This window comes from Anolis sagrei, chromosome 1 (assembly GCF_037176765.1).
Source record: "Anolis sagrei isolate rAnoSag1 chromosome 1, rAnoSag1.mat, whole genome shotgun sequence".
Lineage (NCBI taxonomy): Eukaryota > Metazoa > Chordata > Lepidosauria > Squamata > Dactyloidae > Anolis > Anolis sagrei.
Window position 1 is genome coordinate 296,003,491 of NC_090021.1, and position 72,089 is coordinate 296,075,579.

Sequence of the window (72,089 nt, forward strand, 5' to 3'; positions counted from 1 at the left end):
CTCGCCTGGCCCGCGCCCTTGGGGCGGGGCCAATGGAGGTGCCTCATAACCCCTCCAAAATGGCCAGGCGACCCCCTGGGGGTTGCGACCCCCAGGTTGAGAACCGCTGCTCTAGATAATCTCTCCCAGAAATTTCATATAGATATTAAAAAGCATTGAGGACAGAATGGTGCCCAGTAGGTTGCCATAAAACAGCTTTTTGTTATCCACAAGTACCACCATCCAGAACATGTCTGAGAGGTATGACCATAACTATTGCAACATAGTTCCCAAACTCCCCAGATGTTCCAGAAGGATACCATGGCTGAGAGATGTAAAAGCACCAGCAGGGACACACACTCCTTGTCAGTGTTAAAACAGGGGCAACCATAGCAATCTCAACTCCATATTCTGCTCTATAACTGGTTTATAATTGGTCAAGGAAGTACATTATCTGAGTCTACAGTGACCATATAATGCAGTTTTAAATGCCTTTACCATATTTATATCTCGCCCTTCTCACACTGAAGGGGACTCAGAGCAGCATTTACACATAGGCAATAATTCAATGACATAAAACAACATACAATTAAAAACATATAGTGTAATGTAGATTGACTTCTGTCAAAAATAAAGATCCAGCAACTAGATGTGCACTCCAAAGGAGAGGCTATTACAATGAGAGCATATTCACCCATTTTAATAGTTCCAGAAGAGCCTTGAGAACTGGGTTTGAAGAACTCTGATTGTAGAGTGTTGGTATCTCCTTTCTTCTCCCTCTTGGTCCTAGGTACATAGCCTAATAAGTACTAGAAGCCTAGAAAGACTTTGTGTTTATTCTGACCTTCAGGGACTGGAAAAGCTGTCAATTTAATTAGACAAAGTTTTAGTACCCTGTGAATGAATACCTCCATATTCATTCTCTCCACACCATTTCTTATAGACTCTTAAATTTAAGCCGCATTAGAAATTAGCCATAAATGAAGAGGCAGTGTGTGAGACTCTTTAAACAACTTAAAATGTCAAGATCCGTGCACAGCTATATATACACACAGGCAGAGCATATTTGCAAAATAGCATGCATGGGAATACAGTCTTAGCAAACACTCTGCGGACATGAGTAATTTAATTTTCCTGTTTTCTCACAGGGTTTACAACTCAAAGAAATCATGAGTAATTTGAAGCTGTAGAAAGTTGAGGGAGAAGAGTCCAATGGATGAATAACTGTGTGTACTTCTTTGTGTGTTCTATTACTGTCACTGCATGCTGTTTATTACTTCAATTCCAATGGAGATCAGTGAAGAAGACAGAAGTCCAAATACCTGGTGCCTTTTGTAAACACCTATCGTCAATCATTTTATTAAATCAACTTCAGAAGTTGCAACTACATTACAGATATAATAATTTAGTTATTGTTATTATTATTATTATTATTTCTTGCTTTCTTCTCTTAAATGAGACTCAAAGTGGCTCATAACATTAATAGTTGTAAAAATTACAATTTAAAACGAACAACTTATAAACATAGCCTATACAAAGCTTGGAAATGTTTCATTTCTTGCATTATAAGTCCATTCATTCTGTCCCATCTAAGAAAAGCATGGTCTTTATCCTACTGATTAGTCTAAATCACCTAGAACAGTTCTGTTGAATTAATAAGATTTAACACATAGGTAAATCCCATGAATTCAATTTATCTGCTCTAATTGGGATTAACAACTTGGATTCAGATCCATCAGAAACCATTCCCTTTGACTTCAACAGGGTTGATCTCAAAATCTAATCTACAGATGATATTTCTGTTATCTTTACCAGCTGTGGAGAGACAATGGAAGTGTACCACTTATGATTAACTCAGTAGAGTCATTTTATCACTATAAAAAGAGAATTGTGGAGAATCTATTCTTTTCTTTGGATCTCTGGAGAGATGCTATCTGTTATGCTCTGGATCATCCTTGAGTTTTTTTGCCAGGATATGTGGGTGAGCCCATATAAGCATAGGGGAAAATAGGATGTTTTTACTATCTCATTTGAAGGAGATTGTTGATTTTATACTTTGGAATTCTAAGTTTCAGTGGAGCTATCTAACTTGAAAAGAATGGCCTCTCTTTAAGCCTGTCTTTTATTCCAGATTAATACATTTTTCTGGTGCTTTGGTTTGATCACCTAACCTATCAGCAGTAGGGATTCATTCAATCCAAGCCAAGACATGATTCCGGTGGTAGTGAGTATATGTGGGGGGAGGGGAAGTATTTTTGGATTATGGATAAGAGAAATCATGTATACTGAATCCTTGGATAAGTGGGGCATAGTGCATATTGAAAATTGTATCTAGTCCTCTATTTCCCAAACTTTTGGAAAGAAGTGGACACCATAGGTGGTAAATTACAGGAGACAACAGTAAGATATTAGAGCAGAGAGCTATTGCCATCTGGTCTTCCCTGCCTCCACTTTGGCTGGATCTACACTGCCCTGTATCCCAGGATCTGATCCCAAATTGTCTAATTTGAACTGGATTAAGTGAGTACACTGTCAGATAATCTGGATTAAGCATGATAATCTGGGATCAGACCCTGGGATATGGGGCAGTGTAGATCCAGTTTAAGGACCTCATCACATTAACTTCTGGCTCCATCCTAGGACCCTTCAGGATGGAGCTAGGTCAGAGTCCACCAGAGCCCATCACATAATGTAGGGCTACTTCTGGTGGGGCTCTGTCCTAGCTCCATTCTGGAAGTGTCCTAGGGCAGAGCCCAGAGAACATGGGAGGCTGTCCCATGGATTCACCATGCTGCCTGGTGAATCCCCCTGCTGTACCCACGTTTTGGATCTCAATGTGATTAGGTCCTCAGTTACTTTGCTACCTTCCATACTTCACCTCTATATTAGAGTAAGATTTAACTGACTGTCCATTCATCTTCTCTACACTTAGTGGGGAGATGTACCATTTTGCTCATTGTCTCAGACAGACCAGTCCTGCTCACTCTTGATGCACTCCTACAATAGAAAAGATGGCACAAATGTGTATTCATATATTTCATCATCACCTCTGGTCTCTATGGCAGTTATTTCCATTCCATTCCAAAGACTGATTGTTGACAGATTCAAAGTGTGAAGGAAAACAAATCAAAATTATTTTTAAAAGATCAAGATATTTATGTTCTCCATTTTCATGATTTAAGTAAGCAGAATTAAATTAGCTCAGTATAATTAAGCATTATGCTTGTGAAGTGGAAGAGCATGCTCTCAACTTGTTCCCTACTTTTGATATACTTCATTTTAATATTCTTTTTATATGTTATTGCTTATCATGTTTCCTCATTAGTTTTTTGAATTTCATTTGTTAATTAAGACTAAATCCCTACAGTCTCATCCCAAGAAAATGAAATCATGCATTAGGGTGCCTTACATTTTCCGACTGAGTACTGTGGATTGTTTAAATATTCAAACTATCCATAGTTAGTGAATATGTAAGTTAGGCAACATGTAAAATTGAAATTGTTGCATCTACCCAAAATTCAGTAAAAGTAGACATAACAAGAGTTCACAGGGGAGAAAATACACAAGTCGCCGCTTTATATAAGCCCCATCAAGTTCAATCAGGTTTGTCTCCAGTTAAATTGTGTTGAATGTATTCATTTATAACATACTCTCCAACATTTCACGGATGAAAACCAGAACACATATGCCAAACATCAGAGTGGAGTCAAGATGGCAAAAGTTATAAATAAGGAAGAACACACATGCTAGAGGAAGTTGATCTATTGCCTGGCTTCATTTCTCCCATTTCCTTTTCAGTTGGGAAATCTGGATGGAGGTGATGATGGCTGTAGAACAAGAAATCTAAAGGATCATGGATTCCTCATCCCTTGGAAAAGCAGTTTCAGCAGACCCTGCTTATTAACAACAACAACAATGCTTAATAAGTCAATCGGTGATTTCTGAAATATACTACAGGCATCAGATCTTGTCTGATTTTGGAAGTAAGGCAACGTTAACCTTGATTAGTACCTGGAAATAACACTGCCAAAACAGGCTAGATTTCAGAAGAAGAAGCTGGCAAAACCTTCCTGAGTATTCTTGTCTTAAAAAAACAAACCCTGAAATTCATGAGGTTATTATCATAAGTGGCCTGGTGACACGAAATGTATTTATTTATTTATTTTGAGCATTTATATCCTGTCCTTTTCACCTCCGAAGAGGGACTCAGGGTGGCTTACATGCCAACATAATACATTAAAAGCCACAGTTGAAATTAACACTTAAAATAATTATAAACAATTCAGTTTGCTGAAAACACATACATTGTGCATGCACGCACACACACACACACAATCCAGGCATTTGGTAACTGATTTTAAACAGACATGGATGGAGGAAGAACATGTCAGAGCTTTCCTATAGATGCTTGGGCTGTTCAGTCTTGCTTTACCCAAAACATCCAGAAGAGGAGAAGTGGAGAACATCTTAGGTCCCTTCCCATCTTCCCTAAAAAATCAATGTTCCCAGTCACATGAAGAACCTCCATTCACAGACAGCCTCTGCAGACTATCATAATTTAGTGACAGAGTATGGTGAAGAAAGGGCTGAAGCTAAATTGCTCCTATCTTCATGTTTTGTAGATTAACAAGCACCTGAAGAGGGCCCTTTGAGTGATCAACAGCTGTCCAAGTAATTTGCAAAGCAAAGTTAATCAACAGGAAAATATGCTTCTGAATTAACAGTGTTTATTAGGGCTAGGCGGTTTCGTTTCATTAATTCGTAATTCGTTAATAATTCGTTAATTTTTTCAATTACAAAACGATAACGAACCATTCTGGAGCAATTATTAAAAAAAACGAATTTTCAAAAACGTTTTGTAAATGCTTCGTATTTTGATATTGTATTCGTTTCGTTATTGTTTTGAGGTCGTTTCGTTATTATTTCCGCATGTCTGGGCCAGTTTTATGGTTTAATTAGTGAAAAAAAATTATAATATCACACCAACAGTCAACAACAGAGGGAGAGGGAAGCTTCAGAAGGTTTTGGAGGTTTTTTAGCGTATTTCGCGGTCGCGTCCGCCATTAACGAATCGATTCGTTATTGTTTCGGAAATCGATTTGTTAATTTTTTACCATTTACGAAATTTCGTAAATATCGAACTTTTTAAAAGGAAAATTTTGTAATTATTTTAAATATCGAAACAAAAAAAACCCCCAAATACAAATCGATTTTAGAAACAAATTTTTGCGTTGTTACCCAGGCCTAGTGTTTATAGATGGTCTATTAAAGCCCAGGAATTTGAGACAAATATGAAATAGTCTAACAAGAAGTACAAAACACTGTTTCCTATGTGCTTGAAGGCTGTTTGACCATTTAGTTCTTGATTACTTGGCTGAATGTGCCGACTTACCATTGGTACCAGATAGTATGTTTGGGGCAAACCAAAATAAGATTAAATAAATAAATAAATAAATAAGCAGCAGCAACAAAAATTCTATTGTTTCAGCAACAACAACAACTCTATGCTTTCTTGACATAGAGGGTCTTGCTTGCTTCATTTACATGCTGTTGTTGTTTTTCTCCTATGCTAACCTATTTGCCCTTCTACCCTGCATAAGATGTATTTAAACATGGCAATCATGTCATGATATATGATGCGTGGATATGAATGAACTGAATGAAAGAAATGAATGAATAAGAGCTAATAATTCTGAATATTAAGGCCTGCAATGACTAAACCATTACCTACTTGCTTGCTGAATGGTAAATAAAACCTGCTAATAAGAACTGAAGTGGTTGACCTGCCATAATAACTGTGATAAGAACTGTTACAGTGATAAGAGAAATGTTTACATCTGTTTACATCTGTCAACATTTGCTGACCAGAAACTGGATTAACTCTAAAGGAGTTGATCAGAGACAATGGGACTTTAAGTTAAGGAAATGTTTACAAGGTTCCTTATGTTAAGAAGGAAGTCAACTCAAGACTCCTTACATTTACCAACACCAATTAAACAAGATCAACATCTGCCAGGAAGTGAGATGAAGCTAGGATGTTTCAGGCTGGAAAAACATCTATCATTCATTTACATCATTGGAAAAATATTAGCAAGAAATATTGATATATAAGATACCTTCTTAAAATCCAACAATTATGTCAGACAGCTGTACTGTTCATGTGCCATGCTCTGCTTCATGAGAAGGAGAGAAATGGTGTACTTTTGGAGAGTGTCAGATCTGCTATGGAAAAGTAGGATTCTGGTTAATTGCCTCCTTTTCTCACAGGAAGAGAAAGGTGTGTGATTTTGAAGTCATGATACTTTGCATGGAGCCAGTTTCTGCTGTAAGCAAAAGAGGGACCTGATCCTTGGCATTGTTCTTAGGGAAAGAGGGTCTATTTTGGTGTTTTAGAATTTTTGGATGTTTTGGGAACTGTGTTTTAGTAGGCTGCAGAGAAAGCAGGGTCTGGCCTAAGCAGGTGCTTCTCCAAGGAGAGAGAAAGGATATGGTAACATTTTGATGAATGATGATGAATGAATGTGTATATGTAATGAGAATGCTGAGTGAAATTGTAACCCCCTTTGTTTGTTTGTTTGTTAGCTATTTTTTTTCATGTCAGGAGCAACTTGAGAAACTGCAAGTTGCTTCTGGTATGAGAGAACTGGCCGTCTGCAAGGACATTGCCCAGGGGGCACCTGTAGGTTGTTTGTGGATTTAATGTAGTTACATAGAATTTGTATGTCTGTATGTCCAATGTTGTTCTGTAAAAGTTCTGATACCTTTTCTCTTACTGGAAAATGCAACAAGAACCTATGTTTTATAGTTATTGAAAAGTTATTCATAACAATCATGCCACCTCTTAACCTTTTTTTCTCCAGACTATCTACCAGTCCCTAAGCCACTCCCTATAGGGTTTGGTTTCTAGACCTTTTACCATTCTTGCCCTCCTCTGGAAACATTCCAGCATGTCAGCTTCTCCAGCTTGTCTTTCTTGAATTGTGATGGCCAGAAGTGAATACACTATTCCATGCGAATTCTGACCAAAGCAGAATAGTGTAATAGCATTACTTCCCTCAATGTAGACACTATACTCCAATTGAGGCACTATACTCTGAACAATGAGACATCAGAGGTGGGAAGGCCTTTGTCTGACTAATGGAAGTGGTAATTTTGGTATATTGTGTCTCTTGCTGTATTGCAACATGGACTCAAATAGATGCCAGGTCTTCAGTGACTTATGAGTCACCACAGCTGGGAGCATTTTGAAATAGTTATGTGTATAGATACATTTGTGAAAAGGTCAACTTTTTTCTTTACTCCAACTGGAGATTTTAAGACATATGTTTCAAATGCCAGAGATTATAGTCTATCTTTCTTCTTCTCACACCTAAACAACACTAATGTAATGTGTGTAATGTGTCCAGAGGCAATTTGTTCTGAATTTCTGCACAAATGATAAATTTAAAAGCAATCATAAGAACAAAACATCAAAAGCGTTTTAACACAAATCCAATATTTTTGGCATTCTAAAGGGCACTATTGAGATAATGAACATATATTATTTATAGTTTTACGAGTTTTTTTAAAGCTTCCTTTATATTTGTCTGTTCAAAACAAGGGGTGTTGAAACTGGGACTTACGCCCAGTTAAGTGAATGTAGAAGTGTACCTCAGTAATCATATGACTGATCTGTGGAGAGCAATTATAAGGAGGCATTTTAGTTAGGTCCACAGTGAAGAAACCAAAATTTGGATCTGTTGTTTTTTTTTCATCCACAAAGAGTATGAGACCAAGTTTGCAAACTTCTGCTCAAAACAAATGTCTTTTTTTCCTCCATTTTATTTGTTATTATTTTTATTATTATATTATTTTTATTTTAAAATTTACATATTTATTAAAATATAATGAAACAAATCTATACATATGTATATATACATGAACCAATGCAATAGTACCTAACATCTAGACAATAGTTGCATTTGACTACATCGTTTCCAATCAATTTCAAGGTATGGAAAAACTGTTTCCAAAATTGTGAGGACATCTCTGATGAAAGTTATCCACTTCTTTTAGGCCAATAGAAAACATGAATACAGTCTGTTAGGCACCCAAACTTGAATTATTAATACTGTGAAAAGATGCTCACCCAATGAGCTCACCATATTTTCCCACTCTATTCTTCTCTCCAATCTTCTGAAAAGTTTTAAAAAATATTTCTGCATGATTAAATAACTGTTCTGAAGAACATGGGACATGAGTATCTAAAAGTGACTGAAGCCACCATGGGCAGACTTCACTTTGTTCATAAAAAGTAGTTCCGCAAAGCAAGCTATCTTATTAACTGTAGCAGGGTATAAGGATCATACACCTTCCCAATTCAATAACTTCACTGATTACCAATCTGTTTCTGGGCACAATCAAAAGCTCATGACACCAAAAGCCCAATATAACTTAATTCCTGTTTATCTGACAGCATATATCTCTCACACATGAGCTTGCCTAGAATCCTGACATCTTCAGGAGAAGTTTTTTTCTCTCCTTTTTTCCATCCCATCACTTTCATAGCTAGAGTTGTTGTGGTGACTTTGTAACCCCTTCATGGAGAAGACTAGAATGATTTTGTTTGCTGTCCTTCCATCAGGAGGCAATTTTTTTTATTCAGGTAGGTTGTTGAAAACCTGCAGCTGCACTTTGTAGCACACCTTGCTTGTGAGAAGAATTTTGTAATGTTATAATTGTGCTCTGTGGTACTTAGAACTTGTTTTGTTGATGTGACTGCCTGGCTTTTGAGGGGTGTTTGAGGGCCATTTGCAGTTCTAATAATGGTGTTATAACCTTAATTTTCAGTATTGTTGATACTGTAAGTCTGGCTTGCAGCTTATGTAGTGGTTTGAACATTGCACTTTGATGGTGGAGATCAGGATTTGATTCCCCACTCAGTCATGGAAACCCACTGGGTGACTGGGGTTGTCACATGCTTTCAGGTGCAGAAAAACCTGTGATAGGGTTGCCTTAGGTCACCATAAGTGAGAAATCTTTGAGTATGTCAGAAGCATGTCTAAGGGCTCATTTAAACCTGCAAACTATTCCAGGGCCAGTATGGAAGATAAATATTCACAGTCTCCATCCCTAACCTATGCTATTGGTGATGGAGTCTATATGGTCTACTGAAAAGAAAAATGGGTTCCCTTGGAACTGAAGAGACCAATATCCACTAATTGCAGTAATGAAAATGTATCTAAACAAATTCAATGTATGCATACAAATACAAATGACAATAAACATAGGATTGTTACATTCACATTAAACAGAAATAATTTGTTCTTTTCTTGAAAGATGAAAAAAGTCTTCACGTGTGTGGAAGTAATCCTTGTGTCTTTACTACAGACAAGTAGACTACAGGTCCTTGCACAATGAATGTCCTATTTTCTTTGTTACATAAGAGTAGACTCCGACATTCACAGTAAGTGTCCTATTCTCTTTATTACACAAGAGTAGATTCCAACATTCAACCGGTTTCGACTCACAGGAATCTTCATCAGGTAGTTGGGTCTATAAACAATACATATTATTAATGCACACATATAACTGATCAACTGGAGACATCAAGTTTGTAAGTATAAAGATACACACATTACTTACTCATTTATCATAAAAGGCTCAATATTTGAGGCAAGTGATGTACTGACAGTGTTCTTGAAAAGTGGATCCTGAAGGGAACACATATAGTGGCTAAAAGTAGTACTACATTGTTACATGAACCATATACCATTCATTACATATCTCAAAAATTATTAATAATACTCACAACAAGTACTTGTTAGCCAGTATACTCTGCTGAGGTAAAATGAAAGCTTGCACATATTGGAATGCAACCTTGTATCAAAATGTCAAGTCCATGGATCAACTACTTTTTGAGTTTTTCGAGCGCAAACAAACACAGGCTAAATTTTTGTCTTGTATTTTATATTAAATGTGTTTTGATTTGTATTGTATTGTGTTGTGAGCCAGCTTGGGTCCCGTTAGGGAGAAAATTAGGGTATAAATGAAGATTTATTATTATTATTATTATTATTATTATTATTATTATTATTTGCCTTGATATTCTGGCTTATATGACTGTGTGGAAGGGCCCCCAGAAGTCAAGGAACTGCGCTAATTATTTCCACCAGAGCAACCATTTCTAAATAATCCTCTTCCTATGGAGTAGCCAACAGGATAAACAAACACTTGCCTAGTCTTTTAACCAAGTCTTGGTGATAAATGTGAAAATGTCCTAGGAAGCTGCTCCTTAAAAATGTACACTCAAATGCAGTTTTAAAGTAAAACTTCCCAGACAAGAATACAAATTAATCTCCCTAATGTGACAACACAGCCCAATATGTGCTTTTTAATATTCAGCATATTTGCATTTTGTGCAGTAGATTTTACTGACTATAAATCAGGCTCTTTTGATGGAGTTGATAAGAGAGAGAGCCTGTTGTGTTTCTAAAGCATACAGAGCAAATACCCAAATATTGGGAAACAATGCAATATTCTTGGCACGGCAAGATCCTGGGGAAAACGTATTTTCTTGTCAATGAGTTCAGGGTGTACACTGCTACTCTTCAATGGCATGGGAAAGTCATGCCAACTGTGATAAAGCTTTATTTTAAGGACAAAGACATGAAAGAAGCATCAAGCCAACATGGTACACCTGTTTCCAAGAGTAAAAAGGTATCTCAGATCTGCTTTGCTTTTAAAAATTTGGCCAAGGAGTGTATTTCAAAAGCCCAATAGCCCATAACATTATCCCCAGTGCTCTATGCTGTATGCCTAATTGGGCTTTTTCACATTTGCATAAGCATGATGCTTCATGATTAATGCATAAGGCACAGCATGAAGTCCTGTACCAATTCATCTGTATATTCTTCTCTGTTTTTCCCCTAACTGCTTCCAAACATACATCATGCCTAAACTGCAATCCATCATATCTATTGGTACAGCAGTGTTATCGGAAATCAAATTGTATAAATTTCATTAGAGAGTGCTTTCTGAATCTTAAGCCTCTTTTGTCTTAATAATAATGATGATAACAAAAAAGTTAGCTGCTATGATGTCTTTGGCATTTACACCTCTTTTATAATAACATTTTTTTTCTTTCCTTCTTATTTTCAAAATTAAGTGTCAAGTGTGTCGTTATAATTCTGGAAAGTCTACAAGATCAGATGAAATATGAAGATATTGTTGTATTAACAACCTAATTATTACATCTCATTATTACTCTCGGGGCTGCTTTAACCCAAAGTGAGCTCCAACTGGTGCCTATAAAAGAGCAGCAACATGTTAATAATTCAACACCACATTTACTCACAAACATGAAAGAGAAAGAGAAAAACCCACTGCAAAAAAATAAAAACCTGGTAACAAAGAAATGCAAGGAAATGAGTAACTGACTTTAATCTACTTGTATCAAGATAGTTCATAAATATCATTTTTGTCCTGTTTCATCTTATTTTTCAGGTGTAGCTAGATGCAAAATGTACAAAGAGGTTAGAAGCAACTTGACATCTAATCAAATTAGCTTTCATGAACTTTACCCTAATTTGTCAGAGACATATAGAGGAGTGAAAAGGGGTGTGTGTTTGGGGTCATTGCATTTTTTAAATAAAACAATAATTAAATAATGTGAGAAAGAGCAAGAAGCTCTCACTCTCTCTTTCTCTCTTGCTTCATTCAGAAGTATCTTTGTTGATCATGAAAAATGCAACAAAATTCCACAAAATACAAAATTCACCAGCAGTGACATATTTACTGGGGCAACTCAAAAGATAAAATACATTGTGTAAGCTTTCAGGGCTTCACTGGCTTCTTCAACAGGCAAAGATATGAAAAATCATACATGAGAGATATAGTCAGTTATACCAGGAATATGGTCAATTAAGATGATATTGTTTTGTCGAAGGCTTTCATGGCCGGAATCGCTCAGTTCTTGATGGTCCGTGATGTATCCAGTTCTGGTTTCGGCTGTTGCTTTTGTCGTTTGTGGAATTTTTGTTTTTGTCTGTTGGTGTGGACAGCCATGTTTTTCTCCATTTTCCTGTAAGTGAGCACATCTACTGTGCTCCCTGACTTTCCTTCTACGCTGCAGAGACACAGATACCATCCCACAATTTCTCGCAGCCAAAAGGACTTTAAAAACACCACAGGCTCACCGGATCTATGACCGCCTGGAACGCAACCTCTTAAGAGAGAGAATTCACACCATCCGCAAAGAACTCGCAAACACAGACAAGGAACTGCTGCATCTCCATATCAATATCAGCCAGAAGATGAATTCCCAGGATTGGGACAAAATAGACAATCTCACTTACAGGAAAATGGAGAAAAACATGGCTGTCCACACCAACAGACAAAAACAAAAATTCCACAAACGACAAAAGCAACAGCCGAAACCAGAACTGGATACATCACGGACCATCATCAACCTGACAGACAGACAACTCTCTGAAGACCAAGTATCCATACTAGCGAAAGGAGGAAACTTTGCTGTAACCGCCACCAGGATCCCAGTAGAAAACATCATTGCCAATGTCGAATCAGCAATTTACCGCCTCCCAGAGGAAGAAGCAGAAGAAGTACGAGCGGAAGCAGCAAGGATCCTGAAAAAGGCAAAACTCCCCTCCAGTAACATCACAAGGAAGGAAAGACAAGCCATTAGAGACCTAAATTCAGATCCTGATATCCTCATTCTGCCAGCAGACAAGGGGAATGCCACAGTCATCATGCATACAGAACAATACAAGGAGAAGATCAGAAAACTCCTGGACCCTACTATATACAGAAAACTCAAGCAAGACCCAACTTCCAAAATAACCAGAAAAACCAACACTCTAATTAAAAACTCCTCAATCAACTTTGACATACGACAGCAGCTATGTAAATCGGAAGCCCTTCCACCCAGGCTTTATGGACTCCCCAAAATCCATAAGGACTCCACCCCACTCAGACCCATCGTGAGTGCCATTGGGTCCCCCACATATGACTTAGCCAAATTTCTTGCTGCACAGCTACAAAGCCACATTGGGCTCACAACACACTACATCAAGGACTCAGCCCACTTCATTGAAAAAATCAGCAATCTCAAGCTAAATACAAATGACAAACTGATCAGCTTTGATGTAGTGTCTCTATTTACCATGGTCCCAGTTGCAGACACCATGGCCCTCATCAACCAGAGGTTCCCAGAAGACATCACGGCGCTGTTTCACCATTGCCTCACCACCAGCTACTTTCAGTGGGACAATGAATTCTACGAACAGAAAGATGGAGTAGCTATGGGGAGCCCTCTCAGCCCAGTCATAGCTAACTTCTACATGGAACAATTTGAAAAACAAGCTCTTGAAACAGCAACCAAAAAGCCCACTATATGGTTCAGATATGTGGATGACACCTTCACCATTTGGAGCCATGGAGAAGAAGAACTCATCAGGTTCCTGGAACATCTTAACAGCATCCACCCAAACATCCAGTTCACTATGGAAAAAGAAAAGGAAGGAAGACTGCCTTTTCTAGATGTCCTAGTCATCCGCAAACCAGATCAACAATTGGGTCACACCGTTTACAGAAAACCCACACACAGATAGATATCTACATAAAAACTCCAACCATCACCCAAGTCAAAAAAGAAGCACCATCAAAGCTTTGGCAGACCGTGCAAAAAGAATCTGTGAACCCCACCTCCTCCAAGATGAAGTGAACCACCTCAACTGGGCTCTACAGGCCAATGGATATTCCACCTCAGACATCAGAAGAGCTGCAAGACCAAGAACAAGCCACGAGAGTCAAGATGAAGATCCACCCAGAGGAAAAGTGTTCCTGCCATACATCAAGGGAACCACTGACCGCATAGGGAAGCTGATGAGGAAACACAACATACAAACAATCTACAAACCCACCAAGAAAATCCAACAAATGCTACGTTCAGCAAAGGACAAGAGGGATCCTCTCACCTCTGCAGGAGTCTACCGTATACCATGCAGCTGTGGACAAGTCTACATAGGGACCACCAAACGCAGCGCCCAAACAAGAATCCAGGAACATGAAAGGCACTGCAGACTACTCCAACCAGAGAAATCAGCCATAGCAGAGCACCTGATGAACCAACCTGGACACAGCATCTTATTTGAGAACACAAAAATGCTGGACCACTCTCACAACCACCATGTCAGACTACACAGAGAAGCCATTGAAATCCACAAACATGTGGACAATTTCAACAGAAAGGAAGAAACCATGAAAATGAACAAAATCTGGCTACCAGTATTAAAAAATTCTAAAATTGCAACAGCAGAGAGAAAAACAGGCAGGGACATCTAATCACCTTTCAAGAAGAGTTTGCTCCAGGCACAGTCAGCCCATTGTATGCTAATCAAGGTGGTCTGTTAAAAGAGTCACACCTAGCCCAACTTACAAAAGCCTTTTGTCTCACCCTGGTCATTCCACAGATATATAAACCCCTTTTTTCCCAGCTCCAGCAGACCTCACCTCTGAGGAAGCTTGCCATAGATGCAGGCGAAACGTCAGGAGAAATGCCTCTAGAACATGGCCATATAGCCCGAAAAAACCCACAAGAACTGAGTAAGATGATATTGAAGAATTTCAATGCAGATAGGACATTTCCCTCATTGGACCTGTAAGAACAAGTGACAAAGCACAATAAAAGATAGATGAAGACCCCAGGAAAACAAGAGGAAACCAAAGACAGGAGTTGACTTTTTGAAGTCTCCAGCAAAGGTATTTTCCCAATTGGATTACATTTTGGGAGAACAATTGTGCATATTTTGCCTATACAGCACCTAAAGGTATTTCCAGATGTGACAGCACAAAGATTTATTCAGAAATTCAATGTATATTGCCTAAGAAAAATATATTACCTTCAAACAGGGCAGGGACCTCTAGATCTCAAGATAAATTACTTTTATATTGTTAATGGGATTAAAATTATATCATATAATACATTATTATTATTATTATTATTATTATTATTTCTTATCCACCTCTCCCTGCAGCTCGAGGAAGGTTGCAACACAATTAAAAACACAAGCATTGCAAAAATTCAACAAATACACACATTTCTATAAAAGATCCACATTAAAACTCCATTTCTATATTACATACCCACCAAGTATTATTTATTTGCTATTGTTTTATCCTTCCTTTCTTAACCCCAAGGGGGACTCAAAGTGGCTTACAGCATAGGCAATAATTCAATGCCTTAAAAACAATATACATCCAATATACAATTAAATAAACATTTCAATTAAAAAATTAAAGATTAGAAAATATTAAAACATTTAAAACATTACAATTACTACTATAAACCACACTACCCACAATAAAGTACACAAAACAGATATCAAACAAAGCACATGAGTTTAAGATTCATAGTTTAAAATTGTCTAGGTAATCCCCCCCCCCCCCCATGCTATCTTAACTACTTGGAAGGTGAACTGGCTGTGCAGGGAACAGACCAGATACTATATAGTTGAATCAAATAAGAATTTATTAACTGACAAGAATGTTAGACTTTCTCTCCTCCTGAGTCTCACAAAGCCTTTATGAGGAGATGTAAAGTCACTGAGAGACAGACACAGTTCTGGATGAACTGAGGCTCTTGAATCTTTATTTCTTCTTATTGTCTTTTTCTTGGATGCTGTTCAACTATCTCTAATATGGTTCTAAAATAACTCTGACTGGACTTGAATACAGCCCCACCCGGACTTAAATACAGCTTCTACTGGACTTGAATACAGCTCCAACTAGACATGCTATTCTGTAGACATGCTATTCTATATCCGGTCAGTCTCCCTCACCTTCCAGTCATCAAAAAGGCTGAATCATCCATGAACCAGAAGTGCCTTGCCTGAGGCTCTGCCCATGAGGGGATTTTTAAAGGGATAGGGTGACAGAAGCTTCAAATTCAAATGGGCTGCTAGACTGACCCCCCAGAAACTGTACATAAAATATTAATCCCTCCAACTAAAAAGGACTTAACTAGGGGTAAACAGTGAGGATCTTCATGGGGCATGACAGGCCTGTCGTAAGAGATGCACCTTTAGATGGTTTTTAAATTCAAACAGCTCTACCGGCAGATCATTACACAGTCTTGGGGCAGCCAATGAAAAGGTCATCTGGGTGGTGGTCGCCATTCGGGTTCTGGGAGGCTGGAGCAGACACCCCCCCCCCCCCCCGTGGACCTAAGTTTTTTGGGCAGATTGTACAGGAAAAGGCAATCCTGAAGGTAACCTTGACCCACACCATGTGAGCTTTAAAAAACCAACACCTTGTACTTTGCCCAGAAACTAATTAGCAGCCAGTGGAGTGACATTAGGATAGATGTTATGTGCTCACTCCTAGATGTTCCTGTAACCAATCTGGCTGCTGTACTTTGAACCAACAGAAATTTCCATACTTGGTACAAAGGTAGCCCAATGTAAAGCACTGCAGAAGTCCAACCTTCAGGTTACCAGTGCATGAACTACCATTTGTAGGTCTTCCAAAATTTGGAAGGGGCACAGCTGGAGTATCATCTGAAGCTGGAAGTAAGCACTTTTGACCATCGCATCTACCTGGGCTGACATTTGGAGAGGCCCAGGAGCACTCCCAAGCTGTGAACACAGTCCTTCAGGGGGAGTGTAACACCAGCCAGGATTGATTTACATACCTCCATCTCAATCCCCAGATTAGGACCCTTGATGGCAAGCACCTCTATTTTGTCAGTTCAATTTATTTTTCCTCATCCAGCCCATTACCTCCTCCAGGCATTCATTCAGAAGAGACATGCTATCCACAGCTGAAGCTGTTTTAGAAGTCATGGAGAAATATATTTGCGTGTCATCAGCATACTGATAATAATCTTTATAATCATCATCATCATCTTTATTTGTACCCCACCACCATCTCCCCAAAGGGACTCGTGGAGGCTTGCAGAAGCATTCCAAGTGTGATGTGCAAATGTGGTAACACAAGCCTTTAATAAAAAAAAATTTCAACTTTGAAGTTCTTTTTAATGTATTTGGGAGTCCTGAATTTCTTTTTTAAAAAAACACAATAAAATGCCATATTACACACAGTTCTCATACATTTGACATTGTTATCAAATTACTTGTTACTCAGTTTTCATTAAGTGCAGACAATGATGTTCCAGTGCAATTTCTTTTAGTGTTTTTGGACTGATTTCTTGTATTTTCTTGATGGTTGCCTCCAAGCCTTGGAATGCCCTCCCCAGGGAGATTAGATAGGCCCCCACACTGTCCTCTTTCCATAGGGATCTGAAGACTTGGATGTTTTAACAAGACTTTGAGAACACCTAGCCCAATGACCCACAATCATTGACACAGCTCTGCACTTTTATCCCATGCTCTGTTCCTTAGCTACAATTTGCACAATCCCATTCCCTTGTCTTGTTTACTGTTTGGCCATATCTTATGATAGTTGTCATCATAGGTCTTTGGGAACTGTTATGAGTTTTAAACTGTTGTTTTTATATGCCATAGTTTTTTACTTTATTGTACTGTGTGTTTATTTAATGCATTGGCTTGGCACGTTGTGCCATATGTAAACTGCCCCAAGTCCCTTTGGGGAGATGGAGGAGGGGTACAAAAATAAAGTTGTTATTATTATTATTATCTCATGTCAGTGAATTAAAGTGTTTGAAAGTCTATTGGAAGATCTTAACCATTTTCTTATTGTTTACTCTTTACCTCCAAAAAAAATGTTAGTCACATAATAGAAAATAAAAGAATCTTGTGAAGAAACTAGGCCTGGGTAACAACGGAAAAATTTGTTTCTAAAATTGATTCGTTTTTTGGGGGTTTTTGCGTTTCGATATTTAAAAGAATTCCGAAATTTTTCTTTTAAAAAGTTTGATATTTACGAAATTTTGTAAATGTTAAAAAAATTACGAAACATTAACAAAACAAATACAAAACAATAACGAATCGATTCGTTAATGGCGGACGCGACCACGCAATACGCTAAAAAACCTCCAAATGGGACAGGGGGAACTTCTGAAGCTTCCCTCTCCCTCTGTTGTTGACTGTTGGTGTGATATTATAATTTTTTTCACTAATTAAACAAAAATCAACTATAAAACTTGCCCCAGACATGCGGAAATAATAACGAAACGACCTCAAACCAATAACAAAACGAATACATAACGAATCCGAAGCATTTACGAAACGAATTTAAAAATTCGTTTCGTTTTTAAGTTGCTCCAGAATGGTTCATTATCGCTTCGTTATAAAAAAAATAATGAATTTTTAACGAATTACGAATTAACGAAACGAAACCGCCCAGCCCTAGAAGAAACACTATACCTAATGGAGGAAATATAAGGACATTTTTGGATTGACAATGCCAAATCCCCCATATATACATAGATACATAATCTGGCTTTCTATCAAACACTTCACATGCTTATGGAACTCTATTAGACTCTATATTGTCCTTGAAACCTTGGAACTAGTGATTTTATATCTGTATCTAGTTTTGATTATAATGCTTAGCAATAAGTTAAGTGCTACAGGGCCTTCTTTGAGAAAATTACCTTTTTAAATAAATATTTTTTCAAATAAATTATTATAGAAAATGTGCTGAGCCACCCTGAGTTCTTATGACAATGGACAAATGTAGAAAGGAGGGGGAGGATAACGATTGCATTCATCCAATTTGACATTAATTTGAGGTACAAAGGAAGACCAAAACTAAGACAAGTCAAACCTGCATTTTGGACTTTAGGAGAGGCAATTTCCAAAAAATGAAGGAAACGCTGAGCAGCATTCCATGGACACAGATACTAAAAGATAAGGGAGTTACGGATGGATGGGAATTTCTCAAGAGTGAAATACTCAAGGCACAATTGCAAAATGTACCAACAAAGAGAAAAAATAAGACAAGTGCAAAGAAGCCAGAATGGATGTCCAAAGAACTTCTAACTGTGCTAAAACACAAAAGAGACATGCACAAGAAGTGGAAAAAGGGAGAAATCACCAAAGAAGAATTCAAACAAATAGCCAACACCTGTAGGGAAAAGGTCCGCAAGGCTAAAGCACAAAACGAGCTCAGGCTTGCCAGGGACATTAAAAACAATAAAAAGGGCTTATTTTCTTATGTCAGTAGAAAAAGGAAAAACAAGGAGGCGATAGGGCCTCTTCGAGGAGAAGATGGGGCAATGCTGACAGGGGGTAGGGAAAAGGCAGAACTACTTAATGCCTTCTTTGCCTCAGTCTTCTCATAAAAAAAGGTCATCTTCTACCTCAGCAAGATGGAGTGGATGAGGGATTAGAGGACATCCAACCCCAAATTGGGAAACAAGTCGTCCAGGAATACCTGGCCGCTCTAAATGAGTTCAAGTCCCCAGGGCCAGATCAACTACACCCAAGAGTACTGAAGGAACTAGTGGAAGTCATTTCGGAACCACTGGCAATCATCTTTGAGAGTTCTTGGAGAACGGGAGAAGTTCCAGCAGATTGGAGGAGGGCCAATATGGTCCCAATCTTCAAGAAGGGAAAAAAGGATGACCCAAACAATTACTGTCCGGTCAGCCTCACGTCGATACCAGGTAAGATTCTGGAAAAGATTGTTAAGGAAGTGGTCTGCAAACACTTAGAAACAAATGTGGTCATTGCTAATAGTCAACATGGATTTATCAAAAACAAGTCATGCCAGACTAATCTGATCTCTTTCTTCGATAGAGTTACAAGCTGGGTAGATGCGGGGAATGTCGTGGATGTGGCGTACCTGGATTTCAGTAAGGCCTTCGACAAGGTCCCCCATGATCTTCTGGCAAACAAACTAGTCCAATGTGGGCTAGGCAAAACTACGGTGAGGTGGATCAGTAATTGGTTAAATAGACAAACCCAGAGGGTGCTCACCAATGCTTCCTCTTCATCTTGGAAAGAAGTGACAAGTGGAATGCCGCAGGGTTCCGTCCTGGGCCCGGTCCTGTTCAACATCTTTATTAATGACTTAGATGAAGGGCTAGAAGGCATGATCATCAAGTTTGCAGACGACACCAAATTGGAAAGGATAGCCAATACTCCAGAGGACAGGAGCAGGATTCAAAACGATCTTGACAGATTAGAGAGATGGGCCAAAACTAACAAAATGAAGTTCAACAGTGACAAATGCAAGATACTCCACTTTGGCAGGAAAAACGAAATGCAAAGATACAAAATGGGGGGGGCTCCTGGCTCGAGAGCAGTAAGTGTGAAAAAGATCTTGGAGTCCTCGTGGACAACAAGTTAAACATGAGCCAACAATGTGATGTGGCGGCAAAAAAAGCCAATGGGATTTTGGCCTGCATCAATAGGAGCATAGTGTCTAGAAGTAATGCTACCCCTCTATTCCGCTTTGGTTAGACCACACCTGGAATATTGTGTCCAATTCTGGTCACCACAATTCAAGGGAGATATTGACAAGCTGGAATGTGTCCAGAGGAGGGCGACTAAAATGATCAAGGGTCTGGAGAACAAGCCCTATGAGGAGCGGCTTAAGGAGCTGGGCATGTTTAGCCTGAAGAAGAGAAGGCTGAGAGGAGATATGATAGCCATGTATAAATATGTGAGAGGAAACCACAGGGAGGAGGGAGCAAGCTTGTTTTCTCATTCCTTGGAGACTAGGACGCAGAACAATGGCTTCAAACTACAAGAGAGGAGATTCCATCTGAACATGAGGAAGAACTTCCTGACTGTGAGAGCCATTCAGCAGTGGAACTCTCTGCCCTGGAGTGTGGTGGAGGTCTCTTCCATGAGGTCTCTTCCAACTCTTTGATTCTATGATTCTATGATTCTAATTCACAAATTCTTAAAAACAGAATCTAAATGCACTTGATACACACAATCTAGATTACTAGGACAATTTATTTTAATTGATAACCTCATGCTGGATATTTAGGTGGAACGATACTCAACTACCAAATATATATTAATACTGCTAGAATTCTGTTGTTGATATGTACTGATGTATCCGGGGTTATCCAGGCATGTCAAATTATGGCCCTCCAGCTGCTTGCGCTTCCAACTCCCAGAATTCCTTACCATTGCACAAGCTGGCTATGGTTTCTGGGAGTTGGAGGCCCAAACAGCTGGAGGGCAACCGTTTGAGGATATCTGCACTAGCTTATATCATTTTCAAGATTTTGCAGAAAGAGATACTCAGTACCCTTATACTCAGTGTCTGACACATGGCACTCTGTGCTTTGAAACATACCCCCATAGCTATTCAGTAGGCAGGGATGCTCAATACTGCCTGGCCATAGGTTGGCTACAGTTCTTCTCTATATTCTCTTCTCCCAGGTGCTGAACTGCCTTTTCACTCTAAATGGCCATGAGAGTATGCACTGATTTTAGGTGCTACCTTCTGTAGAGGTGGGAACAAAGAACTGCCTGATGTAACTTAAGTACAGTGCCACAAAGGATTTCTAATGTAAAATGTACTTGGACTTAAATAATGTGGCTGAGAAATAAAGTAAACTAAAACAAATAGTATTCTTGCAATAATGTCCTTCAGAAGCTGGAATATTATTTCTATCCACATTGATGAGCAATGAGAGAATATACTGTACTGTGTTCAAAGTTTCAGAAATACAGAGGAACATATAACCATTGTCCAGATTTTTTCTTAGAATAAATTGTAAAGTAACACCCCTTTCAACCACACTTTCCCCAATGTTCGGTGAGGTAACACAAAGTTGAAAATTCCCCAAGTGGTAGTTCCGCAGTCCACTAAATTTTTTTAAATTTGATTTAAAGCAGTTGCAGACAGGCATTGCTATGCTCCTACAAAGCATCAAAAAGTAATGTAGTTCTTCGTGATTTTTTAAAAATATGTGCAAATCTGTTATTCATTATATGTGCTGTTCTGCCTGAATGGGTCCATCAAAGTGAGCTGTTGAGTTCTTTTGAATTTCAATAAGATAGCTTCTACATCCTTCCACAACCTATGAGCAAATCTAACTGTGGGATTATGGAAGCTGTAGTTCAAAATGTCTGGAAGGCAGCAGTTTGGGGAAGGCTACAATACACCGCTGCTTGCCTGTAGGGATGAACACTATCCATGGAAAATTATGTATTTGAATGAACTCTAGGATGTAATGAAGAAAATGTTAAGTACAAAATTATGCATATCATAAGTTGGTTTTGTCACTGTGCCAGTGTGATCTGTCATTGATGTATAGAGGAATACTTGAGTCTTCAAAGTCCTAAAATATTCTCATTACACTTTAAGATGTCCTCTGATAGTATGAAAAACCTGTTAACTGCCAGCCAATTCAACTAGAACAAAAAAATTAATTAACATGATAAAACACCTTGGCTCACCCCTCCCTCAGCTATGCTACCTGGGCAACTATAATTGATGCATTTTATATGTTCAAAAAAGGTTCTTTATTGCAAATATCTTGTCTGCCACAGATCCCCACTGTCAATTTGGAACAAGAACAGCCTTTTGTAGGATGGCATTTTTACGATTACTGGAGGTGGGGGGAGAGACCTTCTTAAGCATCTGGCTCATTTAAAGGCTACAAAAACGTGGTATGGATTAAAGTGTTTGAGCAAACATAATGTACAATGCAATCAGTAATACAATGTTGGCCTGAAACATGAATCATCCTTTTGCTGTTCTTCTTCTCCACTTCTATGGCAAATAAGCTGTAGGTTGCCATCTCAGAGGTTAAGATCCATCTCAAAGTTTAAAAACTTCTGGGGAGGCCCTGCTCTCAGTCCCACCTCCTTCGCAGGCATGAGGGTTGGGAGGACAATAGACAGGGTTTTCTCAGTGGTGGCCACAGGGGCGGCTCGTCCATTACGTGAAGTGAGCGGTCGCAGAACATCTTTTTTTTGCCAGGGGCACAGAGGCGCCTCTGTAAATGCCCCTTGACTGCCACTTGAGGAGTGCCCCCTCAGCTCACAACAGCCCTAGCAGTCCGGGGGGAGCCTCGGCTTTCTTGCCTCGCTGCCGGGCGATCCTCTTCCCAAAGGGGCCGGGTCCTTGAGCCTCGCCTAGCCCCTCTTGTTCCTGCTCCACCAGGCCACCAGGTGCGCGAGCAGAGCCGGCGCTCAATCGCGTTCGATCCCTTCCCCATGACCAGCTCCCTTTCCCGTTCCCCCGGCGCTTCACCCGCCTCTTCTCCTCTCCCCAATCCGCGGGTGGGCCAAGAGGCGGAGCAGCCGCGCCTGGGCCACTTTGGGTCCGGAGGCGTGTCTGAAGACCCCAGCGTGCGCACCAAAAGTCACCTCTACTCCTGACTTTCTCTTCAGCCATTGGGACCAAGAGAGAGAGAGAGAGAGGGAGGGAGGGAGGGAGGGAGGGAGGGAGGGAGGGAGCCCCTCTGGCTGGAGTTATCTCCCACCTTGGCTCCCTCCTTTGTTTTTGCGCCTACCTTCAGGAAAGGTGGGCATCTCCACCTCTGTCTTTCTCTCTCTCTCTCTCTCTCAGTCCCAATGGCTGAGGAGAAAGTCAGGAGAAGAGGTGACTTTTGGTGCACACGCCGGGGTCTTCAGGCACGCCTCCAGACCCAAAGCGGGCCAGGCAAGGGAGCAAATGCGGCAAGTGTAATTACTGGGATGTATAGTTCACCTACAATCAAAGAGCATTCTGAACTCCACCAATGATGGAATTGAACCAAATATGGCACACAGAACTCCCACGACAAACAGAAAATATATATCAATGATTGGTTGGGGGGGGGGGCAAAATACTGTTTGCTTACCTTTGAAAATTACCTAGGGCTGCCTCTGGGTGGCCCCCCAGCTATTGAACTCCCTCCACATGGAAATTAGATCATCTCCCTCCCTCCTGATCTTCAGAAAGAAATTAGAAACATGGATATGGGGCCAAGCCTTTGGACAATAATTCTCAGTGTAATAAGTGAATCTGGAATAGTGCAATGTACGACTGGAATAGCTCCTGGAATATGCAATTAGATTGCATGGTTTTAATTATTTGGTTTTAAGATTAGATGTTTTTAACGTTTTGGATTTAATGTATATGTTTTGTTTTATTGTATGTATGTATACGCAGTATCGAATCATGCCTTTTTGTTAGCTGCTCTGGGTCCTCTTTGGAGTGAGAAGGGTGTGATATAAATTCAGTAAACAAATAGATAAATAAATAGATTGCCTAGTGGCCAATCTCTCTCATGGAGATGAATGAACAACCTATATCCAGTGGAACATAGGAGTTTTATCATCAGACAAAACCAAATGCATTTGTTATTCCAAACTGGGAGAGAGAGGAACAAGCAAATGTTGACTAATATTTATTATGCATCAATAGATTTAATTTTATTTTCCCCAACAAGAACCTTGGGCTTCATTGCCAATAGTGGGGCAAACATGACGCACTATAGATGCTATTAGGTTGCAACCCTAGGCATTATAGTAAATGTGATGGATGATGGAAAATATATCTGGAGGTCCCCATCTTCCTTAAGCCTGTTCTATAGCATTGAGCATGATTTCATCTTAGCTAGCAAGTTCAGCAGCTCATGTACTAAAATATTCCCACAGTTTGCAGTTGACGATATTGCATAACAATATAGGACATAAAAATGCAGTGGCAGCTGGTGAACTCTGGGTCAGAGGGATGATGAACTTTTATGAATTATCCAAGCTGCTGAATTATATCCTCAAAAGAGGTTTACTACCTTAAATAGCTATTCTGAAATTGAGGCCAAAATTAAGGCTCAAATCCTATTGTAAGGTGTAGCTAGAACAAACCTATTGAATCAGTAAGGTTTAAGTACAAGTTGACTCCTCCTTCAACAATAGATCCAGCTGGTTTACTCTAGTTGGGAGTAACCAACAAGGTTCTAGTATAGTGTGGATTCACTGACCCTGTGACATGGAAGCTAGAAGGTGAGAGACAAAAGGGCTAGTATCTGCTACAAGACCTCTAGAAATATATTCAGATAGCAACAAGTAAAAATGTTTACAGATCTTATGCATTAAAACCCATATTTTGGTGTTCCAATAGTTGTAATGTCATTATAACTTAACTCTTGGTAGCCTCAGTTTCAATTATAGCACTATTGCAAATGACCCTGAAATTTACCTATCAGCCATTCAGAGGAATGGAGGTCTGTGCTCGTAGCTTACTTACTTAGGCGATCCCTTGTAGCTTGAGGATGATTGTCTTCCAGATGTGATTTCTTGGCAGTGGGTCCATAGGTGGCTGTGGAGCCCTATTCTTGATCCGCATTTTCTCCTGCAGTGAGGACATTGGTTTCCAGGTGGAAGGCGGTCCCAGTCAGGGTTGGCTTGATGTGCCTTCATCTTGGCACGTTTCTCTCTTTTGCCCTCCATTCATACCTCTTCAAATTTCGCAGCACTGCTGGTCACACCTGACTTCCAATTAGAGTGCTCACGGGTACCTAGTTCTCAGTGTCTATGCCACAGTTTTTAAGGTTGGCTTTTCCTGTCCACCAACATTCCATTTTCCATTCTTGAGTTCAGAGTAGAGTATGGAGACAGTGATGGAACATCCAGACAATGTGGCCAGTCCAGTGGAGTTGATGGCGGAGGAACATTGCTTCAATGCTGGTGATCTTTGCTTCTTCCAGCATGCTGACATTTGTCCACCTGTCTTCCCAAGAGATTTGCAGGATTTTTTGGAGGCACCGCTGATGGAATCATTCCAGAAGTTGCGTATGACGTCTGTAGACAGTCCACATTTTGCAAGTGTATAGGAGGGTTGGGAGGATAAAGGCTTTATAAACAAGCACCTTGGTATCCCTATGGATGTCCTGGTCCTCAAACACTCTCTGCTTCATTCAGAAGAATGTTGCACTCGCAGAGCTCAGGCGGTGTTGTATTTCAGTGTCAATGTTGACTTTTGTGGAGAGGTGGCTGCCAAGGTAGCAGAAATGGTCAACATTTTCCAATGTTACACCATTAAGCTGTATTTCTGACACTGGAGAGGGACTGGCTGGTAACTGCTGGAAGAGCACTTTGGTTTTCTCGATGTTCAGTGAAAGGCTGAGCTTCTCGTATGTTTCTGCAAAGGTATTTATTGTGGCTTCTTCTGAATGCACACAGGCGGCATTGTCATCAACGTAGCAAACATTGCACACCAGGATGATGCCACCGGCCTCCTTCCGCCCTCTAGTGATTATGATAGGAAGACTTGCAACAAGAAGATTCAGGGCCTCCTTCTTCTGCTCCTTGCAACTTTGCTCATTGATGGGAGAGACAGATAACATCATCCAAAGCATCTACTTACCTTGGTACCAGAATGTACCTCCAATCACTCTGGACAACTGGCTTGCTCACCATCCATTTATTTTCCTATGCTTCCATGATTTCATTTCCTCGAACTTTTGGAGAATCCCCAAAAAGTTGGAGATGGGGATGTTTGTCACTAAGCATTCTACTATTGGAAAATTGCCAGGCTCTTGTCTTCCACTCCTGTTGTAATTTCCCATCAAGGAGGTGGCCATGTTTGGGGAGGAGGGTTGAAGGAGAGGAAGGAGGGTTTGAAAGGTAATTTTGGCCATTTTGTCGCCAGTAAGGAATTTTAATGTTCTGCAACAAGAACAAAAAAGGAGAATTAGGATGACATTAACCATACACCATTTTAGCTCACTCATAGAAGCCACCCTTTTTCACTGCAGCATATGTATTTGCAAATTGTATGTCCACTTTAACTTTAACTGATGGGTCAACATGGATGGATCCTAAATGATGTTCCTCTAACTAAAATATTCATTCTCCGATATTGGAAACACATCGATTTGACATCCAACATTCAGTCTAAAGATCTGTTAAATAATACGTAATCAGCTAATTTTAATGTGTATGCCTAGACCAAGTTTAAATCCTATGTATTTTCTCTTCCTTCTCTCTTTTTTTCCTCATTATGTCCACCTTGTTTGGTTAGGAAGAAATTCAGAATAATTGAGTCTGAATTCAAGACTGAATAAAAAAATAACTTCTCTTAGCCCTAAGGAACATATGGAAGATACAGATGCAAAACACCACAGGAACAGAATGGTTAATATGTAATTTATAGAGGAGTCAGAAGTTGGAGCAAATCTCCTAGGCCTCACTCAGTTGCTAGGCAACTAAGTAAGACTAGGCAACATCTCTCCAGGCTGGTAACCAGGCCTGTTAAGTCACTCTGCATGCATCCTGGATTACTTCTGCTAGTATATGGGCTAAGTGCTGCAAAACTGTAAAAACTAAAATCATAATTAATTTAACCCCAAATTAACTTTCTATATTTTTTTCTGAGGCAACCTGCTGCTACTGTTTTTCTATTATTATTGGGTGTGTGGCTAATGTGGAATTTAAAAATCCTTCTCATGACATCATAATTTGTTTGGTCCTACTTAAGAGATTAGCATGCTGTGGCTTTAAGATCCATTTGGAACAGGTAAATTATTCTTTGTATCATGTAAAGGATGGTTCCCTGTTGATTTCCTTGACATTCATCCGAATGCGTGCTGATTACAATTCATCAAAAAAGACCTGGAAGAAAGTATAGCAGATCACCTTTCCTCAAAGGAATATTAGGCAATAGGTGCATTGTCAGCAATTATGCCTGATGTTATCCATAACTTCCAACATTTCACAAGGATCCATGGGACCAGGCAATATCAACATTTTGAAGGAGACATAGTTTTAAAAGTGAAGGCAAAATTCTTTACTAAACACTCAAGTTAGGAAAGACTGCAGCAGTTAGCTTCTACCTGAGTCTACAAAGAACGTTAAGATTGGGTTTATTTATTTATTTACAGTATTTATATTCCACCCTTCTCACCCCAAAGGGGGCTCAGAGCGGATCACAATGTACATATACAACAACAAACATTCAATGCAGTTTTTGACATACAAGACATACAGACAGATAGAGGCCATTCAGCAGTTCTTCCATTTCAGATCCTGGAGGTTGCTCGATTCGACCACTCACAGTTCGCAGCTGTTTTTGAACTGCTTAGGTCAACAGTGAGTTGGGCATTTTTTTAACAGCTATTAACAGTCAGGCGCTCAACCCCGACTCAGGCTTTGAACTTGTCACCTTTCGGTTGGCAGTGATTTATTGCAGCTGATTAACCAGTTGTGCTACCAGCCAGGACCTTTCTGTATATATTTCAGATTTCAATATTAATGTCAAAAATACGTAGTATGATTTTACATAGGATTTGTTCTTTCTCCTTTTCTCCTGAATTAGTGCAATGAAAACTGCTTTTGCTCTTTGATCTTAGTTTGCAGCAACTGAAATCAGCTGAGGACAAAAAGAGAAATTGGGAGGAGAGAGAAACTGGGACATTTTAAAATTAGTTGGGAAAGTGGGATGGCAGAAGATGGTGACTGTGATGGCACTCCGGGAATTGAAAGAAAACTATGTGCATGTCTGGCTATTTTCCCAGTGACCATCGGTATGCCCTATATGTACTTTAATTCTTTAAAATAAGATTCTGGAGATGAGATTAAATTTACTGAACAAAGCAAAGAGTTCAATAAAGGGGAATCAAAACAAAGTAGTACAAAGGCGCAGTTTGATTACTAAAGTGATACAGGAATAGAATAGTGAAGAACTCTGACGTAAGTTTAGATATCAGGAGACTATGAGTTATACTGATGGTATGTGCTCTGAGGTAAAGAACAAAACTATATTCTATGAGGTAAGTACTCTCTATGATGGTAAACACAGGCTATGATAATTGAGAAAAGTACCATTCTAATCCCTAAGGCAAATACTATTCTGATCTCTGGTCTTTAACATGTACAGCTCTGATCTATAAGGCATGTACAACTCTAATCTTTGGCATGTATGTGCTTAGGATGCCTGTTTCAGATCGCTAAGCCAGACCAGACACTTCCTGGCTCAACTACTCAAAGCTCTGCCAAAGAAAGAATGCAGGGAAAGAGTCTTTCCACCAAGCTCAAAGCCAGCAGGGCTGAACCAACAGAGCTAGGTCTCTAGGGGGATCCTAAGTTCCTCCCCTAAAACTCAGCAAAATGGAACAGTCCACCTCCAAGAGAGAAAACAGGGAAATGAACAGAGGAGTAAAACTAGGCTGAGACTTCACAGTGACCTTGCCAAATTTAGATGTTGTTTAGAGTGTATGTATTCTTATATAAAAAGCTGAAAAGCGAATAAAGGATGATAGGGTACAAAGACCTTGGAAGTTACTCTTGCTTAAGGGTTGACAAGTCTAACCTTGATCTTTTCCCTCATCCCAGAATGAATTGTCAGCCTCGCTTTCCTTCAGCTTCATCACTTCTTCTGGGTTGAGGCTGTCTCATGATTGTGATTATGGCTGTGTGTAAGTTCATTTATCTACTTCTCTTGCTATAATGGATGAATCGTTTGTGCTTTCTTGTTTCGCTCTCTCTCTTTGTACATTTCACTGCCTCTCTATCTAGAGTTTAGTGGGGGCGGAGGAAAATCCTACTGTCCGATGACTATACTTCTAAAGCCTTCTCTCCGCTATGAATAATAAATACATCTTAGAATCTTGGCTTAAGGGATTTTCAGATTTGAGGGAGTTTGGTTTTTCATCTTCCTTCTAATTAAATAGAGAACATCTAACTAGTGCTCTTAGTTTATACTATTTCCCTCCACAGAAAACTGCAACCCAACCCCCTTTCACCAATTTATTGGCAAGTAACAGAACACAAACACACACATACTCCTGAACAGCTTAACAGCACATGAATCCCTTTCCATCCCCTGTAGGAGCCTTCATTCATCACAAAATTAATGAAGGGTAATTATTAAAGATTTCTCTTCAATTTTTGTAATTAACACTGCACCTCAAATTGGCTCAGTGGAAAGAAAGTGAAACATTTCTCATTCTGCATCTCCCCAGTGAAGGAAACTGGCAAGAGAGATAACACTATGCCATAAACTTGTTACTGCTAAATACCCAAATCTAGAGACAAATTAGACAGAAGTGTCATGAAAATCATTAAAGCTGTTGTCTCTCATACTGCACTGCATTGTTTTCATGGTTACATGTGACTGGGTTTGTGGTTACTCTTCATGCAGATTTCAGGCAAGAAATTATTTATCGTCAGGTGTGATTCATGTCTTTAAAATTGACAGAGGATGTGGGGTTTTTTTTTCCTCCAGGAGAATTTATCCATATTCTTCAGTTTTAAAACCTTCTTTCTGATAATCAGGGATAAGTCCAAAGAAAGTGGTAGTGAGAGGGGAGCTTCATGTATAGCAGTGGTTCCCAATCTTTTTTTTTTTTGACCAGGGACCACTTTGACCACGGACCATTCTCCAATGTTAGTATCAAAATGGTTACAAATTGATTTTTGGTCAACTTATAATTGGTTTGGTTATTTGGGATGCTGATTCAGAAAATTGTATTGGATAGGCCACATCAACTCTAGTTTTTGATACAGAAGATATGGGATCCAGTAGTCACCATCTGTTCACCCACAGAAAAACATATTTAATAATCTAGAGCTGATGTGGTCTATCCATTGCACCCCAAACAACCCCAGGAACAGGCCTAAAAATGAAGACATCAAGGAGCCCCTGCTTCCAGGCCCCACATGGAATGACTCCGCTCAGGGGGAGGAAGGAGGAAGAAAAGCAGCAGTCAGGAAGCTTGTTGTTGTGCCTTTCGTGGGTAGTCAGCCTCTCCCCTCCCAATTTATTTATTTATTTTTGTGGGTTTTTTCGGGCTATACGGCCATGTTCTAGAGGCATTTCTCCTGACATTTCGCCTGCATCTATGGCAAGCATCCTCAGAGGTGAGGTCTGTTTGGTAACTGGGAATATAATATATATATATAAACCCCTTTTTCCCAGTTACCAAACAGACCTCACCTCTGAGGATGCTTGCCATAGATGCAGGCGAAAAGTCAGGAGAAATGCCTCTAGAACATGGCCATATAGCCCGAAAAAACCCACAAGAATGTATTTATTTATTTATTTCTCGCACTTCTACCCCGCCCTTCTCAACCCCTGAGGGGGGACTCAGGGCGGCTTACAAAAAGGCACAATTCAATGCCGGCACAACAACAAGGTAAAAGAGTAAAACATATAAACAGTAATTAAACAATTAGGCAGTTAAGACAATTAAAACAATCCATTATGTATCACAATCCTTAAAAACAATCTAGTGCTCAACGTTTATCATCTCATAATCCGTAAATTCAATTCCACATTGTCCAATCCAACAATTCTTTACATTTGGCCCTGCCAGGTTTTTAAATTGCATCGTGATACTTTGTTATTGTTTTTGCTTTGCTATGAGTTATTTATTGTTGTATTGTATTGTTGTGGTTGTGTTTTTTGTTTTGATGTATTTTGGACTCAGCCTCTTGTAAGCCGCACCGAGTCCTGCGGGAGATGGTAGCGGGGTATTTGTTATTATTATTATTATTATTATTATTATTATTATTATGTCATTTGTTAAAAGACTGTTCATGTATAAAGTCATCAGTCATGCATGAAATTTTAGAGACAGGGCCATCTTGAAAATGCCTGGAAACTAGGACTCAAAGCAATGGGTTCAAATTACAGGAAAGGAGATTCTACCTGAACATTGAAAAGAACTTCCTGACTGTAAAAGCTGTTCAACAGTGGAACTTTCTGCTTCCAAGTGTGATGGAAGCTTTTTCCTTGGAGACTTTTAAGCAGAGGCTGGATGAGCATCTGTCAAGGGTACTTTGTGCGTTTATGGCATGGCATGGGTTTGGACTAGCTGTCATCAGCTATCTGCTTCCAACTTTATTCTTCTATTATTCTAAGTCACATTCTCGCAGCCTCAGAGTAGGCAAAGGTAAACCTACTCTGAACAATTATTTCCAAGAAAACTCTGTAATAGATTCACCTTAATTCCATACATTTGGAATGACATGTGGGCACAGAATAAGAAGACTGGATACATCAGAATTGTAGCTTCCAATAAATCCTGGTCCTGTATTTCAGACTGAGATTCTAGAAATTACAATTTTGGTGTATTCAGTGAGAAAGTACAGTGAATGCACAGGTACTTGCTCAAGATCATATATAACATAAAGATAAAGACTACATGGTCCTTGCTGTCATCAGCTCAAAAAAATGGGAGAGTGATGGGGAAAGCTAGTAATAGCTGATGGCAAGTTTATTAGGAGTTGTGCCTGGATTTAAGAGTCTTTGAGACAGCAAGGTCTCTGAACTAGATAATTTGTAGCTGAACCACCACTTACATTTCTAAAATCTCCTTCCATCAAGGAAGTTTGAAGAATTATTCAAAATCCACATCACAATGAAAACACCTTGAACTTTCTTGCAACCCAATGAACATATGTGTTTAGGAATACTGTATTTTATTTCATTATTTACACTTTACCTTTCTCATAATAAAATATTCATTGCTATTCTTGCTTAACATACTTAACTTATGCAAACATTTCAGTCTACAGATCCACTTAATTCAGGACATTAGCAAGTAATAAGGAATTTTACCAGTTCCTGTACACATATGAAGAAACACGTATGAACAACTTGAATGGTGTGGGGGTGTAGCTATGGCAAGTGAGATTAGGGCATTCCGCCTACAAGTTCTTCACCTATATGAATTCTTCCTTCAGTCCACAAATGCCAAGCATTACCATAATCAGTTAAATATAAAGAAGGACAGTTTACACATTCAAACAAAAAGGGTAAGCAAAATTACCAAGGGAAATGTAAGCATAACAAATGAATGAATTGTAGGTGTGTTCAGCATGGTGTAGTAGTTTGTGCATTGGACTGCAACTCTAGAGACAAGGATTTGAATCCCCATTCAGCCCTGAAAATCCATCAGGTTGCCTTGGGCAAGTCACACCATCTCAGTCTCAGAGGGAGAGACCTCCCCTGAACAAATCTTGCCAAGAAAATCCTGGGATAGGATTGCCTTCAGGTTGCCATAAGTCAGAAATGACTTTAAGGCATGCAACAACATCTCACTCTCTATAATGCTATAAGCTGGAGGAACAAAGGAAAATTATATGGAGGGACAGAGTTATTATTCTGATGTTCCTGTTACTTATACTCTGCTTCTTCTCTCTACAAAAGAGACTCAAAGCACCTTACAATAAAACCAACGCAATGCACTTTAAAACTGAAAAATATACAAATATTGTATGGGGGTCCATGTCATCCCCCGCTCCCCATACACACTGTTAATCTTGAATATACCTTCCGTTTTTCTTATCCCTTCTCTTTCTTTTGAATGAGACAAATTTACAAGGGCTGTCTTGTTCAGAGCAATGAAATAATGTCTTTCTGTTACTAATGTAATGCTACTATCAAAATTCTCCATTGTCTGATATAAAAAATCCACTTCAGACAGTATTATTAGGACTCAATTAATTGATGTGTGTGTTGGGAACCAAGCAGCCAATATATCTGCTCAGAGTCCTCTACTAGCCTTGCTCCACTGTCACCTGCCACTAGGTCACTTTTGTCAGGGTTTCACAACCTTTTTTTTTTTTTTTTCCTAAAGCTTGCCTTCTGGAGTCATATCTTGCTTTTTCAGAAATAGAGATGTCAGGAAAACCATGCACAGAAATACTCACTGCAATGGTATAATGCTGTTATTTATTTCTCCTGATGAATGCTATTGTAGTTCATGATTCAGATGTCATTAGCTGATTGCAGGGGGAGATTATATTTTTTTAAGAAATCAGATATCTCAAGTTGGTTGTGTGAACTTCATTCTGATGGACTGAAAAAGTTAAGGAACTGAAAGTAGAAGAAATGAATTAGAACAAGAGAGATGTTAAAATTAATGTCAACAATACCCAATGCAGCTTAAATTGATGGATTAGGAGATATAGACATTCTTATTTAGAATTTTACATATGATTTTAGAAATAATCTTGGTTTTGATCTAATAATTAACACGGTTCTGATTTCTGCTTGGCAGGTGCTTGGAATGGATGGCCCTTCTGGTCTTTTCCAACTCTCAGAATCCATTATTCCTGGATGCTATGTGGACATAGGAAGATAGCTGATACCTTCAGAAAAGTTTGGAAGAGGTCTAGGGCAAGGAGGAAGAGAACCTCTTCCTCACTCATAAAATTCTAATAGCACCTAGAAACATTGTGGAGGCCACATTGTTTAGTTCATTCTGTGCATGACCTTCACTGAGGCACAGCAATTGCTCAGAAAGAAAGAAAAGAGAAGTGTCTCTAATGTTAAGGTGACTCTCTGAGGAAGGTGACCTACATGATACAGAAAAGCAGAACTCTATTCTCCTGTTTCGGAAGAATAAAATTAAAGAAGCTGCATTTTAAATCACAGCGAAAGTGAAAGAGGTCATAAAAATTTGCATTTCACTTTCACTGAAATATAATTATCATGGATAATTTTAGTGAAAGTATCAACAATAATTCTGTGAAACAAAGAGCTGTTCATTAATGTAATGTAATTAATATAAAGTATGAAAAATATACAGACACTTTGGAAGCACCATAAAATCTTTGTTTTTATCCTTGTATTTTTATTGTATCATATTTTCCCATGACAATGGTTTCAATATACACATACTTAATAACTTTTGCATGCATAGACACATAGACATGAACGTCTATCAGCAAAACTGGCTATACACACCAGATAACAATGGTGTTAGAAATGCATTAGGGATATAAATATTTCACTATTTTGATGTCTCATGCAAGGATGAATAATTTCTGCACAGTTTTGGTCAGGTATTCAAACATCTTGAAATGTTTGGAGAAACTATCCTATGCAAAAATATTTATGAGTTTTTGACACACAGGAAAAACCGTTGCCTGAAATAAATATGGAAGAGGGATGTTTTTTGTATAGAGATTGAGAAGTATTTAAATAAATTAATCAGCCCCATGGAGGAAAGTAACATTTTAATTAGTTGTCTTTCCACAGATTTCCTGTTGGAGAAATGCTTATACCTGGGGCATAACAAAGAGAGCTGCTGGAACCTCTCAGAGATCCTCTTGAAGCCCTAAATGCTAGGACCTACAGGATGACATCATTTGTTGCATGCTATCTTTGTGTACCATCATTATTGTGCATCAGTTACTAAAACATTGCCAGCAATATTTTTCAGCTTCCTCTATCCTTCCCCAAGCCATTCTGCCCAAGGGTGGGCAGAAAAAAGATGAGTCTGGACTAGGAGAGCACAAGCATTATTCTTTTTGGAGCCTTGAAGATGATGAAAAACAGGCTTCACAAAGATTCACTTGCTCACCCCTGCACTAAATGGTGCTATTATGAAAAGGGGGAGATAACTTGTGAGGGGCCTTAGACAGCATGGCTCCAAAAGAGCCAAAATGAGACCCTAGCACCTGAGTTTCCTTAAGGAGTCATGAACATATATTTGTTGTGTCCATGGGCTCCTGGTCTTTCTTAATGACTTAATGTTTTGAGAACATTATCAGTGTTTCCCATTAAATGGATATGCGTAGATTTGATCAACCAAATGTGCTTTAAAAACTGTTTTGGTCTTAACATTGAGTACACGAGAATGTATAGCAAGATTGGGTCAAGAGCAATTCTGGAGCTTCAGACAGTCCCCTGGGGTTCTTTTTGTGGCCCTCCAGATGTCCTGAACTACCTTTTTTCCTAAGCAAAGAAGGAGAAACTTAACTCTCTTGGAAACCAGCATGAGCAGACATCTATCCTTTACATCTATAGTGGAGGTTCCACCACTATGAAACATAAAATTTCTTGTTTTTCAAAGCAGAAGAGGGCTTTTAGATGTTTAGTTGTTTGGAGTAGAAAATTGGTCCCAGTTCCACCATGCTTGCCACTCCTTCTTTGGAGTCTCCTTTTTAAACAGGAGATGACAGTAATCTGTCAGACATGATTTGCATGTGCACAGCAGGGTTTAGACTGGATTGCCCTTGTGGTCTCTTCCAACTCTTTGATTCTATCCTTATGTAAAAGACTGAACTTGTGTATGTAGTCTTCCAAACTGCTGGATTGGACTATAGATTTGAGAATTCAGTGCACACGTCAGAGTAAGCTCTATTGTGCAGAAATGATACATAACATGAATTTAAATATTTGTTTTTTTATTGATGGTGAGTGTGACCATGATATAGAATCATCTCAACAGAGGTTTCTATCCATTCGTCCTCAAAAAAATAGTGACATAACATTAGAGTTTTTCTTTTAGTCCTTTTCTACCAGCCTCCCCCCTTTTAAAAAATTGTAAGGCTTCCACTGAATACAATGTTTGGAGATCAGAAAACCACATTTCAGAAAACTAGCCAGGGAAAAGGCATTTTGTTTTATACTATTTACAGCTAATCCTGAAAACACAACAAGTGACTGTAGTATATCCTCCTCAACAAACACTGGTGCTCAGGGAATAAATCTCATCAATAAGTAAAATAAAAGTTTCCAAGGCTGAAGCCTCTCATATTTGGCTTTGCTTTTCCATCTTTTCTTTTAACTTTTGTGAAAAACAAAGACTTTTCTACCATATCCCTCCCCCAGCCGAGTAGCAGAACAGACCCCTAGCTTAAATGAGTTGATAAAATATTTATTTTAAAAAATTATATCTTACCATATGGCTTTCAAAAGCCCCCAGGACAGCTTACAAAACATTAGAAAACAATATCACAGTAATTCTGTTTTTTAAAAATTTAAAACATTAAAACAATTCAACATATTAAAATCCCAACTAGAAAATCAGCAAAAAGAAAAAGAAATGAAAAAACACCAGCAAGCAGCAGGGTTATTATTGTAACATCTCTCAGAGCAATCAAAACTGCTAACAAAACAAGAACAACAAATCCAGGCAACTCAACTTTCTATAGTTCAAAGCACATAAGAGGAAGGGTGGGCCATACACCCATGCCCTCCAACATTTCACAAAGGAAAACCAGGACACATGGAGCCAAGCAATATCAGAATGTTGTCAAGGTGGCAAGAGTTATTAATAAGGATGCATGTACAAGCTGGTAGAGTGCAACAGGAAGGCCGAAGTTCCTTGATGTACTCCTTCTTTCTCTTCTACCACTAAGTTCAGTGCAAGCTATCTTTTGTTCTTTGCACTTATGTTGCACCAATTGAATCGTAGAATCATAGAATAACAGAGTTGGAAGAGACAACAGGGCCATCAAGGTCAACCCTCTGCCATTCAGAAAAAGCACAATCAAAGCACTCCTGACTGATGGTCATCCAGCCTCTGTTTAAAAGCTTCCAAGGACAAAAGGAGAAAGTGGAAGGAGGAGAGCAAAACTGGGGGTACATCTACACAGGTCATTTATCCCAGGGATGATCTGGAGTGGAATACTCAGTCCTGGGGAAATTCACATTAGTTAGTGAGAGTCCACATCATCCAGTGGTGCCTTCTCCCTTCCCCTCTCTGAGTCAGTGTAGTGCTTCTACAAGCATCAGCAGAGGCAAGAAGTGACAATCAGGGGTGCTTTTAGTGTCTGGTCACTGCTACAACAGCAACAAGATAGATAGACACCACGACATTTGTTGGATAGGACATCCAGTAAATGTAGTTTGCTTTTCCGATGTAGGTTATCCATCTGATTTAGAAGCCTTGTGTGAATGAAAAGATCCTGAAATATTTTTAATTTCCTAATGCATGACAGAGATTAGTAACATTATGTTTTATGCAGAATCCCTCAAAGCCAAATTCTGTGGGCAGCACTTTAGTAAGGGATAATAATAAATGATACAGGTAGAACAATGCTGACAGATATCTAACTTGTGACTTGAAATTCAGCCTGCCATCCAGATATTGATGTTTTCAAATTGTTTGAAGCAATCGGATGACTTTTTTTCCCAGAAACTTCATAAATATTCTGGAAATGTTTTCTATCATTCACCTTTAAATCCTAGACTTTGTATGAGGTTTTATGCAGATGTATCTCTCCTGAGGAAAGTTTCCAAATAGAGTCCTAGCGAAACCGGTTTGTCTCTATAACTTCTAGTATTTACATTGTTACTCTCATTTTATTTTGCTGCAAATGTATTTTTGAATATTATTCTGTTTTTATCACATTCCTGTTGACATCCACAATTATTTAACCCTTATTTAAGTATTTCTCTACTCTCAAAGTTTGTGTCTTGTATCACCTTTTATGGAGGCTCAGAAGCATTACTGAAGAGTAGAGTTCAGCTACCATTAAACAACAGTAAGCTTGTTAAGAACCATGTATTTTTTCCTTAAAATACAATCTCTACAATAGCTTTCTTTAAAAAGAGCCATTTACAATCTTACTCCAAATAAAACACAAACAACAACATTGTTAATAATGGTCAAATTAGAAATGGCCAATTTTCTCCATCATTTGTGATTATGCTTTTTGAAAAACCTTTTCTGACTGTTATATGGTCATAAATAGCCTGATTTCTACTAATGTATTTGTTCTATCTAATTATTCAATATAATGATTTCGAACAAACAGTGGCAGACCTATGGGATTTTCCTTTCCATTTACATGGATGAGTTGCCATTGGCAGTCTTGGTGAGTCAATACATTAATGTAACATTTTTCTGATACCCAATAGGATCAGTGAAGACTTTTTGAAGAAGCTGGAAAGAATGACAAACGGAAGATCATAGAATATTCATTTCCTCTACATTATTACAGTTTACTTGATTTTTTCTTCTTCTATAAAAGACATTTGCCAATGTATAATAAAGAGCAGGAGTGAACATAGGCGGGATTAGGATCTTTAAGAAGATATCTTAATTATTTCCAATGCCTGATTGTTTGAACATTAGTAGCAATAAGACACTTCAAATTATACTGTTAAAAGGATACCAGTTTGAGTTAACTAAGACTTGATTTTTGTACAAAAAATGACTTCCATTTCCTTCTAGTAGGTAAAGGTAAAGGTTTTCCCTGACATTAAGTCCAGTTATGTCCAACTCTGGGGGATGGTGCTCATCTCCATTTCTAAGCCGAAGAGCTGGCATTGTCCATAGACACCTCGAAGGTCATGTGTCCAGCATGACTACATGGAGTGTCGTTACCTTCCCACCTGAGCAATACCTATTGATCTACTCACCTTTGCATGTTTACGAACTGCTAGGTTGGCAGAAGCTGGGACTAACAGCAGGAGCTCACCCTGCTCCCCAGATTCAAACCTGCAACCTTTCAGTTAGCAAGTTCAGCAGCTCAGCAGTTTAACCCATTGCACCACCAGAATTCCGGCCTTGAATGTATTTTCTTTTAATTGCAGAAAATCCTGATTTGTGGATCTTAGAACAACAGAAGGAAAATAAAATATGTACATACCATAACTCAGTGTGGGTCCCATATAGAAGAAAAGCAAGGTAAAAAAAAGAAATGATAGAAAAAGTCTTAGTTCATCACACTGCTGATGAACATTCTTACCGTAATATATTTCTCCCATATACAACAAATGAATTGTTTACAACAGTTTTGGTGAATGGTTCTTCACAAACATGTGATTCCTTAACTGTCATCCATTCATTTTCTGCCCATGACAGAATTCAGAGTAGAGAACAGAAGAGGGAGACTGTTTTCAAAAACAGATTTTATAGAAAAGCTGAAATTGTCACACTTTATTAACTTTATTCAAAGTCTCAAGAAAATCTTTATGCAATTAACCCTTCAGGGAGGGAGGGGAGAGAGAGAGTATGCATTACAGAGATGGCTGCTCTTGGGTGGATTTATATATTTTTGAGAAACTTAAACTGACCCCTTGTTTCTGCACCAATACTTTGCCCAAAGTGGACCAGAAGTCAAACCTGGATCTCCTAGTTTTGCTCCTTAATGAGGAGGAAACAGAGTTAACCTGGTTTAATCTTGTACTTAGCAAAATCAGGAATACTCCAGAGTTTTGGCAATTCTCCACACTGGTCCTGATGCAACTATACTCTCCATGTCTGTTCTGCAGTGGTGACAATACAAACACAAAACAGTCTATGTAGAATGTCAAAATATGTCAAAAGAGCATATAGTATGCTAATTAACAAAATCCCGAGTATATAGCTCAATTCAGTGGCCCAAAACAAAATCAAAAGGAGCAACCGCTCTCAAATGTAACAGTTCCAGGTCTAAACAAGGGTACCACTGTATATAGGCTTCAGGGATACATACAATGAGGTAAATCATACACAAAGTAAGCATAGAGTCATGAGGCTATATTGAAGATGGAGCACCACTCTCAAAAATCTTCATGGAATAAATCCAAATTAAGTCCAGTGAAAATGGAGCACTGCTTCTCAAAATAAGTCTCTGTAGGAGAAGTCCGAATGGCATTCAACAGGGGTGCCCGGGTATTTTTGTACCCTGTTTCGGGGAAAGAGATCCCCTTCTTCAGGAGTTGAAGTAATCAGCAACTCTAGACTCTTATCTATAACAAGATATAACATAACATGACATAGAGTAACAAGTATTCTCCAGCAAAATTACAGAAGTAAAAATAATCCATACAACAAACATGTATACTCACATCATGCCAGATAGCATTTACAACAAATGACTCTGCTAGTAGTACATTCACACTGCGAGTACTTCTGTAGGTTCATCCACAGGTTTATAAAGGGTAATTTGAAACTTAAAGGAAACAGCTAAAATTAAGTGACTCATTAAGTCCCTGAGGGGAAAAGGTTTTCAACTTAAAGGTCCAATACATTTCCCTTTGGGATAGTAGTTTTTCTAAGTCCATGTGGGGTTTTGGAATGATGCATTCCAGAGCACAAAATTTAAAGGAGTTGGGTGAATGTTTGTATTGTGTAAAGTGTGAATATAGGAGGGACTCAGTAGATAAACATTTTATTCTGGATTTATGTTCAGACATTCTAATTCTCAAAGGTCTGGTTGTTTTTCCAATATACCACAAACCACAGTCACATGTTAGAAGGTAGATAAGGTTACTGCTATTACAATTGGAAAAATGTTTGAGTGTGGTGCCCACTTTGTTCCTATAGTTGTGTACCTCCTTAGTTTTCCATGATTGCGGACAGCATTTACAGCGTCCACAGGGGTAATGGCCTCTCAAAGTGCTTTTAGGTGTAGTAGTAGTAGTAGTTAAATCTGTATGAATTAACAAGTCTCTTATGTTTTTAGTACGCCTATTACCAAAAATGGGTGGTTTTTGGCAACCTGGAATATCTTGAAGAAGATGCCAGTGTTTTTTGATGATTCTGGTAATCTGTTTGGAATAGTGCGATAGTTCTTGTGTCCAAATAATTTGATTTTTTATGGGTTTGGGGCATTCTTTCAGTAAGGTAGTCCTATCTATTTTATCAGCTTTGGTTAATGCTTTCCTTATTACACTCAAACATGTGACTGTGGTTTGTGGTATATTGGAAAAACAACCAGACCTTTGAGAATTAGAATGTCTGAACATAAATCCAGAATAAAATGTTTATCTACTGAGTCCCTCCTATATTCACACTTTACACAATACAAACATTCACCCAACTCCTTTAAATTTTGTGCTCTGGAATGCATCATTCCAAAACCCCACATGGACTTAGAAAAACTACTATCCCAAAGGGAAATGTATTGGACCTTTAAGTTGAAAACCTTTTCCCCTCAGGGACTTAATGAGTCACTTAATTTTAGCTGTTTCCTTTAAGTTTCAAATTACCCTTTATAAACCTGTGGATGAACCTACAGAAGTACTCGCAGTGTGAATGTACTACTAGCAGAGTCATTTGTTGTAAATGCTATCTGGCATGATGTGAGTATACATGTTTGTTGTATGGATTATTTTTACTTCTGTAATTTTGCTGGAGAATACTTGTTACTCTATGTCATGTTATGTTATATCTTGTTATAGATAAGAGTCTAGAGTTGCTGATTACTTCAACTCCTGAAGAAGGGGATCTCTTTCCCCGAAACAGGGTACAAAAATACCCGGGCACCCCTGTTGAATGCCATTCGGACTTCTCCTACAGAGACTTATTTTGAGAAGCAGTGCTCCATTTTCACTGGACTTAATTTGGATTTATTCCATGAAGATTTTTGAGAGTGGTGCTCCATCTTCAATATAGCCTCATGACTCTATGCTTACTTTGTGTATGATTTACCTCATTGTATGTATCCCTGAAGCCTATATACAGTGGTACCCTTGTTTAGACCTGGAACTGTTACATTTGAGAGCGGTTGCTCCTTTTGATTTTGTTTTGGGCCGCTGAATTGAGCTATATACTCGGGATTTTGTTAATTAGCATACTATATGCTCTTTTGACATTATATTTTGACATTCTACATAGACTGTTTTGTGTTTGTACTGATACCCTACAAGTACTCTGGGATATTGTATAGCTGCAGTGGTGACAAGGCAGAAGTCAGACAGTCCAGTATGTTCTCAATTTGCTTCTGACACGGTAAAAGAAAAATGGGCCAAAACCCATTTGACCTGATTGATTGGTCCTGGATTATGTGCTATGTCCCTCATAGTCTTAAGTCCCTCAAAACTTTTTGTGTGTGAATTTAATGACATTACTATATCTATCTCTGTCACCAAACCCTTGCACACTCTTGGGGTGAGCGTTACCAATTCACACATCTGGCAAAAGTTCTTCTCTGGACATCAATTCCCATAGATCCTCCAGCCAACATGACCAGTAAAAAAAGTGAAAGGTGACTTTTTCTATGCAAATAAAATCAGGGTGTCCCATAAGTGACTTAGATGAATTTTGTAATTCCTGTCAGACTTCTCTGTAGGATATTTTTCCTTAGTCTAATTAATGGCTCAACGTTTATAAGCAATTAATGCAAATTTGCCTTTTTTTTCATCAGCAGCTGAGTCCTCAGAGTGATGTCAGCACCTTTAATTGGTTACAGTCTGGTTTTCAGAGCACAATAGTAGATTTTCTCAGTCCTCAAAGGAGACTTTGATATCCATTCATCCCATCAAATTACCTCTATCTATTGTGTAGGGCAGACCCAGTAAAAGCCAAGAAAGTTGAGTCATTTGGAATCTGTGATACTAGAGTAGGTTTCTGGCTTTTCCTTTACTTTTGCCTTGATTGTAAAACTGCAATCAGCCACCTCTCTCTTCTCATCCTGGCACACATTTGAATAGCCAAGGGGTTGGATAAGAAATTTGTAGGATTATGAAGATTTGGGTGGGAGGATCTTCCATTTGGATACGTTGCATATGATAAGAGAGAAAAGAGATGTCTAAGGAATATTGGTGGCCATCCTTTTATTGACTCACACATGTGTAAATTCTCCTAAACATGCAGATGGATAGTTTTGTCCAATGCAGAATTCTGTATTTATCTGAAAATTGTGAAAACAGAGATGTCCATGCAGTGAGTATGTGGTAGCATGGCAATATTCACATGGAGACACACATTGTGCATTGTTTGTTGCACATGCAAATGTGCATTTCATATTTGTTCCTACATTCATTTGCACATTGTTATTGTTCACTAACACAATTGTTAAAATTTGCTTATTTGACTTTGTCAGGGACCAGGAAACTGTCAAAAACTGGAATATTGAACCAAGTCTTTTTTTTAGCTTGCAAATGAGAGATTGAGGCCTCTTCCACACAGATGAATAAAATCCCAGATTATCTGCTTTGAACTGGAACATATGGCAGTGTGGATTCAGATATTCCAGTTCAAAGCAGATATTGTGAGATTTTCTGCCTTGATATTCTGGGTTATATGGCTGTGCGGACAGGTCCTGAGTACTGACTGGCGCCATGTCAACTGAGAGAGAAACGAAGTGCACAGTCAAAAGAGTGGACCAGGGGTCAAAAGTGCAGTTCAGGACTATAAACTCTGCAGAAAAAGCAAGTCATGAGAAAGCAAAGTGTCAAAAGAGGAGGGAAGCCTGTAAGTGTAAAGCTAACACTACATCATGATGTATGATCTCAGTCTTTGACTTTAGCAATATTAGCCGAGCTCCTACAACATCAGCCTATTTATGAATGCATAACTACCATATAAGTTAAGCTCAGATATAACTTAAATTTCCTTAAAATCACCTTTTGTTCAATTTTCAACCCTCCCTGCTCCATGCTTCATCAGAAAAAAAATAATCAGGTTTAATTTCACCATCTATTACAATGATAAAATAACCAGATAATGCTGGGGTTCTTTTTCTAAAACGATTTAAAAGTTAATGTGACCTGGACTGCAGAGGTCCATGCATCCTATTGCTTGTCTCCAAAATGAACTGGGACTTTCAAGGAGACACTTTGAACCCCCAGAAACTCTTGAGAGAACCTGATTTATTAACTCCAAGAAGGAATTCCCCTTACTCTCCAAAAATTAAAATATCCCTTGGTCAAGTGGAAGTCATAGTCTCTTCAACAGAGGTGGATCTAATTTATCAATTTCTTTGCTCATCCATTCATTCTTTGCACTTCTAAACTATCCAGTGTTAGATGTGGATTTTGTTGTGTTTAGTGTTAGGAAAACAATCCATCCTCCACAGCACTCAACTTAAAGTCCAACTGCAGTCCCCTTGAAGACAAAATAATACCAGGGTGACAACAGGCTTGCACAATAGAAAATACTTTACTCTTTCCAACAGAGTTCCAGCATACTGCTTCAAATGTAGCAGTATGCAAAATAAAATACATCTTAATACAGTTTTGCAAACTTACATGCAAAACAAATGGTCCTTCCCAGAGCGCATAGTACCTGCAATCTGCAGAAAAAACAGAGAACTCAGCACCCACAGTAAGAGTTTGTAAAGAGCCCCATAATGGCATACTATAACACTACTGATTGTGGTAAGAGAAATCACTTGCCTTTATTGACACATACAGTACACCTCCATGTGGATTCTTTCTTTACACACATACATCTGTGATAACCATAGTGCTGATCCTCACAAAAAACTTGCCCAGTTTTCTATATACCTTAACAAATTTGGAATCTCTCTAAAGGATTCCCACTGAAAAAAGTGAAGGACCTATTTTTGCCTATCCTTTTGAAGCCATATACAAGACTTCCTATGTGATTTGTTAGATGCCTATAACCCTTTAGAGTATATTTTCAGGGGGCACATGAAGCTATAGCATGAAGGAAGAAATTATTAAAATTTCCAACCAACCTCCTTTTTCCAGGACAGTTGAGTTCATGCCTAGATCTAATACTACCCTGCATTAATTGCAAGATTTAAAAGCTTTTGAACACCTTAACATCCAAATTGCCTTGAAGCCAAAAATGAAAGCCAAATATTCTTAAATGTATATACGTATACATTTTCTCTTATAAGCATATTTCCCATTAAATCTGACCTCCCTACCAGTCCCCAAACATAAAAAACCTCTTCTGTTATTAACAGAGCTGCAAGTATTATATATGATTTACTGACAAAACATAAAATTAATCAAATTTCAAGCTTGTGGGAATTTACCCTAAAACAAAGCAGGACAACTGTTGGCACTCCAGCTATTATTGGAGTACACCTCCCATCATCCCTAGCCAGGTAAGAAATTCTGATTATTGCAATATGGCAGACCTATAGATCTGCATAAAAATACTGCTAATTGTTATGAGTTGCATGAGATGGATCCAATTACTTCATGTGCACCATACAAGAAAGTTAGCATTGCACACTTAGTGATCTTCTAAATAAGGTTACCCAGGAAAAAATAAATAAACCTTCAATGTCTGCTGTAATGGCTGGTATGCTGTGACTTAGGTATATATAATTTTCCCTACTGAAATGGTTGTACATTGTTGTCCAGTGTCTCTAATCAGTTGATTGCAGAAGCATGATTTCTCATGTGGCGTTATGGTACATTACCCATCCAGATGCATATTGTGCCCGGTATGTGAACCATGCAGATGTTCATTGCACACTTTAATTGTGCATTTCACATTTGTTTCTTCATCCTCTTCATTCAGGCACAATCATCACAGAACTCCATTAAGTGTAAAGTTACTTTCAGGTTTTTGGATATTATTATTATTATTATTATTATTATTATTATTATTATTATTATTTTGTATGTGTGCAAATGATTAAATCACTGGACAACAGAAACCACTAGGTGGCATTTGTGATTTATTACTCTGAAAGCACAGGCTTCAGAAATATTTCAGCTGATCCCTGTTTTTAGGGAGCCGAGAACATTGAACATTTAATTTGAGAAAAGCCCTCTATAATTAAGTTTAAAAGTGTGAGGAAATGTATCTTCCCACTGCATAGCTGAGGGAGCCAACTCTCTGAAGTTCTTGTTAAAATCATATTCTGTTCTTGCGTGTGTATTCCCTGACCCTACCACACCAGCCGTACAAAAGTAATTACTTGTCTACAATTAAGCTGTAAATAATGCAATCACTCTATTCTTTTCTTGTCACTCCAGTTCCAACCACAACAAATAGGGCTAATCACATACTTATTCAAGTGTGTAATTATTCACAGTTAAACTTCTGTCACTTTCACCCTGTTTGGAAACAGCAGAACACAACCTGTAATTAGCTGACATTGCTGCAGGCGCTTTCTCTTGGAAGACAGCCATGGCCTCGGCACCTATGTGAGCAAAGAACACAGCCCTTTGATCTGGAAGCTTGGCATGGTTTCTGCCCTTGGGCTACACCAGCCTTAGCCCACACTAAGACCGTCAGATCAATGAATAAGGATGTCAGAGAAGCCTGGCTCAGCACAAATTTTTCCTCCTCTCCGTCTCATGCATTTCATATCCCATGCACACTCCACATTTTATGGAGTATATGTTTTCAGCACCATGGACAGAGTGATAACACTTTCCCCAAATGCTTGCCTATGACATCAAAAGGGTCACTTAACTTTTCATCAAGGTGTGGTGAAAGCAGCCCATTCTCTACATTCTACATGTCCATTTGGCTTTGATTTTCCTCATCTGGCTGATGTGTTGCTCTTCACAGCTGCATAGCCTGGAGGTGATTGTTCAGTGTGAGTTTAAGCTTGTTTACCCAGACTGTTAGTCAGTGATAAGGCAATGGTCAGTCTTTTCAGGCTTACACAGCTGAGTCATCAATGGAAAGCAGGTCAAAGAGCCTGAAGTAAGAAGACTATCTTTTTCTGCGTCCCATATCACCTGAGGGTGACAGACCATGTCAGGTTTAAACAGCAAGGGGTTCAGTGTCACAGATGACTCTGTAAAATACTAAAGAAGCAGAAACAGGGAAGCATCCAATGGAATTGGCAGAAGAAACCAGAGACAAATCTCAAGATATTTAAGTGATGGTTGTTTCATGAGCAAAAAGCCCAGTGTGTATTAGGTTGTGTATACTTGCAAGTCCTTCCTCAGGGGCTATAGAAAATCATGAGAGGACAGAATTTAAAAACATGATATCACAATACAGAACATCAATATTACATTGACAGAACAGCTATGGCTATGTGTACCTATTTAGGACAGAAATTTCTGGGCTAGGTAGTTGCAAGTCATTTACCGGACAATTGGAAACTTGTGAACAATGGCTGGAAGGGTTGTTTTCTATTTTGTAAGCTAAGAATAGAAAATTAGTTAATCCTCAAGGACCCATAGGTGCATATGAGCTAAAGAGAGGGCGGGGGGACAGGCAGAGATTTTACAAGATCTGATGTCAAGATCCTCACTCAGGCTTCCAGGGGCCAACATTTTAAGTGAAAATTTTGTTCTTATGCTGGCAGCCTTCAGTACAATTGTTAATGACCAGAGCAAATTGGCTAAGAAGAATGGCCATAGGATTCTAGAATAATACCCACATGGTGCAAAGAACCTGGGACAATGGTATAGTGCAGTGAGGGCTCATGTGGTCAATGTTCTGGGACTTTTTTGATCAGCAGAAACAATAAGTCACTTCTCTCAAGTTTTCTTGTTCCTTGGAAACTGTAAATATAGTTGGTCTGGGACTATACATACTCCATTCCCCAACCTCTGTGGACCTCATCCATCCCATTTGGAAACCGGAATTGACTCAAAGGGCCAAAAGGATGTGCTCCTATGAAATAGCATATCAAATCATGTCTTTGAGAAGCTTTAGGGGTATGGCTAGCAATTTTAGGACAATGTTATTTTAGACTCTCTGTACTGGGAGTTTGGAAGGCACACTATACATTCCCCCACTGTTTTTTTTCTAACTTACATCAATACTTTACTGATATGCTGTTGAAAGCTAACCAGAGACTTCATTGCAAAACCCATGTCATACAAGCTTGAAATGCATCTTTCTAGAATAAAGGTGTTCCTTCAGCTGAGCAATTATCTGCAAACATTTCTTCAACCTACTTCTGAATGACTCACCCAGCAAAATCTGGCCCTCGGAGAAGATTAGAACTCATTTGCTGCCTGCCTTTACCAGCTAATCTAAAAGCAGATGGAATTTCAGATTAAAACTAGGAACTGATGGGTTCTGTGGCATAGAAACTGCTTGGTTGAAAAGCTAAATAGGCTGTTGGGATACTTCCAGTTTCCCACAAAAATATTTAATTTTAAAGTTCTTCTCATGAACAAGCATTGCTGCACAGCCCCATATTAGAAGGAAAAGGGAACCTATAGATTTGCAAAGTAGTATGTTACTGAAAGGAATGACTGGTTTCTGAAATTCTTTATTGAATCCTTCAACAAACTGAATTTTCAGAAAATGGGAATTTCTCTGTATGTGCTATATATTTTATATCATTTGAACTAGAGTGTTACAGCAATAAGGGGAAATCATGAATAGTCAGACACATATTCTAGATTTTAGGCTCAGAGAAACACTAGGTGTGAACCTTTGGTTAGACCTCACCTGGAATACATTTCTGGGCACCACAATTCAAGAAGAATATTGGCAAGCTGGATCACGTCCAGATGAGAGTGTTTGGAAACTATATCCCAGGAGGGATAGCATAGGGAGCTGAATATGTTAACTTGGAGAAAAAAAAATTAAGAGGTGACGCTCATCCTGTTGCTGGCAACGAGAACACGGGAAGCCTCCCGTGTTTTCATTGCTCCATCCTAAGAGACTTTCACCACAGTTTGGGGATGGAACCCCACCAGTAGTAGTTCTACATCATTTGATAGGATCCAGAGGGCTCCATCCCCAAAATTTGGTGAAAGTGTGATAGAATGGGTAAATTTACCTGTGTGATGAAATCATAGGTCATGGAGTCATGGGTTCAAACTAGAAGAAAAGAGATTGAACCTAAACATTATGAAGATTGTCCTGATTACAAGAATCGTTAGACAGTAGAAGATGTTGCCTTGGAGTGTGGTGGTGTTTCCTTCCCTGGAGGCTTTTAAACAGAGGTCATATGGCCATCTGTTAGGAGTGCTTAGACAGTATATTCCTGCATGGCAGAAGGTTGGGCTGGATGGTCTTTTGATCATTTCCAACTCCAATATTCTATAAATTTGTTAGTAATTTATTGGGTGCATGTCATGGAAGGAAAGGTAGTTGTTGGTAGTTATTTAAGCCCTCTGACTGTAAACAACATTTATTTATTTATTTATTTACTTCACTTGTATACTGCTTTTCTCACGGGGGTGGGGGGGACAGGACTCAAAGCTATTTTCAACATATTTATTGCAAAATTTCGGAAGGGGGGGCTGAGTCTGAGTCTACCCTAGCAAACCTTTTGTATCATTACCCCAATACCCCCATGCATATGGGATATATTGAGCATGGTGATCAGATCATGATATGAATAAACATAACAGTTTAAATAATGCACTAGTAAGCCCTTTTCATGAACCACCATGAGAATTTCGGGGGGGGGGGGGGGGCTGAAGCCACTCAAGCCCCCCCCCCCCCCCCCCCCCCGGCTACATGCCTGGTTCTGCGTCTTGATTCTCAAGCTGGCTATTCCCAGCTCCAAGATAATGAGTTATTCGACATTGAAGGCTCTGCAGATCTAGGTAGGGAGGATCGTTTGCAATTCAGGGTTCGGCGTAGAGGGAATGCTTTAATGCAGTATATTTAGTGAGCTAATTGAAGAAAACCTTTTGTCAGTGCAACTTCAGCGAACACCCTAACTTCTTAGGATTGCCTAGGCTTTTTGGCAATGTTTTTGGCTTCTTGGGACTTTGATTTGGATCTTGGCTTCTTGGGACTTTGTTATGCTGCCATGGAATCTTGTTTGACCAGTGCTTATGGATTACACTTCATGTTATTTGCCTTTGGACTTTGGAAACTCTGCCTTTGCATTTAAGACTCTGTTTGACTATTGAACTTTTGCAACTTTTGTTACTTTTGTGTTTAAGACTTTGCCTTTCCTTTAATAAACTACAAAACCTACAGCTTTGGTGTGTGTGGTGTTCTGAGCAAGGTGAATCTATCCTGAGGTGCGACAAATCCATTGAGATGCACCCAAGAGCCCATCATTTTCCTGAGTGTGTTCCTGTTACACCTGGTGTACAATTGGGGATGGAGCATCTACATGATTGTGTAAGTGTTCATGTGCTGAAGCTTCGTCCCACTCAGACTATTCCCCGTGTATTGATCAAGGACAGTTCACTGAGTGGTCCTCCCCAAGATGTTATATTTCCTGATCAGGTGTTAGTGGTAGAATTAGGAATCTATTGTGTAACTCCAACTGAGTAGAAGTATTCTGAGGAGTCTGCCTGATCCTGTGTCTCTTTCTAAGGGTGACATTCTTCCAAGTCTGAAGGTTGTCGACATTTGAAGTGATTCTCCTGAAGCCCAAATCCTCAGCCAAAATGGAATGAACAGATCTAGTACTGATGCTCACCTCATCTGCAAGTTCTCTGATAGGAATTTGATGATCATGCAACACCACTAACACCTGACTACAATCCTCACTTGGTCAAGGACAATCTCATTTCTGGATGTTAAGGGCCTATCAGAATGCGCTTCACTCTCCACTGATATGTGGCTATCTTTGAAGAAGTTGTACCACTCCTTTATCTGTGTGGTGCCCATTGCTTAATCCGCAAAGGCCTGTTGAATCTTGTGGATTGTTTCCAAGAGGGAATCACCAAGCTTTACACAAAACTTAATGTAGTAATTTTGTTCAAATTTTTCTTTCATTTTGTCAAAAATGAAAATGAGACAGCACTCACACTTCCTCACTCATCGGCTGTCTGCTCACAACTGACAGCTTCTGCAGGCAGGAAAAATTCAAGCATGAGCATTAGGATCACCTACATATGTGCACCAAACCACGCCGCCCTAGCTGCATTTGTTTACACATAAAATTATGATTGGATACTTTTTGAATACACCTCATATGTATCCAAGCAATTTGAGTGCAGGTAAGATGGGAAAAAAGCTATTCATGAGGACCAGCACATGAGTTTAGAGGGGCAGCAGGAACTTGTTTTTCCCTGAGCCTACTGAGAACTGCAAGATTCCTCCCCTCCTGTTCTCTCTCCCTTGCTGAGTTCAGTGAATGAAAGTGACTGAGGACAAAAATTAAAAGTTGAAGAAGAAAATAAAAACGGAGATATTTGAGAAGACATGACAAAAGTAGGTTGATAGAAGGTTAATTGGGATTGTCCCTCACAAATAGGAACAGGTAGAGATTGTATTCTGTCCACCATCTATCCTTATATCTGTGTATGTCCATTTGTATGTAGAAATAAAGAGATTCTTTCCTCATTTCTAGATAACCATGTCATACATTTGATGTGAGAATTACCTTTCCCCGATCCAAGAGAAGCTGGAGAGGTGAAAGGGCTTTGCCTCTTCCTCCCAGAGAAGTAAACAGCCCAAAGTAGTTCCCACCGGAACTACTTTGGGGGCGAAGCCTGGAGGGAAATAGCCTCCCTCAGGCTCAGTCTTTTCCTGACGGCGAGGAGGGCAGACGCACAGTGCAGGTCTGGGGCAGTTAAGCCTGGGCCTCCTACCCCAGTGGTCCGGATCCCTGCAGGACAGTCTTCTTCTCCAGGTTGCTGGGAAAGCATTTTGGCTTCTATTCTCAGCCTCTACAACGACGGGACTGTGTCGGGATACAGGGTAAGGGGCCTAGTGGGTGTGGGGAGGCCTTTGGCCTCCTTCCCCCCTGAGGCCCATTCACGGAGCTCTTAGCGCGCGCACACACGCTAATGCCTGGGGCTGCTTAGCATTGCTGGTAAGCCCCTGGCTGGCAGCCTGTTGGGATAACTTTGGTGAGGCACTCCATGCCCCAATTTTCAAGCCCCCAGGGTGGGAGAAGCCATCGCTCCTCAGCGCCGTTAGGGATACTGCATTATTACAACGCTCAGGGACTGCTTATAACGGCAGATGCCTTTCAGGTCAGTTATGGGGTGGCGTTGGCCCCATTCCCCCTGCCTGCTTTCGTTTGGGCCCAATTTGACCTGCATTATATACATTACATTTTCTCATTCACAGCAATGTCCCTTGTTTTGATAAAGGCATTATATTTAGCCTTTAACACTGTTATTTTCCTCTCTGAGTTTGTGTCCCCACTCCCTCCTGAGATAAAAGGTAGAAGGGCGGGGGGGGGGGTGAGCCATTTCACACACCTGCTTGCTTGACTGTGGGGTCTCTCCCCCCCCCCCCAGCAGAGCTCCATTGGGCTTAAGTCTGACCTTCAATATACATTGAGACTGTATATATACATATGTGTGTGGGTGTGCTTATATGTATATATATATATATATAATATGTCTATCTATATGTATTTATATAGGTGTGTGTGCGTTTGCATGGATATATCTATATCTATGTTTATAATACGAAACAGAAACTAGGCCTCCCTCATGGCCAGCGGCCATTTTGGGGGTGGCTGGTGCCCATATGGCCCAACTGAGTGGCGGCCATCTTGGACCCTTACACAGACAATTGGGGCCAAGTTGCTACTTACAATTATAGAATCAGTGAGTTCTGAGAGACCTCAGGGCCATCCAGTCCACCCAAAAGACGGCTATACAGCCTTGGTTAAAAGTTCCATACAAGACCATCCAGTACTCACGAGACGGCGAGTTCCTCAGTTAAACGGCCTTTACAATAAAAATAAAGAATAATAATAATAATAATAATAATAATAATAATCATGTTTTGACTGTTTTCCCCAAATTAACACATAATCGGCTATACTGTTGATGGCTATGAGGAGACGGCTATGCAAGAGATAAGGTTATATAGAAAGACCCTAACTATAGTTCGCCTAACAGCTACATATATACTGGCCAGATCACAATATCTAACTTAATAAGCAATATATTATATAACAACCAAACATGATTTTAATCATGAGACACAACGGTTCCATGGCTCCACAGATACTTATACAATAACGTTAACCGTATACTGATATGTTGTTACAGGATTTTACCCACAAAATATGAGAGGACTGAAGGCCAGGGCCCGGCTGATAAAAGGCCGACAAAATGTAGTCAGCACCCCCGCAGCTCGGTGTCAGATGACGGAACATCGATGCAGGATTCAACATTTTTCTAGCTCTCATTGAGGGGGTTGGAAAGGATATTGACTATTTACTGCCTGAACTATTCCTACAACTTAATGGGGCTCCCTTTACCTAAACCACCTTTTTCTTCCAATTTTACATTAGTGCCTGATGCTGAGAGGGAACCCGATCAAACTTTGACCATCACATCCCTCGGAGGTCCAGTGACCAAAATCAGAGCCTTCAGCGCCACCGGCTTTACCTGCATTGGCTTTCTCAACGATAACAGCTGCCAACGCAGGTCAGATATAAGCGATGCCCCTAGTCGATTCAACTGAGTCACTAGTTAATATCGATTGGCCTTCAGGTCTGAGAGATGATGTACCACATAAAATGCAGAATGGTGCTTCACTTAAACGGCACACTGAAGTAATTCCCCAGTGGCCATTAGTTTTAGCACCCAGACACTTGCCAAAACGACCAACACAGCCGTTGTTAAAATTAGCACTCAGCAACTAGTTGATAGAGCCACAACTTAAGGCCATTGTTAGAGGGACTTGCCCCTGCATCGTTGGGGTCACACCTACAACAATAATCAATAGTTGCTATTTTGGACAATGAAGTTATAGATTTATTCACCCTATTTAGACATCACAACGGGTCATGGATTGAACAAGCACATAAATGACAACACATGCAGCCAGGGTGGATCGGAGCTTGGCCAATTGGATTACTGATTTATGTTTCACGCTGGGAAAATAACACAACGTTACCTGGCTCAGGCTCATTCTCTTTTCAAATATCTTGATATAACTGGAGAGGCATACTGGAGTTCCCTGGAGATGCTGGGCTCCGATATGACAGGTTGTTTCATCAAAAGGCAGCCGGGGAACCTTAACTTGGCTGAGATTTGATAACGGAAATCATGAGGAGATTAACCCCAGGGTCACATGGACTGGTAACCAGCTACGGTCAGCCTCGGCGCTTAACGCTAACATAAGGTCATTTTAACATACGGCATGAGTCCACTCATTGCATATAACTGAGACCAAGTTTAACTACCTAAAAGGAGTCATATCTATGCATGGACCCAAGGTGGTTAAAATAGTTTGCGGGGACCAGGTCAAATTAAACCTCCCCCCCTCCCCCACCTGTCTTTGTGGAGGCTTTAATCATGTGATTCAGGTAGTGGATACCAGTACATTTTCTTTGCAAAGGGAGCCTAGGTTGGAGCACGCTAATTTATTTAAGGATGCCATAGAGTTGATAAGGGGCGGCCCGGGACAACAAGTTATTTTATGACTGTTACAGGGCTAGGGCGTCTATAATAAATTAGAAAAAGCTGTTGTTTAACGGCGATTTCGGTTAGACTTAAACAAAGGGGCACCGTATCACAGAGCCTTCTCTTCTTCTTCCCAATAAGTTCACTCAAGATAAGGACCAGTGTGCCCAATCTTTCACTATGTAACTAGCCAGTTATATCCAGAGTTTCCTGCCCAGTCAGCCTCTGGACCACTACATTTGGCTCCACGGGATCGCAATTAGGCTTTGCTTTATTGGACGTCTGCCTTACAAGGTAGAAAACAAAACTAATTAAACAGCCAAATAAATAAATTTATGATTGGCACATATCGGTTTTGCTATACAACTAGCAACAAGGGCTTTGGGCCTCGCTGGAAAACACTAAGGCAGCTCACCATGAACGGCAAAAGTTGTGAGTGTCACCTAGGACTGGGCGATTCATATCAAGGACGGGTGACAGCCTCTATCTGGAGATGCCAGGGTGATTTCGGATAGTCTGAGATATGTTGGCGTAACAATGTCAACAAGTTACGCGTGGTATTCCAGACTTCACTGATCGTTAATTGACGTTTGGATCCTCACAAGACAAGGCATTCGCTTAGAGCTGGTTTGTCAGAGTTTTTTTCCCAGGCCATGCATTTGCCTCCGGCTTAACCAGTTTTTACAGAATTAGAGTCCTTTGGTCATAATACTGCTTTTACATGGATTGGTGGTTGCCAGAACTTACAAGAGCTCCAAGCCGAGATTCTGGTAATATAGACTGTAAGTTATTTTTAGGACGAGCCCCTTGATTAAGTTAGGGCTAGTCAATAAATGTGTTATGTTGACGGGCTCCCATCCAGTTACATCGCCTTTATTGTCTAGGCCCACAGAGCCCAAGGCAACCACTATCGCCGAGTTTAGCTAAATTACCAAAGCACATATAGCTAATTATAACCAATCTTGGACAATCCTGGCTTTATAGTTAATTTATGGACACATGACAGACAGACAAAAGCCATCATCATTACTGTTACTTTCCTGGGGCCGCAACATAGACTGTGGTGCCTTGGCAGGTCACTACAATTAAATATACCTTATATAAATTGGAATAAATAGCTAAATAATACTAATATTGCAATATTAATAATAATACTATTACATTAATCAAGAGATAAGACAATGACGAAGACCAAATTCCACTTGCCCATCTAGGGGTTCATTTATCATTTAATCCAACTTGTTAGGTTTTCATGTTTCTTAAATACCAGTTAAAATGCTTGTGAGATCTTAAAACCTCATTAATAGATTAGTGATATATTCCCTCATGTTTTGATAGTTTCTGACATCGAAGATATTATACCAGCACAGCACCAAAAGGCCATTAGTAGTTTGGTTAAGAGCCGTCCCACAATCAGCTGGCACTGGTGAGATTTAAGGGTTAGGGGTCATCGAGCAGACCCAACAGTTCATTACTACTAAACCCTGTTATTTTCACGATTTTGGCCAGCCATAATACAACGAACTTTGAAATATGCCACAGGCGGTGAGGGAGATCCATTCAAATTGGAAGAGTGCTGGCTGCACTCATTACAATGGTGGTGTCACTTGGCACGGGGTGCCAGACAACTGTATCCAAGTGAGAGCGGGTTAGGCCTCACAGATAATGGTCCGACCTATGAGGGTCATGGGGACTGGATTCATTGAGACTATGGATATCACAAGGTCAGCCTTGTATATACAACCCGGTTTGTGGGGTCAGAGGGGTACAACGCCCCCTCTCCCTTGTCTCTGATCTTTGTTTTGAGTCTTATAGCCTCAGTTTGGTGAAACACAAACAGCTGACCGGATGAACCACAGGGTCAGAGTGACGGAGGCTTGTATTGGACTATCTGTCCCATGGTCGGCACTGGAGACCTACCTGCCGTTATTGATGCCAACAGCGAAAGGCTGGTGTGGTTTTGGAACTACGGATCACCGAGTGATTGGACTAGAGGTTCTCCTACTGGTGATCGATGACAACATTACATCATTGAAGACTGGTGATAACCCAGCTTCTGACACATTACCATCATCACACACGCTGACACTGACATAATGCAATACAATATTAAGATCTTGTTGGATGGTGACAAGATATACACTGTCATTAATGTAAATTAAGGTTACCACAATTAACCGTCAACATGCACGACAGGGGGTTGATTTTTGCTCACGCATACGTTCTGGGGCAACTTTGTTACAGGTTAGGCTAGCAGTTGGTTAAGAGCTGTTTTAAGGGGTGGGGGGATGGAGCTAAGTAGACACTTGCCCTCATCCTGTGGCAGAAAAACAGCTAGGAAGAAATACATTTGGTGTTCACCCGAAGCAGCCCCCCTTTTGGGGAAAGCCATTAACATAAACATCACTGGTTGTTACCTTGACCGAGGTGACTACTGGATAAATGGCTTTCAAATGGGGAGGGTCTTACCTCAATATCCTTGAGGAAGATTCCTCCAACATTGGCTAAAAGGTTACCCTGGTTTATGTCACACGGGAACTGGGTGCTTCGCCCTATTTTGCCGAGGGGTAGGCCGGGAAGGGACACCACCTCGGCTTTATTCACTACACGTTCATGCTAGTCTGATTAAGTGATTCTGTTGCTGAGTTAATTAGGTAACAATAAAGTTGCCCAGTTTTAAATCCATAACTGGTGTCTTCTTTTGGGGGGTTAGCAGGCAATGCATGATTCTTCAAATTGATATGGTACTACAATTCCCATCCTTTTTCACCACTATATACTGACTGAGAGTCACAAGGGGATCACAGTCCAACACATTTTTTTTTGTTTTTGGTTGTGTAGTGAATTGTCTAATGAGCCAATGGAGCTCATTAGAAGCAGGTTTTTTTAAAAAAGAAACAGAAACAAAATCTTCTATGTTCCTGCTTGGAGCTTTCATAGATTAACACCCAACATGCATCTGGGTGGATCTACCATTCATTAAAACTGCATTATACTGAAGTGCTCACCAACTATGCTATTTTATTGTACAATTTATGGCTGACATGCTAACTTCCTTCCATTCCATTATTCATTATTCTCCAATTATTCATTTAAAATGGGTTCTCCTGAAATGCTAAAGGAATTGAAATGCTCTGTCCACATTTGTGCTAAATGAATTCATCATAATTACTGCTACTAGAATGAATATCAAAGAAATTAATCATCATTAAGAAGATATTGAAAAGTGTTCATCTGACGTTTCAAACTCTGGCCTCAATCCAGCTATAAAGCTAAGTACATGTAAGCCCCACTGATCTTCAGTAGGAGAGAGCTAAGCATTTGCTTAAGTCATCTATTGAAATCAATGGTTTTAAAGCTGTTTAGCAATTCTGAGGATGGATTTTGCCCTATATGTAAACTGGAATAATATGAAAACTACAAGGGGAGACAATAGTAAGCAAATTTAGTGAATAGTGGTTAATAATAATAATGATAATGATAATATAAACATTGTTTTCACCCCATCCCCTCTCCCTGAAGGGACTTAGAACTACTTACAATAATGAACAAGACTAAGCAATGTCAGCAAAACTACAATAGCAGTACCTGTTATTATTTATAATGATTTCACAATATGCCAGGTGTTGCCAACTGAAGTTTTGGACAGTTATTTGGATACTGTCTAAGAATCAAGGAATCAATTAATATTATCAGACGTGGCATTTTCCAAGCAATGCTGCTATTCTGTTGTGATTCTCTGTATAGTAATGTCATTCAGATTTTTTTCAGTCCATTTGGAATTGTTCCCAGAGCACCTATCATTACTCAAACCACGGTTGTTTTCTCTGCCCAAAGTCACTGCAACTCTATTTGTAAGTCTCAATATTTCACAAACGGCTTCCTCTCTTTGTCATAATTCTGTTGTCTCCTGGGATTTATAATCCCTATTTATAATCCAAGTCTACTTTTTCTTAACCATGGTTATGTCTGACATGTTATGTTCTAACTGTATATCAGTTTGAGTGTTGAAGTTCCATATGATTTTATATCACTATTTTGACATCTTTTTCAGGTTGTGCTACATCTCAACCCACACTCTGTGCTACTTTATCAAAGCAAGTTGATAAAGGTTGACTCATCCCATCCTCTAAATTCCAGTCATCACCATCAGGTATAGGGAAATGATTGAACACTATAGATTTTGATTTTCAAACTCCATGTAGTTCAGATACGTCTCAGAAAAGCTTGACTCTCGACAACTTCATTACCTTTTTAAACTAATGTGAACAAACTGTATTACATCTGATACTATCTTCAGGCAGGTATCCATTTTAACATGGCTGCTTCTTGCACAGATTCTACATTAATGTTAATGTATATGTTTGTAAGCATCATGTACACCAAATTCAAGGAGAGTGGATGGCATAGCCACTCAGTCCAGAACTTGCATTTTTGAGTACATGTATTATTTAGCTTGCTTTGTATTATATTATTTGTTTTTGCATTTTATCTGCATATTTTGTTTTGGAATTGTATTGAACAATTTGTATTTTGTTATGTTACCTTCTATGTGTATATTTTAGGTTGTAGGCCTTTGGTAGAATCTACTGTTTTTTGTTGTTTTACTGTAAAATGCAATGCATATTTGATGTCTATATATTAATAAATGATTAATGATGATCATGTCCAACGTATTCAACACTAATCAAAATATCAGAAAGGATTTTGAAGCTCTTGGAAGAAAGCTAAAAGATCTTAATGTACAGGTGGTCTTTTCATCTCTCCTACCCGTTATACTACACATCACAGAAAGAGCAAGAAAAATAGTAGGTGTTCCTCAAATAGTTTCAGGAAGAACAATTTGGCTTCCTGGACCATGGTGTACTCTTCTAGAAACATGGCTTATTGGCATGGGATGGGCTGCACCATACAGAAGTAGGAATGAATGTTTTTGTTCAAAGACTGGCATTCCTGATCAGGCAAACATTAAACTAGGTTGTATGGGGAAGGTTGGCATTATCCTTGGGAACAGTAGTTTATCAACGCCCGGAGTGAACAGACAAAAGGTTAAAGAGAGAGTTGGACAAACACAACAAGTACTAAACAGTGAGGTGACAATAATCTCAAATAAGCAGCTAAGGGGAATGTCCCATGAGCTTAGATGTCTTTACACTAATGCCCAGAGCATGGAAAATAAACAAGATAAACTGGAACTCTTAGCACGACAAAGCAGTTAACAATGTAATAGGCATAACTGAAACCTGGTGGGATGAGTCCTGTAACTGGAATGTAGCAATGGAAGGGTATAACCTATTTTGGAGAAATAGACCAAACAGGAGAGGGGGTCGAATAGCATTATATGTCAAAAAATATTTACACATGTAAAAACGAGGTTGAGAGCATCTGGATGAAAACGAGGTTGAGAGCATCTGGATAAGAATTAAGGGAACAAGGACTAAAGAAGATGCAGTTGTGGGGGTCTACTACAGACCTCCAAGCCAGACAAAAGAACTGGATGAAGTCTTTCTTTACCAGATAACCAAACATGCAGAAAAAGGAGATATAGTGGTAATGAGGGATTTCAACTACTCTGATATTTGTTGGAAAACAAACTTTGCCAAGAGTACAAAGTCCAATAAATCCCTCACTTGCCTTCTAGACAATTTCATTGTCCAATAGGTTGAAGAGGCAACAAGGGGATCCGCTATTCTGTATCTGATCCTAACAAACACTGAGTATCTGGTTAGTGGAGTAGAAGTGATTGGATCCTTAGGTGGGAGTGCTCCTGAAGTTTGTGATACAAATGAAGGGTGAAACTAAGAGAAGTCAAACACGCATTCTAGATTTTAGGAGAGTTGACTTCAGAAAATATAATGAAACACTGAGCACAATTCCATGGACAGGAATACTAAGAGAGAAGGGAGTTAATGATGGATGGGAGTTTCTTACAAGTGAGATACTGAAGACACAATTGAAACAGTGCCAAAAGGAGAAAAATAGGAGAAGTGTAAAACAACCAGAATGGATGTCCAAAGTACTTTTAGCTGAGCTAAGATTTAAAAGCGACATGCACAAGAAGTGGAAAAGGGAGGAAATCACCAAAGAGAAATCCAAACAAATAACCAACATGTGTAGAGAAAAGGTTCACAAAGTTAAGGTACAAAATGAGCTCATGCTTGCCAGAGAGATTAAAACCAATTTTAAAAGGTTCTTTGGTTATGTCAGTAGAAAAAGAAAAAATATGGTAGGGCATTTGCATGGAGACGGTGGTTAATTGATAACAGGAGATAGGGAAAAGGCAGAGCTGTTCAACATCTTCTTAGCCTCAATCTTCTCCCAAAAGGAGATTGGTGTAACCTGAGTGATATGGAGTGGACGAGGTAATAGGGGAAATGCAACTCAAAATAAGTAAAGAAGTAGTCAAGGAACACCTTGAAACTCTAAATAATTTCAAGTCTCCAGGGACAGATGAGCTACATCCAAGTGTATTGAAGGAACTAGCAGAAGACATTTCAGAACCACTAGCAATAATCTTTGAGAATTCTTGGAGATGTCCCAGCAGACTGGAGGAGAGGAAATGTTGTCCCTATCTTCAAGAAGGGAAAAAAGATGACCCAAACAATTACCGTCAAGTCAGCCTGACATAAATACCTGGAAAGATTCTGGAGCAGATAATTAAGGAGGCAGTCTGCAAGCACTGAGAAAGGAATGCTGTGATTACTAAAAGTCAACATGAATTTCTCAAAAACAATTCATGCCAGATGAATCTTATCTATTTTTTATAGAGTTACAAGCTTGGTAGATGCAGGAAATGCTGTGGATGTGGCATATCTTGATTTTAGTAAGACCTTCAACAGAGTCCCCCATGATCTTCTTGCAAGAAAACTAGTCAAATGTGGGCTAGGCAATGCTACTATTAGGTGGATCTGTCATTGGTTAAGTGACCAAAACCAAAGGGTGCTCACCCATAGTTCCACTTCATCCTGGAAAGAAGTGACCAGTGGAGTTCTGCAGGGTTCAGTCCTGGGCCCAGTTCTGTTCAACATCTTTATTAATAACTTGGATGAAGCTTTTGAGGGCGTGCTTATTAAGTTTGAACATGACACCAAATTAAGAGGGATTGCTATTTATTTATTTATCATGTGAGAAGCGAATTGAGGGTACAGTATCATGTATTTGAAAACAGAAAGAATGTTAAAAACTTGGCATTATACTAAATGGGAGGGATAGCTAATACTCTAAAGGACAGGATCAGAATTCAAGATGACCTTAACAGATTAGAGAGATGATTGGCCAAAATTAACAAAATGAATTTCAACAAGGATAAATGTAAGATACTACACTTAGGCAGAAAAAAAAATGAAATGCAGAGATACAAAATAATAATCTTAATAATCATCATCATTTTTATTTTTAGACTGCCCTATCTCCCCAGGAGGATGGGAGACCCAGGACAATTAACACATACAAAGGCAAACATTCAATAGGTGATTCCTGGCTCAACAACAGTACATATGAAAAAGACCTTGGTAATTTCATGGACAAGTTGAACATGAGCTAACAATGTGATGCGGCAGCTTAAAGAGCCAATGGGATTTTGGTCTGCATCAAAAGGAGTATTGTGTCTAGATCGAGGGAAGTCATGGTTCCTTTGTATTCTGTTTTGGTTAGACCTCACCTGGAATACTGTGTCCAATTCTGGGCACCACAGTTTAAAAGTGGTATTGACAAGATGGAAGGTGTCCAGAAGAGGGCAAATAAAGTGATCAAAGGTCTGGAGACCATGCCCTATGAGGAGCATCTTAAAGAACAAGGCATGTTTAGCTTGTAGAAAAGAAGGTTGAGCGGAGCCATGATAGCCATGTATAAATATGTGAAAGCGTGTCTAAGGAAGAGTGAGCAGGCTTGTTTTCTGTTGCCCTTGAAACTAGGTCTCGGAGCAATGGGTTCAAATTACAGGAAATAAGATTCCACCTGAACATTAGGAAGAACTTCCTGATTGTACGAGCTGCCTCAGAGTGTGATGGAAGCTCCTTCCTTGGAAACTTTTAAACATAGGTTGGATGTCCGTCTGTCAGGGATACTTTGATTGTGCTTTCCTGCATGGCAGGGGGTTGGACTAGATAGCCCGTGTGGTCTCTTTCAACTCTATTATTCTTTTATGATAATGGTTATGATGATATGACCCTGTGACCTATTATGCATTCTCTGGATGCCTTGTGTGAGCCATCCCAGTCAACTGGTCTTTGGTGGAGATGGCCACACATGGCTGTATTGTAAACACTCATAAGGAGTTCACATTACAGTTCTGTCTCATGTCATGATTTCCCCAAAGAGATGTAATCAATACTAATGTGTAAACACCAGGACTGTGGCAGAGCTGGCTGGGGGTCAGCTGCATTAAGACCACTACTGACCAAAAGGACGTAAGTTCGAAGCCAGCCTGGGTCAGAGTGAATTTCCAACCATTCTGTGTAGCTTGCTGCCAATCTTTGCAGCCTGAAAGACAGTTGCAGCTGTCAAGTAGGAAATTTAGGTACCGCTTATGCAGGGAGACTAATTTAACTAATTTATGACACCATAAAAATCTCCAGCAAGCAAACAAGCAAAGAATGAAAAAGTACTCCATCAATGTCTCAAATGGACAGTGAAGCGACAGCTCCCCTGGTGGCCAGAATACCCTCATGAAAGCTGGAAAGTTAAATAGCCGTTGTGTGTCTGTATAGGTTGTGTGTCTATCTCTCCAAGTATGACCTTCGCTACATACTTGTGGGCAACTTCTGTTTTGCATCTGTGGGATGTGCGAAGCGGCCTTGGACTTTGGAACTGGGTTCATTTGGAATGTGTGCTGTGGAGCTGTTTTCTTGGAAGTAGATCACAATTGCCTGTTTCTTTCACTTTCCATTGAATGTTTGCCATGTATATGTACACTGTAATCCATCCTGAGTCCCCTGTGGGGTGAGAAGGGTAGGATATAAATACTGTAAATAAACAAACAAACAAACAAACAGAATTTAGAAATTTCATTTTGGGACTTCATTTTTCAGAATTCTCTGGACAACCACTGGACATTTGGGGAACTGATGTCAATGAAGTTAAATTTTCAAAAAGAAAGTGAGAAGTCATATCATGATTGACCTTCGGTACATACTTGTGGGCAACTTCTGTTTTGCATCTGTGGGACGTGCGAAGCGGCCTTGGACTTTGAGACTGGGTTCATTTGGAATGTGTGCTGTGGAGCTGTTTTCTTGGAAGTAGATCACAATTGCCTGTTTCTTTCACTTTCCAAGAAGTGTAGGGAAGAGTGAAGGGAGAGTTTCCTTGTGCCATCAGCTGGGAAGCTGCTATAAACAATATAAGGTCACTTTAGAAATAAATCAAAAAAGCTTTGACTTGATGTCAGAGTGACTAGAACAGACACTGAAGAAGAAGGAGAAATTATTGCGGCTCGGTCAGTACTGTCATTGAAACCTCTGTCTTCTCCACCAGGAATCATAAGCTGTTAATCTTCTCATTTTGCAAGAATGGTCACTCTTTGGGGACTGGAAAGCAGCTTTTTCTTTACCATGCAAAATTTTCCCTACATGTCCAGCTCAATTTCTGCACTTTTATTAGCCACATTATCTCATTTAAACACACACGCATGTTCAGATTATTCAGTGCTGTTACTGGTGCAGCCTCACAGACTTCCCCTTTTGATGCTAGATGTCCCTATTGAAATAACTCTTGCAAATGCCAACTTGGTTGAACTGGTTGTGAGTGTCAGGTTTCCAAGTATTCCATACACATGTAACCTAGCTATGCGAGACAGCCGTCAAGGGCTCAACTGTAAGTGAAAACTTGCATTGCCATGGCAACCTGATAGAACAGTCTCTGGCGTTATTGGAAAATGTAACGCCAGAGTGTTTACAGGAATAAGGGGATAAGAAAGCAACAAAACGCTTAAGGTTTCAAATTGTTAGCAATCACCCTGATTCAAGCAGAGGTATAATTAAATTACCAGCCCTCCAACCTCAGACTGCCAAGTTTGTCAGAACTGGAAGTCCGAATACGCAACAGCACATCCTATATTTCTTAAATGTGTAAATTGCATAAAAATTGAAATTCATGCAAATGCATTCTGTGGATGATGAAGATCCCACTGTATTCACACACACGGAGACATGAGCTATATAATGTAAAGCACCTTTACAACTGTGTGTGCTGTTTGCATTTTCAAGACCATTATATTATTTTCTTAGTTATGTCCATTGCTTACCTTTCTGGCTAGTCCCAACTAGAGCAGATCAATTGAATCAATTATTAAATGTGTCCCATTGGTTCATTGTAAATCTCAGTGATTCAGTGGGTTCATTCTCATCGGGACAAACAATGGGACGCAGGTCTATTAGCTGGGACCTTTTCACACTACACAGTTATAGCACAAAAATAATAAAAATAGACACGGATGCATGGGAAAGGATACAGGGAGGGAAAGCTGTATGGCTTCACTTTTCTCAAAACCTGAAATATTCTTTCAGAATTCCCTAAACTCCTAATTTGTTCTCTGGGTGAGTAAATTACCATACAGAAAGTAAGCATCTCATAAAGGTGACATTGATTTTGCATCCACTGCAAGAGATATTTCTGAGGTATAATAATGCAGAGGTACTTAGAGCAAAACATTTTCTAAGGTTTCCATGTGCTGCTTCAGCTTGTTGATCTCTCTATAAATGAAGATGTTTCAGAACTAGGTAAATCTTTTTTCCAAGGCATCAGATGGGTCAATTTGACCTGGAGTCATTGATTGTTTGACTACTGTGGTGACTGGCTGGTCAGGAAGGACTTTGCATTTATGAGTATTTCCCAAACTTTGAATAAAGCTGATAGATAATAGGGGTGTGCAAAGCTTCGGAGTTCTGTTTCACAATTCAGAGATTCATATGATTTGTTAAAATGAATCTCCAAATTACTAATTGGAAAGATACCCATTCAAAGCATTATAAGTCAAGACACAAGGCTCCAAAACTTTCAGAGAGATTCATAAAGATTTGCTGTTTTTATGTAACATACTCAATTGTCCATAATTGTCTGGGGTGTTTTAATGTTTCCCTCTTTAAATTTGCCAGGGACAGCTATTCTTTGGATGGTGCTCATAGAGAGATTTTCCTTGAAGAAAGGTATTGTCCTTCTGATCTTGAGGGAATCCACTTAGTTGACTAGAATATGATCATAGTCATGATTCAAAACAATGTTTCCAGTTTAGGGGGATAACATATGAAGCATTCCTATTTGTTCTATCTGTTGCTCATGTTTTCGGTTTTATTTTAGTTTTTTTTAAAAAAAAAACAACAACAACAAATGGCATTTTCCTTTTCACAGAATATCCAAAACAAATCTGAGAAAGAAAAGGAACAATTTCATAGTTACCTAAAAGATGAATTCTTTTTCTTACAAGATAGATTGCAGCTCAGTTTTTCAAGTGGTCTAGCTGTTGAAACCTGAGAATATGAGCACAGCTACAGCAACAAACAAGAACCTTTCCTCCATCTCTTTTCCCCCTGGATGAGAGGAGGAGCACACAGTGTTTATGCTAGAACAATATGTTTTTCAAAACACTCTAACATTTTTTAAAGGCATGTGCATCCAGGTCTCCTTAGCCAATAATGAGAAGACATATTAGAGATCTCTCACTGACTAATTTTCTGTAGTATATTACAATCTGAATTTGTATAGTATGACCCTCCTATCCATGGGGAAATGTTCCTGGACTTCATGAAGATACACATAAACATGAATAACAGCAAACCCTATTGAAATGAAGGACTCACATAGTACAGTTTAATTGCATTGAACTGCATTATATGAGTCTACACTAACCATATAATGAAGTTTCAAGCTGTATTATATGTCATTATAAATGGGGCCTTTGTTGCTGTGGTAATATAAATGAACTGGGGGATGGAGAGTTTTCTTCCATGTTGATTCTCCTGGATGTCTCAGACACTTTTACTGTTGTTAACCATAGTATCTTTTAAAATAGTCTTTCCTTTGCCCTCATTTTAGGATTCAGCACTTTGGGGTTGGCATTTTGAGAAAACCCTAAAACAAGATGAAAAAAGAGCAAAGCCATTTGTGCAATATTAGGGAGCAGGGGCTATTACAATTCTCTTCTGGCAGTAAAAACAGCTCCGCATACCATACTCTGCCTTTCCAGAGTAATTTTTGGATGCATTGATTCTGTCAAAAGGATTTTCCATACAGTATGACCTCCATATCTGTTGGGGATACATGCCCAGAACTTGCATGGACATGCGAGGCCACAGAAAAGTGAACCCTATTGAAACGAAGGATTTTGACCTACAAATACCATTGGGTCATGCTGGATGACCTAGAAAATGCCTAGGGAGTCCATATTCTGTTGGATAAATGAAATCATAAGTAACTGTCTCAGATATACAGGGGTCATACTGTATTCTTAATGTTAGTCCTCTACAAATTCCCCCTTATCTTTGTGCTTAACTGCTACCTTCACTTCTGCTTGTCTTAGAAGGCAAATTCATGGTCTCTTGTGTGTAGCTAATGAAATTAATGCTGTTCAGAAAAGGATTCTTTAGGATTGTAAGTAAAGCTTCATTCAAGTGCTCAGGTAGATCTTGTAGCATTTAAGCATGTTCTGACATGTAAAAGAGGTTGTCAACATGTAATCCGCTGCACATAACTCCACCATCATAAGAAATAGTTGAATGCTGGCTTTACTGAAAGGTTTATAGCACAGCAAGAGGTAATCACATTAGCTGCTTTTATCACTTGGACTGTACATTACATTAACATAATGCAATTTTATAGCTTAAAGAAATATTAAACAGAAATGAAGGCAAGTGGTGCCTTGCTAATGGATTTACACCATCTCTCATCCCTTCTCAGCTGCAGTGTCTTTAAGCAGTCTGAATATTATTATCAATTATTGAGAAAAAATGTTCCTTGCCAATATCTTTTTCCTGTGCTTTATCATGTGATATTCAAATTGACAGATTAATAGTCCTATGGTGCTTTTGAGTTAGATGAGTATTAGAGACTGTTAAGAAAGACATGACTAGATTGGGGGGGGGGGGTAATTTTCTTTAAAGGCCCATTACAAATTATTTCACAAATACATAGTCCCAGGCTATTTAATGTACACAGGATACACACATAACATGTACACAAATTGTGAATACTTCATATCATCTATATAGTTAGGTATACTCTACTAAATAGGAGATGTAGCAGCACTGTTAAGACTAATTATTTTAGTCATTTCTTTAGTTTACATACTGTTTTACTCCCAGAGTGGAATCCAAGGAAGCTTCTAACAATATTAAGTTAAAAAACATTTGCCATACAATTTAAAAACAATTAAAATCACACCACAATGCATTTTAGTCAATTAAAACAATACAAAAGTTAAAAGAGCAGGGAGGCAGCCAGCTTTTCCTCTCATAAGAGGTGTTCAAGGACCAGAAAGTTTTCTCTTGTGCCCTCACCAAGCAAGCATATGCAGATGACACCATACTACTAGAAGAGAATAGTAAATACTTGAAATAATTACTGAAGAAAGTCAAGGAAGAAAGTAGACAAGCATGTTTACAGTTGAACATTAGAAAACAAAAAATAATTATCATAGTAAATTTACATCTTTAAAGTAGATGGTGAAAACACTGAAGTAGTTAAAGATTTACCATATCTTGGTTCATTCGTGAATCAGAATGGAGATGCAGTCAAAAAGTCAAATGAAAAGTAGGACATTGAAAGACAGCTAAAAGGAAAGAGACATATTCCTGAAGTATAAATATCAGAATAGTGCAAAAATTCAGATGCGGGTCATAAGTCATAAGTATTTTGGCAAATTCGTACTTACGATGCGACTTACAAACCCAGAACCTCCCCCCCCCCAACCCAGATAAATTGAAAAAAACAGTCTCTGAAAATTTCTGAAGAAGTTTTTGAATGTCTCCATGAATCAGCATGTTTTGAGCATAAGCAAACTCTCATGAAAAATGCAATCAAACTTGCTCCATCATATGCTCTCCTCAGAACATCAGGGTTGAGGGAGAGCAGAAGAAAGGAGGTGGAGCTCTAGCTGCTGCCATTTCTCCTAAAATGCAGCAGCAGCCAGCCAGCCAACCAGCCACCATATTGCCTCCTCTCTTATTATTCTGAGAGGAAAACCGATTGAGATATCAGGAGCTCATTTTTGGTCCATTCTCCAATGCTTTTGCATGCAGCCACCAACTTTTTGGCCTAGCAGTCTAGTAGCTACAACCGCCAGCAGCAGCAGCAGCAGCCAGCTAGTCACATCTCAGGATCCCTTAGGATCATTTTGTCAACCTAGCAGCCAACCAGCAGTCAGGCACTGCAGCCATGGCTTAAGATCCCTTTAGGATCATTTTCTTTGCATGTGCGGGGTTTTTCCATGTACTTGGATTCATTTGGGGGGGGGGGGGAGTGGGGTCTGTTTATTAAGAATTAATTTAGAGAATGATCTGGCCAAGGTACTAAAATTGAAAAAAAAGATCCCTAAGAATCAGTGGATGTGCAAATCTTTCTGAAACTTTGGAGGAATTATGCCCTGGTTATCTTGTGTTTTGTACATAAATTAGAGGGAATATCTCTTGTCGATTTTCTTTTTAAATATTTTTTGTAAAAACTTAAAAAAATCCTAAAAATCAGTGGATGAATGAAATGTTCTGAAACTTAGAGGGGGAAGTGGGGCTTATAGCTGTAGACGTGTCCTACAAGTGTAGGAATTTTCATTCTGGCAGCCATAAAAATGACAGAGAAACATGCCCCGGAAGTGTCCCCATTGGCACAAATGGTCAGATTAACAAAACAAAATATTAATGATTTTTGGTGTTTTGAATGGGAAACAAAACAGACCCCTAAAGGTAGTTTATAAATACTTATGAAACAAAACAAGGGACATGCTAAATTCATGTTTCAAAACAAAACGTATTTTTGGAATTTCGCATACCTCTAATAAATATAATATCATTGAATGCTAAAATTTGGATTGTATTAAATACAATCCAAATTTTGTCTTAACTTGTATTAAATATTAAATACAAGCATTGTATTTCTAACTTATAGGTATGTTGTGAAATCTGGTCAGTGAAATAATCTAATAGGAAAGATTTGGGGGGAGGGGGAGGGGGGTCTGTTTATTAGCTCTCTGTGGGGTGTGGCCAGAGCTTGTACAGTAACTTCTAAGAAAAATGAATATTATGACACATTGGAGGTATTAATAATTTAGAAGTGGTCAATAATGTCCTCAAACCAGGCCCGTAGCCAGGATTTCGTTTCGGGGGGGGGGGGAATTTCAGGGGGGGTCTGGGGGGCTGAGTTTCGGGGGGGCTGAGTCTGAGTGAAAGAGGGTCTAGCCTAGCAAACCTTTTGTATCATTACCCCAATACCCCCATGCATATGAGATATATTGAGTATGGTGATCAGATCATGATATGAATAAACATAACAGTTTAAATAATGCACCAGTAAGGCCTTTTCGTGAACCACCATGAGAATTTCGGGGGGGGGGGGCTGAAGGCCCTCAAGGCCCCCCCCCCCCCCCCCCCCGGCTACATGCCTGCCTCAAACCCAAAAATCCATCCAACCACTACTTAGGCTGGATCTACACTGCCTTATATTCGAGCATCTGATCCCAGATTATCTGCTTTTCACAGATTATTTGACAGTGTAGACTCATATAATCCAGTTCAAATCAGATAATCTGGGGTCAGGTCCTGGGATATATGGCTATGTAGATCCAGACTTAGTTATGTCTGGTTTCAGAATGTCATTATGATTGTTTTTTTTTTAAAGTAATGTTAGGAATTCTGCAAGAGACTATGACTAAAGCGAAGGAACCATTTTGTAGTCCTACTACTCTGGTTCCGTTGGACAACTGTCCCAAATCCCAACTGACACCAACCATGGCAATACAGTTAGACCTTCTGCATACTTCTTTGTTCTTCTATTGAAGTATTTTGAAAGTAAGTGTAGGCCATGGTGACTTGGATGAGACTTTCCGCATCATTTCTTTTCTATGAAAAAAAGTCCCCTTTGGGGAAGCATAACATTTGCAAATACTTTTTTAAAAAAAACCCTTCAAACATATTTGTCTCCACTAGAGAGTGGAGTGTGGAAAAGAGGATTTATTTTGTGCTGGTAGAGACACCATCCCCCAAATAACAAAATAACCCTTGCTTGTTTTATGGTAGGGCAAGTGAGAATGTCTGTGATTTGTTGCCTGCTGCTCTGGAACTATGCAGCTGGAAGCCATAATTCAGAACCCAGCAATGATTCTAGCCTGCCATTCTAGTTGGCACCATTCACTCCCCCTTTGCTTGCTTCTAGTTAGAAACACAAAGTGCAGCATTGAGGGGCTATGGAAGTTGATATATTTGGCACTTAAATTCTAATTTGGACATTAAAAGAAATCTTGTAACAGATTTAATTCATTTGAGCAATGTTACAAGCTTTGATGTAGCCAATCGAGATTTTCTCTGTATCTAATTGTATACTTTTTCTCACCTTCTAATATCAGGCGCTGAGATCTCATATTTTCATATGTGTGTGTTTTGAGAATCCCATGAGTCAATGAAACCGAAAGTGTTGTTAATTATCAATTAAGTTTTCTCAGTAGACTGTAGAAATTCCAAATGAACCCAATTAGAAACATGTCTTCCAATGGTATTTAGCAGTTCTATTTTTATTTTATTTTAGCGGGATTCTGCACACAAATTAACACATTTCAGTGTTAGTTTCTGAGTAGTTATAGAAAGAAATAAAAATTCAAAATGGAAAAAAAATATTTAATTGAAAAAAATAAAGCCAATAAAATAGAAAGACTGTCTAGAAAATGAAAACAATGTATAAGACCAATATGTATTAAAACAACCTATCCATATTTTAAAATCTTTAATTAAAATTCATAATAAAATACATAGAATAGTCTTTTCTGGTGGATCTTTTCACAGTCTGTGCTCTGGGGGACAATTCCTAGCCTAGTACCCCAAAACATCTGAATGTATGGGACTGCCTACTCAAGAGAAAGCAATCCTCTAGGTAACCTGTAGAGTTTTAAAGGTAATAACCAACTATTTGAGCCTTGCCCAGAAAGTGGCAGCCAGTAAGCTTGTGCACTTCAGCTGAACCCCAATCCGTTTCTGCTTGCTGGATTCTGGTAGACACACGTATCCACTTTTGTGCACCTCTCAAAAACAGGTGGGTAGCCAGATAGCCATTGTCTGGCCACAGCCAGAAAATATGGCTAGATCCAGCCCATTGACGGCAATGGGGGAGCTCTAGGGGCTTCCCTTCCTATCATTTTAGGGCTATCAGGATGAAAATGACCACACTTGGAGGACACATCTCCACTGTTAGCCCATCAAGTTTCATAACATTTGGGCCATCTCCTGATTTTTAGAAATTAGATCCCCTGTAAAAGATTCCCCAAAAGGTATCTTCTCGCTGGCCCCACCCTGTAACTTATACAGGAGCAGCAGCAGGGCTTAAGATAATACCCTCTCTAGGATCCTTTCCCTTCCGTTTGCTAAAGAAACCTGGATTTATGGCAATGGCATCAGATAGCACCCTCTCTAGGATCCTTTTCCTTCGGTTTGTTGAGGAAACCTGGATTTGTG

At 39.3% G+C, this 72,089-nt stretch overlaps 1 long non-coding RNA gene across 1 annotated transcript; it reads left to right on the forward strand.

Annotated features, from left to right (window-relative positions):
- Nucleotides 1–29,001: 29,001 nt before the first annotated feature.
- LOC132761829 (uncharacterized) lies at nt 29,002–58,894 on the forward strand. Its single transcript, XR_009629991.2, has 3 exons — nt 29,002–29,272; nt 39,136–39,229; nt 58,502–58,894. It is a non-coding gene; the product is annotated as an uncharacterized lncRNA (long non-coding RNA).
- Nucleotides 58,895–72,089: the final 13,195 nt, after the last annotated feature.